The sequence below is a fragment of the Pelmatolapia mariae genome, linkage group LG9 (assembly GCF_036321145.2).
Source record: "Pelmatolapia mariae isolate MD_Pm_ZW linkage group LG9, Pm_UMD_F_2, whole genome shotgun sequence".
NCBI lineage: Eukaryota > Metazoa > Chordata > Actinopteri > Cichliformes > Cichlidae > Pelmatolapia > Pelmatolapia mariae.
The window spans coordinates 9,599,338-9,671,426 of NC_086235.1; the positions used below are offsets into that span (position 1 = coordinate 9,599,338).

A 72,089-nucleotide genomic window follows, 5' to 3' on the forward strand; every position below is an offset into this window, starting at 1 on the left:
AGAGATAAATCCCTTTGCAGCCACTGGTTGAACTTTTTTCATGTTTTTTGTATAAATGGAGTGAAGTTTGACGAGCATCTTGACTTTTGGTCTTTGGATATTAACAGTCCTGGGTATGTGACTTTTTGTTTAACAGAAATGTTACAGATAGCATTTGCAGTGCAGCCTTTAATTGCTAGTAATTCACATTTTTTTAGATTTAGACATAAACCAGATGCCTCAGAGAAATCACTAAGAACACTAAGGGCTAGACGGATTTGATTTGCATTCTTCAAGAAGAGTGTGGTGTCATCAGCTAGCTGGCTGATGATGAGCTCCTTATCAGCTATGGTGATTCCTTGTATAACAGGTCAAATCTCACGGTGGAGTCTAATCATTTTAATTGAGCTACTGCAATTCGTGTACAAGGTTTTGAAGCTTTACAGAAAAATTCTCCAAAGCCAAATTTTTCCAAAGAGTGGAAAATAAATTGATGTTCAATTGTATCAAAAGCCTTTTAAAAATCCAGGAAGAGAATGAAGCTATTGTCAGATACCAAATCAGAGTAATCAAGTAGATCTAAAACCAGTCTAATGTTATTAGAAATGTGTCTATTTCTCATAAAGCCTGATTGTGTCTCATCGATAATTGTATCCAAAAACTCTTTAATTCTGTTAGCAAGTACTAAAGTTATAATCTCATAGTCATTATTGAGCAGACAGATGGGTCTCCAATTATCAATAAGAAGTCAGTCTTTGTTTGGCTTTGGAATAAGTGTCATGAGACCCTGAGTAAGAGTAGGAGGGAGGGTGTTATTCTCTATACTTTCTATGAAAACCTGCAGTAAGAACGGAGCCAGGAGATTAGAAAATGATTTATAAAACTCTGCAGTTAAACCATCTGTGCCAGGAGATTTGTTGGCCTTAAGTGCAGAAATAGAATTACAAACTTCCTCCACAGTCAGAGGGCTGTCACAGTGACTTCTATCTTCCACAACAATAGTTTTTAGGTTTTTAATATTATTGAGAAACAGTGTTGAGACATCCTCATTATATTTGGAGTTGTACAGTTTAGTATAGAATTTGGCACAAAAATTGGAAATTTCTCTAGGCTTGTCAGAGACAATGCCATTAATATTTAGTTGATTTTGGATCTGTATTTTTCAAGCCTGAAAAAGCAGAATTTTGTTCTCCCTCCTCCAGCCACCTCTTCCTGGATCTTACAAAAGCACCCTCAGCCTTGTGTCGATATAAACCATCCAATTTATTTTGAAGGTCTAGTAAAGTTAATTTATCTTCCTCTGAGATTTCTTCTGGTGATTTCTGGTAATAACCCACATGGAAAAGATATATATAAATCGTATAAAGTTTGTATCTGTCTTGTGTGAAACTTGTATGAAAAGCATACAATAGTGAAAACAGATATAAGATCCCTAGAAAAATTATATAAATGAAACTTGTATGTTTTGGATACTTACAAAAACAATATATGAAAGTGGCCACTTTCATGAGTAAATCCTATAAGCATTATGTGATTCACTATATGAAGTAGGCCACATCTTATGCAAGTCTTTTATAAGTTTTTTTTATTTCTTTTCCATATGGGAAGAGGCAATTTTGCTTATCACTTCTTCCTCTTCAGCTTTCCTCGATTTAGTAATTTGACTCCCATATCTTCTCAAAAATTTGCATGTTTCAAATTTAAAAAGTTCCCAATTGGTACAAAACGACTTCTCTGTGTTAGCTTTATTACAATAATGAGCCATTAATTTAATAATCTGCGTGTTAACCATTTTATCTTTTAGTAAGGAGTTATTTAACTTCCAATGAGAATTTATAAGTTATATTATCCAGTGTAAGCACTTGGATGTTAATGTAAATTGCTCTATGATCAGTGAGGGGGGTGGCGAGTATATTAACAGTAATATTATCTTTATCAATGCAGTCAGAAACAAGCCAGAAGTCAATACGTGATTGCCTGGATCCTGTCTTATTGCTCCAGGTAAAAAGTCTTTCATCTGGAAATTTTTCTCTCCAAATATCCATAACATAACATTTTGCAATTAAATTTTTTAAGTTTGCACGGTATGAAGATTGCTGCCCTGGAGGCCATCTATCAACTGCATTATCTAAAGCGATGTTAAAGTCTCCACCAATTAAGAGGATTGAATTTGGGTATTTGGAGAGACAGAAATTAATTCTTTCTTCTAAGCAGTCAAGTAATTTATCATTTTCAGTTTTATTATTGTATATTTACTGTAATGAAAGTACTGTTATTGTGTCTAATTATTGAACAAAGGTAGTGATTGTCCTGCAGGTAGGGGGATGTTTTGGCCGCTTTCCATACAGCATCCCTGTAGACTCGGGAGGTGAACTGCACAATGATGCCTCTGGGTCTGGTGCTATTTTGGCTCCGAGTCAGTGTACGGTGTCGATGGCGTCAGGCAGCCTGTGATTTTGTTTTGCCAGAACAGATCGGCATATCTCTATCACCTTTCCCCTTACGTCTTCTTTCTCAGTCTCCTTGACTCCATGTAGTCTGAGATTCCAACTCCTGGAATATCTTTCCAGCTCAGATATTCCCTGATGGCCGTTGTCCACCCAGCCTTCCTCTTTAGTTACTTTTTTTTCCAGGTCGCGAACTTTCCCCTTCATGTCTTTCATTTCCACGCACACAAAATCAATTTTTGAGACCCTCAATCTTTATCATATTATCTCCCACCATGTTCGAGTTCTCTCTCACCATGCTCTCGATGTTATCAGACCTGGTGTTTATTAGTGCCGATAAACTGGAAATTATCTGGTTTACATCAACTGGGTCAGAGCTGCGTTCGTACATCACCTTCTTCAGAGCTGGTGATTTAAGAGGTTAAGAGGGAGAGGTGGGAACTCATTCATTTCCTCTTGTGCCGTGATATTCAGGACTGCAAACCGAGCAGCATTCACTGACTTTCAGCTTGTTGTGTTTGTGGATATATGACTGACTTTAATTATCCATAAAATCATCACATTCTCTGTAAGATTAAGGTCGACTATTGAACGGCGAATATTTTAAAGGCTTTAAAACCAAGTTAGTACAAACATCACTAATGTCACATAACTTTGCCGACATGTGGTCAACAGTAATGTTTTAATGTTCTTCATTATTAAACATTTGCACATAAATAAGTGACATAATATTCAGTAAGGCAAGGCAAGTTTATTTATATAGCACAATTCAACAACAAGGTCATTCAAAGTGCTTTACAGAGACATTAAAAAACAAAAACAAATAAAAAGCATGATTTAAAATTGATTTAAAAAAAATTTAAGCCTAATGCTGGTCTATATATAGACCAGCATTAGAACTTCAAAGACGGACAGGCAGCCAGAGTAAAGACCTCAAAGCTGGACTGATGTGGTCCACTTTTTTGGTCTTAGCTTCTCTCCCTTAGCTTCCCTGCTTAGCCTCTTGTGTCCTTGTCTAGTCTCGTGCTTTTTTGTATTACTTTTCCCTGGAACACTCTCTCACCGTCTGTTCTCTAAAACCTAAAAGAGGAATTATGGATTTGATCAACTGGTCCCTGAATGCAGTTGACACCCTTTTTTTAAAATACAAGTAGAAAGTGATATTTTTGACTGTAAAAACCACAAGCATGTTTAAGGAATCATTTTCATAACTTGAAATGCAAATAGAAATTGTACATTTTTAAAAAAATATGAACAAGTTTTGCAAACAACAAAGTTACATGGTACTATTTACCTAAAAATGCAGCCAAGGCGCAGACGTTTTTTATATAACCATTCAAAACTATTTACAGAACAAACAGGGGTGCTGCATCAAATAAGGCACACAAATTATTTATGCAACTCCAAAAAATAGTTTGTGTCCACTATAACACAGATGAGAACAGCACATGGATAAACCTGCAGGTCTGACAGCAGGTGTGTCACTCAGCGTTTACACTGCAACCTGCCTTTGGTGGCTTTTTTGCAGCAACTGTGACGTTCACTAGTAGAACTGACACACAAAACAAAACAAAACGATTACACTACACACTAACTACACAAGACAACACACTAACTTGAGACTCCAAACATGATAAACATCACAAAATCTCTCACGTATCAAAACTCTCTCTCTTTTTCGCTCACTCGCTCTCTCTCTCTTCCCAACAACCAAATACCACATGTCGTGTGGTCGACATGGTACATTTTTCCACCAATAGGGAAGGAGTGTTTTTTCTTTTTTTACTCACAAGCAAAGCGTGTTTGCTAGCGCTCTCCATAAAAAACGCCGTTTTTACCGTTTCTTCCCGGAGTAAACGCCACTGTTTTATTCAGGAAAAACCCCCCAAAAACATCGGTTTTCCATGACCCATCAACACAATTTAAAAACTGGTAAATAGTTTGAAGTCCGCACGTTCGACCCAAGTTGAAATGGAGACTCTGGGTCCGTCGACCCCAGAGGGTTAATCAGAAAGCCTTAAGTTAGCTAGTTATGTGTTGGGCTAATGTTTAAAGCTTTCACTTGAGTAAATTAACTCATATTACTAAGTAATGTTAGCTAAGTTCACAGCATATTCCGTAATAGCGCTGCCATACTGCATCACACTCAGTGCATTTCAATCATTTCTCCAGCGAGTTTGATAGCTAGCAAAATAATAATCATAATTTTAAAAAAATAGCATGTGTAACATACGCGTACTGGAAAATTATTTACTAGGACTCACCTATCATGCGACTGGAGAACGCAAACTCCGCCATTGTTGTTTTCCATCAAACGCTCATTAAAACAGCAACCTACAGGTATGTTAGCCGCTCATCCCCGACTGTCCGAGGGAGGGGCGGGGTCACATATTGAAACAGACGCAATGCAGCCCAGGCGGGGAAATTTTGCTTTTGCGTCTCATTTTATTTCTCTATCTGATAAGAAAACAATTCAATCAGATAGCTATTTATTGTGAATGAAATACAGTTACATTTTCAAGCACTTTTAAGCACCACATCTGAAATTCAAGCACTTTTCAAACCCTGAAAAGACGACATTAGAATTCAAGCATTTTCAAGGATTTCAAGCACCCGTACGAACCCTGTGTTAGAACAGTTTTGAAATTCATATGAGTTTGTTTGCACTAAAGTAAAAACCACCACCAACCATCACTTCATGTGGATACCTCTTTGGCGCCAGCTGCGCTCTCAAGGCTGGAGCTGAACAAAAACACCCTGATAACAGACTGTGTTTAGACTGTTCTTCCCATTCTATGCAAGGCCACCTGGGTTGGCTGGAAGACTGTTTACTTAGCCTGGCAGGGCGAAGGACACTGTCTCAGCTGAAGTCTGGACACGCACACACACACGCACACAGACATATATACACATGCAGACATACACTCATCCCCTCTCCCCCTCCAAACGCCTTCGACGCTTATTCCCCTCCGATGCTGACGGTGGATCAAGGAGACCAGTGCATAGGCTGCAGGCCTGGATGTACTGTCTACACTGGCTGTCTCTCACCCTTTACCCACCCCTGTTGCTTGTCATGTGTTTCTATGGTGTATTAAGAGTTTTTTCATGTGCTATGTGCAGAGGTGTTTTTTTCTGTTCTCAAACTGATCTCCCTGTTGCAGCTCAGTCTGGGGAGAGTTATTTTTTCTCCTTATCTTTCCTCATTTTGTGCATTTTTCCATTCCATCCAACATTTGCACATAAATAAGTGACATAATATTCAGTAAGGCAAGGCAAGTTTATTTATATAGCACCATTCAACAACAAGGTCATTCAAAGTGCTTTACAGAGACATTAAAAAACAAAAACAAATAAAAAGCATGATTTAAAATTGATTTAAAAAAATTTAAGCTTAATGCTGGTCTATATATAGACCAGCATCAGAACTTCAAAGTCTATCCTCTGACGGACAGGCAGCCAGAGTAAAGACCTCAGAGTTGGACTGATGTGGTCCACTTTTTTGGTCTTAGTGAGGACTCGAGCAGCAGAGTTCTGAATGAGCTGTAGTTGTCTGACTGATTTTTTAGGTAGACCTGTAAAGATGCTGTTACAGTAATCAAGCCTACTAAAAATGAATGCATGGACTAGTTTTTCCAGGTCCTGTTGAGACATCATATCAGTACTTACTTTTAAACATTTACTCTTCGGCTGCTCCGCTTCCACCGTTTTTTCCGGCAAAATTATCCACACCCACCGCCACGCAATGCAATCTGTAATATGTTGGGCCACAAAGTCTACACCGCCACATCCTTAGAATTCAGGGAAATGAAGGACGCATTTGAGGGCTGCATTTCGAGCAGCCTTCGATTTGGGACAGCCTTCGTCGCGTTGCTGTGACATAATCGGCCTTAAAATGCGGCCTTTAAGGCTGCAGACCCTGAATTGGGATACAGCCCAGGAGTGACATGTTTAGCCACATGTTCTCCTTAAATTGCTGGCTGTCTGAGTGGTGTCCAAGAAACGATGTGGGCTTCATAGATAATTGGCAAACCTTCTGGAGGAAACCTGGTCTTGTTAGGAGAGACAGCATCCATCCCACTTTGGATGGAGCAGCTCTCATTTCTAGAAATATGGACAAATTTATTAAACCCCCCAAAATATGACTATCCAGAGTTGGGACCAGGAAGCAGAGTTGCAGTCTTACACGCGTCTCTGCAGCTTCTCTCTTCCTGTTACCCCCCAAAAACCCATCTCCATTGAGACTGTGTCAGCTCCCAAACAGACAAAAAACAAACTAAAAAACAGCAATAAACAACTTAAACATAAAAAAAAATCACATAGAAAGAACAATACAGTATCCACATCTGATCCAAAGAGTAAAACAGTGAAATGTGGATTATTAAATATTAGGTCTCTCTCCTCCAAGTCTCTGTTAGTACATGTCTTAATAATTGATCAACAAATCGATTTACTCTGCCTTACAGAAACCTGGTTGCAGCCGGATGATTATGTTAGTTTAAATGAATCAACACCCCCGAGTCATTCTAACTACCAGAAATCTCGAAGCACAGGCCGAGGGGGCGGTGTGGCAGCAATTTTTCACACCAGCCAACTAATCAACGAAACCAGTCTTATTTGTCAACATCTATCATCCACCTGGGCCTTACACTGAGTTTCTCTCTGATTTCTCAGACGTTTTATCTGATTTAGTGCTCAGCTCAGATAAAATAATTATTGTGGGTGATTTTAACATCCATGTAGATGCTAAAAACGACAGCTTCAACACAGCATTTAATCTGTTATTAGACTATTAAATATTTCACTTTAATGTTGCAACTATGCGGTCACTTCTGTCTTTAAACAAAATAATATTTTCTAGTTACAGAAATCATGAAATCCAAACTAAAGCGTTACTGTTGCTATATGCATTTTATATAACTAATTTATGATGATACTGACATAAAGGAAGAGAAAGTTACAGGTTGCATCCTTTGAGTTTGTCTCTGTGCCTTTGGGCGATTTTCAGAAGGACAGATGTTTCTGTTCAATTCTTAAATCAATTTTTTCAAACACAAACACTATTTTAAAGCTTCTAAAGAGTAAAATATTAATGATAATTATAATAACAGTAAAAAAAACAAAAGCTCTCAGATCCATCAAACCAAGCAGCAGAAAGAACAATAAGAGAAGAGAAAACTTTAACCTTGTAGACTTCATTATGTTCCAGCTGCTCTACAGACGCTGTGACCTCGAACTTAAGCAGGTCGTAAAGTATGTGCAGCTCAAAAACTTAATAATTAGACCCTGTGGTATTTAGGCAGCAGAACAACTAAGAATAACAACTACAAATAATGTTTGTAGGTTTCTGTTGTACTGCAAGGTTCTGTACAGGAGAACCAAACCAAGAGCAAATATTACGTCTCATTTACACTCGAGCACGAAGAGCCATCAAAATGTATCAAATTGAATCATCTTTGTTTAGATGCAAGAAGAATCATATAGAAATGAAAAAGGTATAAATCTTCTGACCGAACCTGCTGGGACTGTGTGAGGTCCTGAGGCTAAGAGTAAGGATTTATCCACAGGAGAGCTGCGTTCTTACAAACCATCCCACTGTGTAAACCTGACATCTGTGGAACAGCTGAGCTGTATGATGTGTACAAGGACACAAAACATTATTTACCATCAGATCCCGAGCCCTCCATGTGTTAATCAAGAAACTGCTGCTGTGCTACATCCATAAATAATGAATAGATTAGGAGCTAAAGCTAAAAGGACAGTTTATTTGTACCATCTTCATGTGAACACATTCAAGAACATCACAGATGAAAGAAACATTAAAAACTTCCACACTACATAAAGCAAGAAAAATAGTTTCTTCCTTTATGTAGAAAAAACAAAAACATCAAACACCTCCAAGACTCTCTTTGAAAGAACTAAAAACATTTATTCTCATGGTCCAATCATGAGTGAACTCCCCGATGAAGCCTCGTGTGCTAAAACATGTCAGAGTTTTAAAGGTTAAACATGAGTTTCCAAAACGTTTTGCTGGAGAACAATGAACTATTTGACTGAGTTTCAATTATTTACAGACGAGCAAAACCAGGACAGAGAAAAAAGGACAAAACTGACTCAGTAAAACAACAGAAAATAAGATCCCATGTAAATCTGTATTATGTAGAAGTTCAGCCCAGCAACCAGTTCAGTTAAACGCAAGTTTAAATGATTCTATCTGAACTCTGTGGAGCCTGATCTCAAGCTTTTTGAGTCTGACACTGAAACCAGAGGATCTTTCTGTCTCTTCAGATTCACTGTGATCCAGTGATGGGAGTGATTTCAGCCCTGAGTGATCACGCTGATGTTTGCACAGAGCAGACAATGAGGTGAATGTTTGGGCACATTGGTAACAGTGAAACAGTTTATTAGTAACGTGGGATCGTTTGTGTTTGGAGTATGAACTGAGATTCCTGAAGCTCTTGTCACACTGGTCACAGCTGTAGTTTCCTTCCATGTGTGTACGTTCATGCTTGTTACGATTAGCTGATTGTGAGAAGCTTTTGTCACAGTGTCTGCACTTGTATGGTTTCTCTCCTGTGTGGACTCGTTTGTGTGATTTAAGCTTACCTGCAGTGGTGAAGGATGACCCACACTGATCACAGAGGTGCTTTTTAACCCCACTGTGAATCAGTTCGTGTTGTTTTAAGTCACGTGATGTGGTGAAGCTTCTCCCACATTCTTTGCAGTATTTCAGTTTGTCTCCAGTGTGTCTACGTTTATGTGTTTTTAGGTCAGCTTGGCAACTGAAAGTTTTTCCACAAAGGTCACAATGAAAGTCTTTCCCACCACCACAGTGATGACAGCGTTGAGAACTGGATCCATCTGTGTCGCTCTGCTTCTAAACAAAGACACAAAGACAGTGTAAGTCAGTCCTTCAACACTTTTATCCTGAACGTCGCCTGAAATAAAGAGCATCTCTGCAGACATCCAATTACATTTGACTGTTTCAGGTAACACACTCAGTTTACTGGGCTGCAATAACTACAATACTACCACCATAATACTACAGTAATACTAAAATCATAACTGACATGAAAATCTGAATAATCACTCAGAGCTGCTTTTCCATGCAGTAGAATTGCTAACATGCTAACACAGTTTAATGAGCAGAGTTGTTCCAAACAGTCAGGCTAAAATGACAAGATAACAATATAAATACATACCTCACAGTAACTGCACTTGTAGAGTCTCTTTCTGGTGTGGATCTGTTGGTGTCGTCTCAGGTGACGTGGAGATTTAAAAGTCTTCTCACACAGGTCACATTTATAAGGTCGTTCCTCAGTGTGGGTAAACATGTGTTGTTGTAAGTTTGCGTCTGTAGCAAAGTATTTGCCACACTGTTCACAGCAGTACACATCATGTCTGGTGTGAATGCGTAGGTGTATATTTCGGCTCTCTATCAGGCTGAAAGTTTTTCCACAAATGTCACAGCTGTATGCCTTAATTCCAGAGTGGGTAACTAGATGCTTCTGTAAGTTGCTACTGTGAGTAAAAGCTCTGCCACACTGATCACAGCTGTACGCTTTAACTGCACTGTGGATGAGTTGGTGTGTTTTTAGGGAACGCTTCCAGGAAAAAGACTTTCCACACAAGTCACAGCTGAACGGTCTCTCTCCAGTGTGGATGACCTGATGATGTTTTAGTTTAGCCTTCTCAGTAAACTCCTTCCCACACTCGTCACAGCTGTATGCTTTAACTCCACTGTGGATGAGTTGGTGTCTTTTTAGGTCAGTCTTCCAGGAAAAAGACTTTCCACACAAGTCACAGCTGAACGGTCTCTCTCCAGTGTGGATGACCTGATGATGTTTTAGTTTAGCCTTCTCAGTAAACTCCTTCCCACACTCGTCACAGCTGTATGCCTTAATTCCAGAGTGGGTAACTAGATGCCTCTGTAAGTTGCTACTTTGAGTAAAAGCTCTGCCACACTGATCACAGCTGTACGCTTTAACTGCACTGTGGATGAGTTGGTGTTGTTTTAGGTGACCCTTCCTGGAAAAAGACTTTCCACACAAGTCACAGCTGTACGCTTTAACTCCACTGTGGATGAGTTGGTGTTGTTTTAGTTCAGCCTTCCCAGTAAAATCCTTCCCACACTCGTCACAGCTGTATGTTTTCTCTCTCTTTCTTCTGTGAGGTTTGTCGGCCTCCTGAGAGCGCTGACTTCTCGCTCCATGTTGGTCCTGCAGTGACAGAGATACAAACAGAGGCAGTGAGTGAAATGCAGTCGTGGAACAAACTCAACCTTCAAACTCCCTCCATTAACACTAGTTTTAAACCTGAAGGTGGAGTGTGGCACGAAACACCTTCAAGGTCTCTTATCCCCACCTGCTGGTAGTTCTAACACATTACATCCAACCTGGTGTTAAAAATAATTCATGACTGTTTAAACACTAAAATCATGCCCATCCCTCCTGATTGTACACACACACACACACACACACACACACACACACACACACACACACACACACACACACACACACTTATTAATTAAATTATTATTTTATAATTTATATTATATTGTTGTTCCTATTACATATTTCTATAATTTTTATAGATTTATATATAATCATTTACTGATAATAAATCCTATGTTTGTTTATTTGTTTATTCAAAGGAACCCCATTAGCTTCCACAACAGATGTTGCTCGCCTTCCGTCAAATACAATCACATAAAATATTACACAATAAAGTGGATTCAAAATATCCACATAATTTGGCTCTTACATCCACAGTGAGGTTTCACAATTGTTAAAATATAAGCAATCAATAATAATAATAATATCAATAACATTGAGACACATTACACAAATTTTGAGAATTGCTTTCTTTATAACTACAAGTAAGCCATAGAATATTTTAGCCTGTACAGGAAGCCAAGAAAGTTTATTATGCATTTTATCGATATTAGTATAGTATGAACATCTTAACACTAATCTGGACGCCTTATTCTGGACTAACTGAAGTCTGTTAAGATCTTTCTTATTAGCTGCTGACCAAATGATTGAACAATACTCCAGATGAGACATTACTAGTGCATTAATGACATCTTTCATAATTGAAGAAGTGATACAGAAAGAGCATTTCATAGCCATAGCTATGCCTTGTCCCATTTTCTTAATAACAGAGTCGATGTGCTGAGACCATGAAAGGTGGTGATTTATGGTAACTACTTATGAGCACCTGCAATCGTTCTGGTGCTGTGACATAAAAACAAAACACTGACCCCTGACTCTGGCACACAGTTTCGCCTCTTTTGTTCATTTTAATGTGTGATTAATGCACGATCAGCTGGGCCATATCATACCGTTCATAGTAATACCGGTATAATGTTGGGCAACGATAAGAAATTGAAATATTACGATAGAATATGGGTAAAACGCACATGCGCAGTGCCTTTGTTTTCATACACACATGGAGGAAAAAGCATGGCGGCGACGGAGAATGAGAAGGGCGAAAGCGGATCGTTGAATGAAACAGATGAACCAGAACTGGTTTGTAAAAATGCTGCAACTTCAGTGGTGTGGAACTGGTTTAGCTTTCGTCCATCAGATACACAACAAAGCACTACTTGTGGTAGAGCATGTGTCAAGAGATTTATTCTAAGAGACACTTCTTCAGCTGAGAGTCAGAGAGTGGAGACACACACGCTGCAGATTTTACTTGCAAGGGCGGTCACAGAGCGCTCACATCAGAGTGGGGGCCCTGTGATCAGCGCTCTGTTACCGCTCTGGTCTTTATTTATATACAAAAAACAATACAATAATAAATAGACAGAGGAATGTTGGTGCGTATGTATGTGCGTATGTAGAAGGGAGTGAAGATAAGAGTGGTTCAGGTGTATGTGTGTGTGTTGTGGGATACAGAAGGACGCAGCCCCTCTTCTTGTTAGGGAGCGCCGATAAAAGTGTCCAGCTCTCCTCTTCCTGGCAGGAGTGAAATAATAATAGCTTGTTCAGCTATTATCGCTGTGAGAAAGAATTTATAAAACAGAAACAAGTCTTGTAGTGGACAACAGTCTAAATCATCAAAAGGTCAACATGCAGTTTTCTATCATATGCAAACTTATATCATTAAAAGCTTATACTGACTACTAAGTACAATTTTATATTGACAGCATGCTAGCAGGCCGTCTTTATTACCGTGTTTTTTGGAAAATACGGCACACTTAAAATCAATCCTTTGATTTTTCTGAAAATCGACGGTGCCCCTTATAATCCTGTGTGCCTTATGTAGGAATTGTTGTTTATCAAACTGTTGTTGGAAGAAGTTGCTGTTGGAAGCTGTTTTAGTACCATTCTTTATTCATGGCTGTGTTTTTCGGCAAAATTGTGAGTGAGCCCACTCCCTTGGATGAGAAGCAACCCCACACATGAATGGTCTCAGGATGCTTTACTGTTGGCATGACACAGGACTGATGGTAGCGCTCACCTTTTCTTCTTCAGACAAGCCTTTTTCCAGATGCCCCAAACAATTGGAAACAGGCTTCATTGGAGAATATGACTTTGCCCCAGTCCTCAGCAGTCCATTCACCATACTTTTTGTGGAAGATCAATCTGCCCCTGATGGGGGGTTTTTTTTTTGGAGAGAAGGGGCTTCTTTGCTGCCTTCTTGACACCAGGCCGTCTTCCAAAAGTCTTTGCCTCACTGTGCGTGCAGATGTGCTCACACCTGCCTGCTGCCATTCCTGAGCACGCTCTGCACTGGTGACACTCTGATCCCGCAGCTGAATCCTCTTTAGGAGACGATCCTGGCGCTCGCTGGACTTTCTTGGACGCCCTGTAGCCTTCTTAACAAGAATTGAACCTCTTTCCTTGAAGTTCTTGATGATCCTATAAATTGTTGATTTAGATGCAATCTTAGTAGCCACAATATTCTTGCCTGTGAAGCCATTTTTATGCAACGCAATGATGGCTGCACGCGTTTCTTTGCAGGTCACCATGGTTAACAATGGAAGAACAATGATTTCAAGCACCACCCTCCTTTTAACATGTCAGGTCTGCCATTCCAACCCAATCAGCCTGACATAGGCTGTATCCCAATTCAGGGTCTGCAGCCTTAAAGGCCGCAATTTAAGGCCGATTACATCACAGCGACGCGACGAAGGCTGTCCCAATTCTGTTGAGGACCGTTGAGGCTGCGTACTTTAAAGCTGCAGAACCTGAATTGGGATACAGCCATGATGATCTCCAGCCTTGTGCTCGTCAACATTCTCACCTGAGTTAAGAAGACGATTACTGAAATGGTCTCAGCAGGTCCTTTAATGACAGCAATGAAATGCAGTGGTAAGGGTTTTTGGGGATTAAGTTAATTTTCATGGCAAAGAAGGACGATGCAATTCATCTGATCACTCTTCATAACATTCTGGAGTCTATGCAAATTGCTATTAGAAAAACTTAAGCAGCAACTTTTCCAATTTCCAATATTTATGCAATTTTCAAAACTTTTGGCCACGACTGTATAACCTCTTTTTAAGTTTGTGGATATTATACATGGTTATGCTCAGGATATGTCGGCCAGTTTCCACTGGAAATGCCTTTTGGTTAAACTGTCAGCAAGGAATTTGCATTTGCACTGTTAAATTTTTATATAACTTTAATGCACATAAAAAACAGCTGCTTGTTTAAGTGAAAATACATTGATGGGTTTTTTTTGCACTAATAAAGTTGTGGAGTTTATTTTACATTTATATTTATTTATATTTAGTTTATATCGTCAGTTATATTGTTATCGCAAATTTTCAAATGTATATCGTGATAAATATTTTTGGTCATATCGCCCTGCTCTGTCTGTCACCTTCTGTGTTGAGCTCATTGTTTTCTCTGTAGTGGCTGAGCTGAGTCCAAGTAGCTGAAAATGTTCCTCTGCTGCTCCGTCAGACTCTTCTCCTCCTGCTGATCAGCTGGGACACAAAACAGATCTTTGTTAGGCTCCACACTGCACTGAAGAGTCAAAGTGTCTCATATGTTCATCTGACAAGACAAAGAACACATTTTTGCTTCCCGAGGTGGGCAACTTATTGGAAACAAACACAAAAGGTTTGAGCACCGATACCTGGCATTGCTGGCATTGAAAGATGCAATGCCAGCAATGTGGATTGTCAAGACTAAAACCAATCATTAAGCACAGACAACAGGGATCATTTGTTTCTGTTTATTTAGCATTCACAACATTTGTAGTTGCCTTCTGTACAGGGGAAGTCCACGCACACTGTGTGGTACCGCCATCCGCAGAAGGTGCATTCAATCTCTGTAAGAAAAACTAGATTGTCTGAGACTGAAATGATATTAACAAAAGGAGTGGTGATTTGTAAAACTTCAAGTGTATGAAAAGGTGAAAACAAATACACAATTGCATGTCATGTAGTTGAAGGTTTTTTACTCTTTTGGAAGACACTGGAAACACTGAAAGTTACAAAAGTATTGTGCTTGAAACAAATTCAAAATAGGTGATAAAGCCAGCTGCACATGTGTGTCACAAGTAAATCTGGCTGTATAATAAACAGAAACAAGTGATCCCTGCTGTCTTTGCTTAATGATTGGTTTGAGTCTTGACAATCCACATTGCTGGCATTGCATCTTTCAATATGTTTGTGGGTGGATTTGAATGCACCAGTGTAAGTGCAGCCACTCAGACTCTACTCAGTGTGGTCATAGAAACAGGTGCAGATGTGTCACGAGTTAATCTAGTAGTAGGCTATGGCACTTGGCCACAGGTGGCAGTAGTGGACTGACCTCCATTTGAGACTGCTCCAGCTGCTCTGTGACAGTCAGTAGATCTGCTACAAATTGCAGATCATATGCAAGTTTTGTTAATTACATTATAAATATTCCGTTTTAATTTTGCATTCCAGTATGAACCCAAATCCCCCAACCCGAGGATCACCACAATTAACCTAATAGACCTACACCTTAGTTCACAGATTCACTTTGTCTAAGGTTTATTTCTGGGATTTCACACAACCCAGGATTCAAATCATGAATACATAATGGGCTTGGATTTACAACATTATGCATGAAATGTGCTCTATTTGGAAGCAGCATGTCCCCCTCCCCTTTCCAGGGGTTGTGTGTGAGACTTTAAATCATCAAACTGTAAATTATAAATTTTAAATTGTTATTGATCCCTTTACCCCTGGTCCTAAAATGAATATTTATTTTCTTACTCTTCTTATATTTATTGTTTGTTTACTTGCACTGCTGTAACTGGAGCCTCGTCGTCTCATCTCTCTATATACTGGACTGTATGTAGCGGAGATGACAATAAAGTTTACTTTGACTTCAGCAGCGCGCAGGCGCACCGAGGGCTCTCACGCTCACTTTTCGCATATAGAACATCGGTGCAAATTATAAGTCTGTGTCATAATGTCTGGTGTTTCGTGTTTGTTATTTTGTTTTTATTTTGTTTTATTTTGCGAGTTGGTAATCAGATGCCGCTCCAGCCAGCCAGAGACTCCCCCGCTGCCCCGCCCTCTCCCCCCTGCGCCGCAAGCAGCAGGCGCACCTCGCAAACGGAGGGCGCCCTTACTCCCAGCAAATGGGCGATAGAAAACCGATCGGTGCCTACAACATTCCCAATATGCGCTGGCATGACTTCGGGGTACGAGCAATTTTTTTGTTGTTGTTGTTTTGCCGATGCCCGTGATGCAACCGTCTGTGTCGCCAGTATCAAAAACCGCTACTGTGTGTGTCACAAGTTAATCTGGCTGTAGGCTATGGTACTTGGCCAGAGGTGGCGCTGGTTGACTCGACTCCATTTGAGTGTACACAAAGTAAATTGCACGCTTTAAGCTGGGCATACACTGTGCGATTTTTGGCCCATTTTGAGCCGATTTTTCAGTCGTGCGACCGTTTTGGTGATAGGCCCGATTTTGGCCTTCGTCGTGCGTCGTGCATCGTGTAGTATACGTGGGGCAACGAGAAGCGATTAACACCTCACGACCAGCTCCCGATCATCAATCGCTTGAGGGTGTCATGAGGGTGTCACCGCAGCTGCTCACACTGCGCACGCGCAAACACATAAACTTCGGTGAAAAAGACGGAGTAGCACGGCAGTGAAGCGTGTGATCTGGACACAAGCAATGGAGGCACTTGTAGAACTTTGGAAAGCTCATCCGAGCTTTTCGATGTGGCCTCACAAAATCATCATGACCACAACAACCGTGAAAATAGTTGGATTTACATTGCTACTCAATCACAGCTGCCTGATCAATGTTTTTCATTAGCAATTTAGCAAAGTTGATGGTGGTGGTGTGTGTCTGTGTGAGTGAAAGACAGAGAGGGAGAGTGAGCGACAGATTTTCTGTTATAACCTTCATTTTTATGGACGCACAGTGTGAGCACTCGGGTCGCATCAGATCACCGGGGCGTATAGTGTGAGACCCTGCATCGTGACCTGCGAACTTCTAACCCCTGCGAGTCAATCGTACAGTGTGAGCAGAAGCTGAATAACGCGACTGAAAAAAATCGCACAGTGTATGCCCAGCTTTAGTTGTGCAGCGAAAATGAAAATCGCCCGTATCAAAAACCGCTACTGCCTATACTACTGCGCTTTGATGTCGCTCGTAAGGGTGAAACTCATTGTGAAACGTTTGAGAACCACTGCTACAGAACATGGAGATTTCCGTTATATGGTAACACCTGCAACCCACGTGACGCCCAGAGATTGAAAATGTGACGTCATTCAGGGGTAAAACCGCAAAGGATTCTGGGAACCCGTGGCAAGAGGTACTAGCGCACCCAGGCTTTCAATTGAAATCAGTTACACAGCGATAAAAAGAAACAAAAAAATGGCAAGAAGCTGTTGTATTATTAACTGCAATAGCCGGTCGCATGACAGCCACGGGAAGCCGACGGGTAAAGAGATCGGTTGTTATCGGATTACGTCGTTGAAGAGAAATTGTTCGAGCCATGTTTCCGAAGTAAAAAGAGGCGACGGATGGCCTGGATTGCAGCCATTCAAAGACCAAATATAACTTCCCAGTCTGCTCCAAGCATTTCCACAAAGGTTTTGTAGTTTTGTAGTAGTTAATACGTCATTTTCCATAACATAATTGGTGATATAGGTTACAAGCAAGTCTGGCACTGAACAGAAATTGTCGCGCTATGCTCCTTTGTTTATTGTGCATAAATAGTGAATTGTCCTGACACAATATTGCGTTTCGCTTCTGTTATTACCACAGTACATTGACAAAAACCTATACTTTTATTCACAGGATAAAACAGTTGTTTTGTATCACTAATCAGGGCTCGCAAAATCGCTAGCCCGACGCCGCGGAGCTAGCGATATCTCCGGTCGGGCGACCAAACTCTATCTCAGCCCCGCCCGTCGGGCCATCATATAGCCCGACGGGCGGGGCTGAGATAAATTTTGGTCGCCCGACCGGAGATATCGCTAGCTCCGCAACGTCGGGCTAGCGATTTTGCGAGCCCTGCTAATTGCCCAGTACGATTACAGCATACAATATTATTGTCACTGCTACATTTCTGTAATGCCTACCAGAAATTATTTCCACTACTAATTAATTACCATTGAGCTCAAAGGTCCTATTAATAAACGGTTAACGAATGTGTATTTATGAAGACGATTTGTGAGGTAAAATTACCTTTGTTTGTACGATGGTCTTTCGTTCTACCCGGTGCATTTCAAGGTCCTGTACCCATCCGTCGGTAAACTGTACGTGGGCTTGTGTATGTGTATGTACTCACTCCAAGAACCGTATAATTATAAATATGAGCGTGGTGAAAGTTGGGCAGCACGCTAACGTTTTTTGTCCACTCTGTGTGCTCGTAAGGGTCTGACCCTTTCACTCCTTTGATTTTTTCCTCGTATCTTTTCTTTGCCTTTTCGTCGAGTCTGTCTTTGTACAGACCGGCATTGTTCTCCTTCGTTTTGTACATTACTTTTTTGGGGGGCAAAGAAAAACCAAGAAGGTATTGGAACGGGAGAATGAACGTTTTGCGGTGCTGCAAATGCTTGCGTTTGATGCGGTACTTGGATTGTTTTGCCACGGGTTCCCGGCATGCAATGCGCGAAAGTCACGTGGTCTGTCAATCTCTATTGTACAATACTGATGCTTGAGAGCGCGCGTGTGATGCAAGTATGTGTAGAGTGTTGAGCGCGTGATCAGTGGTGAGAAAAACAACTCACGAAACTTGACCTTTCTATACTCGTGGCTCACTTGCACTTCTAATCTATTCGTTTGCACACTGCTGTTTCCTGTTTTGCTAAACTCTGGAGAGCCTCGCCTTTAACGGTCTTCTCTCACAGAGAGCAGCAGAAAACTTCATTCAGAAAACTTAGAAAAACTCGAGATTGACTGAACTCAGTTCAAAGTTACCTTGACACTTACCTTTAGATGTGAGAGGTAGTGATGGTCCGCTTGAAGCTGATGCTCCGGTGCATGTGTCAAAAAGATCAACACGCTGCTTCAGAAGCACTGTGTCGAGGCTTGATTCGTTTGGCCAGAGTCACGTGATTAGTGACGCCTGAAGCTTCATTTAGAATGTACTTTTTTTTTATTGAACTTTATTGAAACACAATGAGTATACAACATACAAACAGATGAAGTTTACGAAAGAACAGAACGTGAACATACAAAACCAGGAGTAAAAAAAAAATAATTATATGAATACACGAAAAAATCAAAATATATATATATTGTTCTGAGAGGCTTTTTGTTGGTTGAGTCTGATATTGATTGTATGTACAATTCCATATCCTTATAAAAAGGCAGAAATATGGTGTTTTATTAATAAACTTACATTTATGGATAAAAAATTTAGCTAAAAGTATTAACAAATGTATTATAAAAAAACATTTATCATTCTTCCTGGAGAACTTAAAGAAACAGAATAAAACATTTTCCATCATAAAGAAAACTCCTTTAAAATATGGACAATAACAAAACTGCTAAATTCCTTCCAGAATCTCTGTGTAGAGGAACAGTACCAAAAAAGATGTGTCACAGTTTCTGGATGATCCCCACAGAAAGTTCAATTAGTATTTATGTCTCTTTTAAATGTTACCATGTAGTGACTGGCTGGGTAACATTTATGAAGAATTTTATATGAGATTTCCTTCACCTTGTTTACAATTAGATATTTATGGGATCATCCAGACTGTCTTCCAGGTGATATCTGGAACATGTCGGTTCCAGTAAGATATTATATATATGGGAGAGACACGAAATCATCTTGGAATAAACTACGTATTCTCTTATTGCTGTTACCAAGTTCCTGTGAAAAGCAGATTTTTCCCACTGCTGACTCAGCTGGATCAGGGAGAGTGACTGAGGTGGATATTGAACTGTCAGTGTTTTTATATAACATTAAAGTACCTGAGGGTATGGTACCAAGCACCATTGAGAATTCCCAAACACTGATGGGAAAATTATATAGTGTAAGGAATTCATTGTAAGTAAGAAGTACTCCCTCTTTATTAACCAGCTGAGCCACCAATAGGATCCCATTTTGGACCCAAGTTTCCAGGAAAAGTGATTTATTTTTAAATAAAATATCTCTGTTGTTATGGTTTTTCCATATAAAATTAAAGAGCTTGCGGTCGATGTCTTTACTAATTTTCTTATCCAGATGTAAGGATAGAGCAGCATATGCCAGTCAGGATATCCCTTCAGCTTTAGTCATTAACACTCTGTCAGAGATAAATCCCTTTGCAGCCACTGGTTGAACTTTTTTTGTGTTTTTTGTATGATCGGAGTGAAGTTTGACGAGCATCTTGACTTTTGGTCTTTGGATATTAACAGTCCTGGGTATGTGACTTCTTGTTTAACAGAAATGTTACAGATAGCATTTGCAGTGCAGTCTTTAATTGCTAGTAATTCACATTTTTTTAGATTTAGACCTAGGCTACGTCCACACGTACCCGGGTATTTTTGAAAACGCAGATTTTTTTCTATGCGTTTGCACCTTCCGTCCACACGTAAACGGCGTTTAAAAACTCCGGCCAGGGTGGATATTTTTTAAAACTCCGTTTTTGCATTTACGTGTGGACGAGGAAAACGGAGAAAACGCAGTGTCAAAGGTGTGCGCCTTTTTTTGGCGTAAGCTGTGCGCCAAAATACTTTTATTGTTAATTTTACTCTCTGCAGCTTTAACAGGCATACATATACACACACAGTTACTGTCCCTCCATTTCGAAAGACAGCGGCGCCACAGTGAACTCCGGACGTGGCTTCTTTCTGCACAGACACTCCCACAACCTAAATCCCGACGCCAACGTCTTCGTCGGTTTTGGACTCGACCGGGTCGGACCACCGTTTGGTGGGACAACTTTGAAAGCGAGGCGGTTCTTCCAGAAGAATGGCAATAGAATTTTCGCATGTCGAGGACTTCACTTTTGGCTCTTTGTGAGCTACTTCGTCCGCACATCGAAGGCCAAAAAACCGAAATGAGGTTGCCCGTTAGTGTTGTAAAAAAGGTGGCATGCACACTGTATTATTTGGCTGATGAGGGGAGGTTACGAAAGACTGCAAACGCTTTCGGGCTATCAAGGCAAGTGGTGTAGAAAATATTAAGACAAGTTTGCACGGCAATTACTGTTCACTTGGGGCCTGTGTTTATACAGTTACCACTCACAGAGTCCAAAGTAGAGGAACTTGTAGCAGGTTTTTACCGAGCCTATGGAATTCCTCAGTGTATTGGTGCTGTGGATGGGACCCATGTGGAAATAAAGCAAACATCCACGAATTCTATGGACTATGTTAACAGGAAGGGGAGGTTTTCTCTGAACATACAAGCCACCTGTGAATATAGTTATTCATTTATTGATGTTGTGCTGAAATGGCCAGGCAGTGTACACGACGCCCGCATTTTTGCAAATTCCACGCTGAACACACATTTGAAGACTGGCAGGATTCCTTCTTCAAAAAAACAAATTGTGGAATATGAGGAGGCAATTCCAGTTTTTCTTATTGGGGATCCAGCATATCCATTGCTTCCTTACCTAATGAAAGAGTACGCCAACGGGGGAAGCACTGCTCAGGAACAGTATTTTGGACTATGCTTATGTCGAGCTCGAATGGTCATTGAATGTGCTTTTGGCAGACTGAAAGCACGGTTTGGAGCATTGCGAAGGCCAATGGACATTAATCTAAATGAACTTCCCCTCGTCATTTATGCTTGTTTTGTGCTCCATAACTACTGTGAGGCCAACAAAGACATGATGGATGAGAATACAGTCACTGAAGTAATTCAGCAGGACAAGGACAACCAGCCACACAGACTTACCACAGAGCTGACTGCATGACATCAAAAGGGAAGAGAGTCAGGAGAGTCCTTACTGAATTCATCGATCCATAAAAAATGATTTGTTCTATTGTAGGACACCGTCATATCTACAGAAATTGTAAGTCAGGGTATGTGACACTTCACAATCTGTGCACTGTGATCCTGACCATGTTCAATAAGAAAGTGGCACCTTGCCTTCAGTTAAAAGTTTGTTTTTTTGTTTTGTTTTGTTTTGTTTTTACAGGGAATAAGACTTTTTCTTGTTACATTGTATGCATTTTGTCACCCATGTAAAAGTTTCAGTTTATTTCTTTATTGAATAAACTCTGGCCAAGAGAGCCAGTGAGGCAGCCAGTGTGATCCTGACCATGTTCAATAAGTGGGACCTTGCTTCAGTTAAATGTTCTTTACAGGGAATAAGACCCTTTTTTTAAACATCTTGTACACGTTTTGTGACCCCTGTAATATTTTCAGTTTAGTGTTTTACTGAATAAACTCTTGCAACAGTTTCAAAAAACAAACCCACAAACTTCTCAGGAGTAAGATAAAAGTTTTTTTGAGAACACAAGGAAGACCTCTTACATTTAACAGCTGTTTTAAACATAAAACATTGGAGCTGCAGAACAGCTAATGGAAAACATGTAACATGTCAACAGTTGAGCATTCTTAAAATGCAAAAAAAAAAAAAAAAACTAAACATATTTTCAACGTTTTAACATAAAGCATAACGAAAATAAATTAAAATGGTAAATAAAATGTACAGATGCAGCCCAAACAGCCTCCCACTTTAGTCATTTACTGCCCAGCAAAAGTAATGATGCAGATTATTTCAAATATCATCCTCCATAAGTGCTCGTGTGAAGGAAAACTCCCCTGTTCCCTGCAAAGGTAAGGGTGGGCTAGTTGCGGTGCTTGGCTGCTCAGTTATGGTAGTGTTGGGTGGAAATGTGCCAGATACAGTGTGTGGTGATGGTGCACATGGATAGATGTGCCCACCATGGTATGGTTGCATGTTGAAAGGTAGTGGTGGTGGTGGATGCATGGCTTGTCTTAGCAGTGAAAATCCATCTGCAATTGAACTTGTAAGTCTCTCAAGAGTGACTGATAATTTACTGTAATGTTCAGAAGCTCGCCTCTCAGATGTCTCCATCATATCCAGAATTCTTTTCTTCATCTGTATGTCCACCTCGGCAACATTCAGCAGCTGTGTCTCAGTTGAAAGTCTTCTTTTAAGTCTGTCCTGTCTGTGGCCCTTGAGTTTTGCCTTGACAAAAGGTAGAATAAAATAATGAAAAACAAATTAACTACAATAGATCAGTGGTGGAACAACAAGATTAATATTTACTTAAGTGCTGTACTTAAATATTTTAAGTTAGGTGTTTTCTTTCCCTCTACTTTCAACGCCACAACATTTTTGAAGTAGGGATTCAACACCAACATGAAATTAAGCTAAGCTGTATCTTTACTAGGTCAAACTTGAAAGGTGCTAAAGGCATCTATAATTGGGCTACCGAAATATAGTAAGGCATTAATTTATACATGTATGGTAGGCTAACCTTATTATCATAATCACTTTCAAAAAGCGATATTTATGCCATACTTACATTAAGCAGATCTCTTCGTTCCTTTACCACAGAAGTGGGCAAATCGCTGTCCTCAGACTGTGCTTGATCAGACACATCTGACAGTTCCACAGTCGAGATGTCAGGTACAGATGAAGTAGATGCAGATTCCGAACGGTGAGAAGCTGTGTCAACATCTGCTGTTTCTATACCTGACAGAATGGCAGTAGTCGCTGGCGAGCCACCCCATATCTGTTCACACAGCTCAAAGTATAGTAGGACCACTCTACCATGACCACTTTTTCGACCGGAGTCTACCGCTTGCCTATACTTCCCCCTTATTGCCTTCAGCTTGGTGGTGATGATGGCCCTGGTTATATCCTCCTTGCGATGAGGAAATTCTTGTGACTTTTCAGAGGGGTACTGCTCTAAAAAAAGAGCGTGAATGTCAGCGTATTTCCCCTGACAAGTCTCCCAGTCCACGTTTTCTTGTGTTTTTGCCGTTTTATATTCCAGTGTTAGGTTGAGGAATAATTCCACCTCATGGTCTGTCCACACGTACGACTCAGTCCTACTTCTATTCGCCATCTTTCTGTACTCTTTCCCGCCCTGGCTTCTAGAATTCTGATTGGCCAACATTTCTACTTGGTTCGGATTATATCGCTGCCTGTTGCTTGGCATGTTCATAACAGCATTTGCCTTCGTTTTTGGCGTTTACATGTGGACGGAGATATGTTTTCAAAACTGCACGTGTGGACGGGAGTTTTTTTAAAAACGAAAACGGAAAATCTCCGTTTTCAAAAATACCCGGGTACGTGTGGACGTAGCCATAAACCAGATGCCTCAGAGAAATCACTAATAACACTAAGGGCTAGAGGGATTTGATTTGCATTCTTCAAGAAGAGTGTGGTGTCATCAGCTAGCTGGCTGATGATGAGCTCCTTATCAGCTATGGTGATTCCTTGTATAACAGGTCAAATCTCGGGGTGGGTTAATCATTTTAATTGAGTTATTGCCATTCGTGTACAAGGTTTTGAAGCTTTACAGAAAAATGCCAAATTTTTCCAAAGAGTGGAAAATAAATCTATGTTTAATTGTATGAAAAGCCTTTTAAAAATCCAGAAAGAGAATGAAGCTATTGTCAGATACCAAATCAGAGTAATCAAGTAGATCCAAAACCAGTCTAATGTTATTAGAAATGTGTCTATTTCTCATAAAGCCTGATTGTGTCTCATCGATAATTGTATCCAAGAACTCTTTAATTCTGTTAGCAAGTGCTAAAGCCATAATCTCATAGTCATTATTGAGCAGACAGATGGGTCTCCAATTATCAATAAGAAGTAAGTCTTTGTTTGGCTTTGGAATAAGTGTCATGAGACCCTGAGTAAGAGTAGGAGGGAGGGTGTTATTCTCTATACTTTCTATGAAAACCTGCAGTTAGAACGGAGCCAGGAGATTAGAAAATGATTTATAAAACTCTGCAGTTAAACCATCTGTGCCATCTGAGACAGAAATGAATTCTTTCTTCTAAGGAGTCAAGTAATTTATCATTTTCAGTTTTATTATTGTAACCATATATATTTACTGTAATGAAAGTACTGTTATTGTGTCTAATTATTGAACAAAGGTAGGTTAAATAAATAGGTTTTTAACCGCGATTTGAAAGATTGAATGGAATCGGACTCAAAGGTGGCAATGGGGAGGTTATTCCACAGATCAGGTGCAGCCAAGGCAAACGTGCGGTCACCTCTAGTCTTCAGCCGGGTCTCGGCTGTACCAAAAGTGACTGGGAAGATGATCTTAGTGCTCTAGCAGGGCTGTATAGTCTAGTTTTGCCCTCATAAGAAATGTTCTTAGCCCAAGCTGCTCTCGATATTTTGTCTTTTATGTCATACCTCTGAACATTAACCTGAGTAGACCTTGCAATCACTGTGTCTTGCGGCTTTGGTCCCAGTGATCCGTGAGCACGCTGAATCTGCAAACCCTCATTTTCCAGAAGGGCAAGTTCTTTCTTTAAGGTGTACTGAATGCCATCATATCATTGCGCTCAGCACCTTCTTTAATTCCATATATACAGAGATTGTTGCGACGCAATCTTCCTTCCTGATCCGTGACTTTGGTCTGGAGAGTTTTCTGCTGGTCCAGACAGCGAATTAGCGTATCTCTCAGGTCCACAGTTACTGTCTCAAGTTTGCTCACACGTTGTTCTACTTCAGTTAACCTAGTGCCGTGATTAGAGTGATCCACGATGACATCTCTTCAATTCAATTTTATTTATATAGCGCCAAATCGTAACAGTCGGATTCGGGAGACAGACAGCCTCAGTAGATCCTATAATAATAGATACAGAGAAAAATCCAACAATCATATGAACCCCTATGAGCAAACACTTTGGCGACAGTGGGAAGGAAAAACTCCCTTTTAACAGGAAGAAACCTCCGGCAGAACCAGAATCAGGGAGGGGAGGGGCCATCTGCTGAGACCGGTTGGGGTGAGAGAAGGAAAACAGGATAAAGACATGCTGTGGAAGAGAGACAGAGATTAATAACAGATATGATTCAATGCAGAGAGGTCTATTAACACAAAGTGAGTGAGAAAGGTGACTGGAAAGGAAAAACTCAATGCATCATGGGAATCCCTTGGCAGCCTACGCCTATTGCAGCATAACTAAGGAAGGATTCAGGGTCACCTGATCCAGCCCTAACTATATGCTTTACCAAAGAGGAAAGTTTTAAGCCTAATCTTGAAAGTAGAGATAGTGTCTGTCTCCCGAATCCAAACTGGAAGCTGGTTCCACAGAAGAGGGGCCTGAAAACTGAAGGCTCTCCCTCCCATTCTACTTTTAAATACTCTAGGAACAACAAGTAGGCCTGCAGTGCGAGAGCAAAGTGCTCTAATAGGGTGATATGGTACTACAAGGTCATTAAGATACGGTGGGGCCTGATTATTTAAGACCTTGTATGTGAGGAGCAGGATTTTGAATTCAATTCTGGATTTAACAGGAAGCCAATGAAGGGAAGCCAATACAGGAGAAATATGCTCTCTCTTTCTAGTCCCTGTCAGTACTCTTGGTGCAGCATTTTGGATTAGCTGAAGACTTTTCATGGAGTTTTTAGGACATCCTGATAATAATAAATTACAGTAGTCAAGTCTGGAAGTAATAAATGCATGAGCTAGTTTTTCAGCATCACTCTGAGACAGGATTTTTCTCATTTTAGAGATGTTGCGCAAATGGAAGAAAGCAGTCCTACATATTTGTTTAATATGTGCGTTGAAGGACATGTCCTGGTCAAAAATGACTCCAAGGTTCCTCACAATGTTACTGGAGGCCGAGGTAATGCCATCCAGAGTAAGAATCTGGTTAGATACCATATTTCAGGAATCAGAAAATATTTCAAGACTTTCAGGTCTGAGTAAAATAACCTCAGTTTTATCTGAATTCAGAAGCAGAAAGTTAGTGGCCATCCAGGTCTTTATGTCTTTAAGACATTCCTGTAGTTGAACTAATTGGTGTCTGTTATCTGGCTTCATGGACAGATAGAGCTGGGTGTCATCCGCATAGCAGTGAAAATGTATGCTATGTCTTCTAATGATACTGCCTAAGGGAAGCATGTATAAAGTAAGCAGAATTGGTCCTAGCACTGAACCCTGTGGAACACCATGATTGACCTTAGTGTGTGAAGAGGACTCTCCATTTACATGCACAAATTGGTGTCTATTAGATAGATATGATTCAAACCACTGCAGCGCAGCACCTGTAAATTAAATTAATTTGTGGCCACATTCAAAAGAACTTCTCCCTGTTGACAACAGACCTTAATCTAGAGGTTTAAGATTACCATTATGATTACCATTTCTTAATCTTCAATTAGCCAGCTGCATAAATTTGGGCACCCCAACAGAAAATTTACGTCAATATTTAGTAGATCCTCCTTTTGCAGAAATAACAGCTTCTAATTGCTTCCTATCGCTTCCAATGACAGTCTGGATTCTGGTTGAAGGTATTTTGGACCATCTCCACAACATCTCCAGTTTAGCCAGTTTTCGTGGTTTTTGAGCATGAGCAGCCCACTTTAAGCCACACCATAGAATTTCAATAATATTCAGGTCTGGGGACTGAGATGGCCATACCAGAACATTGTACTTGTTTCTCTGCATGAATGCCTTACTAGATTTTGAGCAGTTTTTAGGATTGTTGTCTTGTTGAAATATCAGCCCCGGCACAACTTCAACTTTGTCACTGATTCTTGAACATTGTTCTCAAGAATCTGCTGATACTGACTGGAATCATGTGATGTTTGTGTGATGTATGTATGGTTGGGAGAGTAAGATGGCGCTGGCAAGGCTGGCAGCCTTAACCCAATTTCCCTTGGGATGAATAAAGTATTATCAATCAGCCAATCAATCAATCAATCAATCAATCAATCAATCAATTGTATCATACCTATGATAATGAATGCAATTGGTCCTCTTTCAACGTTTGTAAAATCATCTATCAGGAACCTAGGGGTGATTTGTGACTCTGCTCTTACTTTGGATGTTCATGTCACATCTCTCATTCGGTCCTGCTTCTATCATTTAAGAAACATTTCTAAATTAAGCCCTATTGTATCTTGTTCCAAACTGGAGATTATTAGTCATGCATTCATTTCATCATGTTTGGACTACTGCAATTCACTGTTCAGTTGTCTAAGCAAGGGCTCCCTAGAGCGTCTGCAGATTTAAGTTTGAGAACCACTGCCCTAAACCATGATGCTGAACAATCTTTGTTTTCAGGTCATTTGACAGCTGTTTCGAGGCTCCCATGTTTCCACTCTTCAGAAAAGATGCAAACAGGAGAAAAACTTGCAATCGGCCACCTGAAATACCCTTTGTCATGATTGGATTCACCTGTGTATCCAGGTCACGGGTCCATGAGCTCACCAAATAAATTTTGTGTTCCAATAATTAGTGCTAAAGGTTTTCAAATCAATAAAACGACAAGGGTGCCCAAATTTATGCACCTGCAAAATTTAGTTTATGTTTCTGTAAATCCTATAAACTTCATTTCACTTCTCAAATATCATTGTGTTATTTGGCTATATATAGAGAATATAGGGCTATATATACAGCTACACTTTATACACATCTCCCACACAACACCTCACAGTTTTGCATCTTTCTCATCACTTTAATCTTTTATCCAGTTTAATTCATCATCTTTGTGTTTTTTCCTCTAGTTGAACATCTCTGTGTTTCTAGTTTGTAGAGCATCCATTTATTTGTCCTTGTGTTGATAGTTTATGTATTCGTGAAGAACTTTCCAAGTGATTTCTGAATATTTACTTTTACTTCTGCCATCTGTGTTAAACACAGCCTCCTGGTGTCCTGAGATCATGACATCATCATGAGAATATGTTGTTACAGCAAATACTAAATAATCACACACACCATTATACATCTGATTTTAAAGGTTTTTATTGATTTATCTTTCTTCTCAGATTGAAGACAAAATAAAAAAATCTTCAAACATTTATATTTAATAATAATTTACAAAAATAATCAAAATTTCTTAACAAATATTTCTGTAAAAGTTTGAACTAATAAATCAGCAGAAATGGTTCCAGTTGCTGCTTTACTTCAACTTTGCTTCATCATTTCCATCATCATCATTTAGAAATCATTGGAGGACACAGCAGAGTTTCCTGTGGTGGTGAAAGAGAGAAGGTGACATGAAAAGAAAAAGAAGAAGCACCATTAGACAGATATACACAGTGTCTTTTTATTACCTATATTATAATCCTCACACTTTTGCTAGAAAGTCACTTTTGGTTTAACTATGGTTATAATGTAGGTACAACTGATATATTTGTTGCACTGTCTGCTGTCCTCTTGACCAGATTAACTATAAAAAATTCATTTATAATGTCAACAAGATTGTTTTTGAACTGGATAAATAAAGGATATATAAAAGTCACTGCCAAAAACTGATTGCAGCTTCTACCTTGTTACAGGAATGTTGCTGGTGGCTCAAAGTGACTTGATATCAATAATGAGGGATACATTTGACACATGTTTCACGTATTACTGTCACGGCCAGCGGGGGCAGACCGTGTGGAGAGTGTGTGTGGTGGACCCAGGCGCGAACACAGGCGAGGACACGGGAGTGGACTTAAACTGAAAGCGAGCCTTTATTTGGGCTGATGCAGAAGGGGGTAGACAAAACATAACAGGGACAGAGACTGCAACTAACCAAAAACCTAAACTGGAAAAACACTAACCTGACTGAAAGGAATAACTAAGATCACTGTGAACAGAATGCTGTGCAGATGCATGGAAACTGTGAACCAAATGGCGTGACGAAACAGACATGAACATGACCTGCACGGAACCTCATCGTGCGGCTGCATGAAAAACAACATAAACCAAATGGCACCACGAACTGCACAGAATCCTGAAAAACACTTAACTTGACCAGAGGGGAAATACACAGACGATGCGACAACGAACAAAGGAAGACTGAGGACTTAAATACACACATGAGGTGATCAGGGGAAGTGGAGACACATGAGAACACAGCTGACTCGAATGAAACATAATGACAATACAGGGGAGAGTAACACTAACTACAATGAACAAAGACTCTTACAAAATAAAACAGGAAACACGGAGAAATAGAGATAAAACATGACATGAACTTAACATAACCACATAGACGTGAAACATGACATGAACTTAACATAACCACATAGACATGAAACATGGCATGAACTTAACATAACCACATAGACATGAAACATGGCATGAACTTAACCGCACAGACATGAAACATAGACGCAGGAACCAGGGAGACTGAGTACAGGTGGAGATGACAGAAATAACTAAGAAATAAGGTCTGAACAGCAACCTAGAAATTAACTAGATTGAAAATGAATACAAAAAATACATAAAACTCAAACACTGGGTCACACGACCCAGTACCGTGACAATTATAGACCAACAAGTTATTTATAGCAGGTTAAATACGAGCAATCAGTTTTAGGCAAAAAACGGAAATCAGTTCTTGGTAGACGATCATTTTATGGCGCAACATCGGTCATTCTTACGCATGTACTGTATCATATAAAATATATAAACTAAATATCTTTGAAACGTATAGAATCTAATCTTTTGTTTGTTTGTTTTATTACATAGCACTTGTCTGCTCAAGAGTTACAAGTATTATACTAATAATATAGCATCCAACCATCTCCTGCTTGCATATTTCTGAAAACGTCTTAGTGGTGTGGCAGCCACGATTGAGCCAGCCCTGCAAACCCTGACAATGCAGTGGACAGTGGGAGGAAGCATCCTAAAGTTCTCTTTGCAGACTGTGTGATTCTCCACTCGCAGACCAGAAAAGACAAACCGCAGGTCTCAGTTGCAGCACCCCATCCATGTCTGATCTTGCTCGGGCAGATTCAGCAACACTGCCAGAGATTTCCTTTAATCTATTACAGTTGTTCAAGAAACGGTCCAGGAACAGGTCACTCGGGTTGATCCTGTGTGAACAACTGTAAATATTGTTTTTCCATCTTTACATACTGTGTATTTGAAATATTCTTGTTTAATTGTTATTGTTATTTACTTTATTGCTATCAAATAAATATCCATGTAATATTCTTCCAAGTTAGCGTTACATTCATACATGTTAAAAATGCCTGTAAATCAAATTGAGTTCAGTCACAATTTGTTTGAATCAATTTATTAATAACATAAAACGTTTTACCTAATGCAACACATATAACAATGTAACAGATATATTCAAATAAATAAATTTCTCAATACATTACTCATTTGGGAACTAATCTTTCTAGAAGTGAAAAGAGTCTGTCCATCCTCTCCCTGCTCTCCTCTCCTCAGCCTCGTTTAGTACCAGGCCACGGGAGTTAAGGCTCCAGTATGAAATTTATGGTTTTCAGGGTTTTTATCATTAACTCGGTTTCCCTGGGTCTTTTCCCGTGTTGTAGTCGTTACCATAGCGACCAGAGAGCATTAAGCGGCAGAGAGGAGGATGTTACTCTTAATGTTGGCGCATTTTCAGGAGAACGCTGCTAATAAAGTTACACAATTAAACAGTGTATTCACATTTATTATTCTAATTACAAAATACCACAGTTTTTGTCTTGGTCAGATCATTTTATGTGGTTGTATCCGCGATACCTTAAAGGCCGGTCTGTGGCATAAACCGGTCTGTGGTGCAAAAAAGGTTGGGGACCACTGCTGTACAGCATGAGGGTTAATAGGACTGTACTCATATGAATATGATGTGTAAATTGATTTATTCGTCTTGATTCATTCTGAATCATCCAGCAAAGTAAATTTCCAAAAAGTTGATTCTGTTTATCTGGACATAACGTTTTTGTGGGAGAAACGTTGCGCAGCGTGTTTTGGGGTTTAAAAGCCACAGAGACCCGGTGTTTAGAAAAATGCGTCTCAACTGCTCTATACTCCTGACACATATGGGATCACTACAGGTTTTCGCTTGGGCAGCGGTTGTCCTTCTCTCCTGGATCGGCCGGAGCTTTCTTTAGGTGCCTTTCCAGCTTTGAGAAAAGTCCAGCTGGGATAACCACATTTACTCAGGGCCTTCTTGATGTGCTGTTCTTCTGCCTCCCTGGCCGCTGTGTCAGTGGGGATGGTGTTCGCTCTGTGTTGTAGCATCCTAATGACACCCAGTTTGTGCTTCAGTGGATGATGAGAGTCAAACTTTAGATACTGATCCGTATGTGTAGGTTTACGGTACACGTCAGCTTTTAGATGTCCCCCATTACTGATGGAAATCTCACAGTCTAAGAAGGCTAACCTGCCACTTTTCATGTCCTCCCTGCTGAATTTGATGTGTCGGTCCACTGAGTTAATGTGATCCGTGAATTGTGGTACGTCCTGAGATTTGATTTAAATCATAGTTTACCGTTTGGTCTTTGTTCGCCACAACATATCACCAATTCGAATATAATTCGATATATTAAATATTCCTTTATTGTGTGAGAAAATCATACCATGTCATAACTGCTTTAAGTCATACAGAATAGATATCAGAGCCTTAAACAGTCTGTCTCCAAGGTATGGAGGCCTATCTCCCCCCACCACTTCCCCTGCCAGTGGCAGACGCCCTCAGACATCGGTGTGTTGGTGGTTCTTTGTGTCTGGGGATGGGCGTCCAGGTACACACCGGCTCACTCCTTGGTGGCTGCTTATCGGGGCCTGGAACCTGGGGCTCGCTCGGGCCACTTCGGGGGTGGGGTGCCCTCGGCCTCTTGGCCTGGGGCTCGGTCACTCTGGCGCAGCTGGCTGCCGGCGAAGCTCCCGGGCACGTCACTGCAACCCCCCCCCTGGCTTCTGCTCCGCAGCTGCTGAGTGACCCCTCATCTGGGACTCTCCTCGGCTCTTTCTGGGATAGTGGCGCGGCTGCCCCTCTGTTGGTCTTCCTTGGTCTCTTGTGTTTTGAGGGCCTCTGGATGTCTGGAGTTTTGATCTTCTCCATACCTGCTTCATGCCCTGGTGGACGGGGCTGTGGCTCCCCACACCCTCTAACAGATCATTACATGAAGGAACCTTTTAAAAACAAGCGCGTTCATGCTCACAGGTGTACACTTTCTTGGCTGCTACCTCAAAGCACATGGTGCGCTGTCGATCTTGTGTACTGCACAATAACATTTAATATTTAGTATCTACTGTTATCTACTGCTAGCTAGTTTATTGTAATGGTGTTGTATTTATTATGTTGCTCTTTTTTGTTTGTTTTCTCTTCTGTTTTGTTTTTTCTCCATACAGGTGATCCAGGTGTTTTGTTTGTTTTTCTTTCTTTCTTCCCCCCTTTCTCACCATCTCTTCTCCCCTCTATTTTTCTTTCTCTCCCTCTCTTTCTTTCATTCTTTCTCCCTTTCTCCATGTCTGTCCCGTCTGTAACAACCGAAAATAAAATAAAAATAAATACATAATTATAATAAAGGTCAATCAAATGGACCAATATGGCGAGGCCATGATGATCCACTTGGTAAAGTAAATCCGCTTGGCATCTTTCTTGGCCTTAAGACAACAATTCTGATGGCTAAAGATCCAAACGGGACAGGCAGAAAAAAAAGGAAAAAAAAGAGCCTTAAACAGTCTGACTTCTGCTAAATGGGTCAAACTGGGCAGAAAGTATACAAACACATAACATCCTTATAGAAAAAAAACATAACCCTACATCATGTGTCATCAATTTGATTGATGGCCCTAGCCTTGACCTTTTGACCTTACCGGAAGTACTCCGGAAGTGTCTAATCGATTCCATATGTATCACTAATCGCATCCGGTGGGAAAAAAGGAGGGGTGGTTCCTGGGGGGATGGTTCAGGGATAATTCTCATCAGAGAGGGAGGGGTGGTTCCTGGGAGGAGGAAAAGCTCAGGGGAGTGACGCAGCAGATTTCTGATGAGTCAGCGGAGATCAGAGCACATGCTGTATAGAGACAGACAGAATGATCGATACAGTTAGTTTTTCACAGACAAACTCATAATTTGAATTCTGTTTAAATGTTTCAGTATTATGACAATGATCTTGATAACCTTTTTCTCGGTAAAGAGCTATTTCTTTCTTCAATAGCGGCTTTATTTTGCTTTCTTATGTTAATTTTATTAAAGGCTCAATAAAATAAAAACCTTTAAGATTATCTGACTAGTAACGGATTGCATTTATATTCATAGAGCCGGGTGGAGGCATGCTACACCAACGCTTGTAATGAAAAGAAGGACTTTCTATTGCTTGTAGAGAGCCATTTCTTTTTACAATAGCGGATGTATTTTACTTTCTTATATTAACCTACAGGCCGCCCACTCGTCTCCTCGTATGTGTAAAAAAATATCCCTTAGTGAAAAAAGCGCAGCTCACATATTCAGAACTCTATCCCAAATAATTTTATTAAAACACCTCGATGAGGTATTTTGGTTTGGTGCAGCCACTCCTTATCAGACCAAAAGTAAAGAGTTTTTCTTCATCTTTTGAGCTACTTTTACAACGGGTTTTCTCATTAACAGAAAATAGAATCCTTAAAAGAAAACAGTCTTATTTTGCACACACCGCGGGTCAAGAAGGCGTCAACAACCCCTCTAATCAATATTAGTATTTCTTAATGTTTGTAACCTAGCAAAGAATTTCATGCAGGCCTCAACTCCTTGTACGTGTAAAATAACCCTTAGTGAAAAAAAAAAACCACACGCACATATTCAGAACTCAGAACTAAATTCAGAACTAAATAATTTTATTAAAACACCCCGATGAGGTATTTTGGTTTTGTGCAGCCACTCATACCAAAGTAAAGAGTTTTTCTTCATTTTTATAGCTACTTTTACAACGGGTTTTCCTGTTAACAGAAAATAGACAGGAACCCTAAAAGAAAATGGTCTTGTTTTACGCACATCAAGAAGGAGTCAGACGACCGTCGGTTCATCCCGGTCAATGCTTCCTCCGTCGGGTACCATAAACATATGAGAAAAAAAAACAGAGAATTTATTATTTTGTAAGAGTGAGAGAGAGAGAGAGAGAGAGAGAGAGAGAATCGATCAAACTTTTCTACAAAACGTTATACCACTCCGGGTCAGGAGGGGCGATATAGCACGGACCGGTCAGATGACTACGCCGGATGGAAGCGTGGATGGAAGCATAACTGGAAGCGTCCCAGGGACTTTCCCTTTGACATTCATCCTGCTCCATGATCAGCCGTTAAGTGTTTCCTCAATGTTGCTGTAATGTAACAACAAAGTTAGTTTTTTTAAGATCAGACAGGGGCACAATCCCAAAACATTCCTTACACATTCCTGCAGTCACCGAATTAGCATCTGTGAGACAAATAAGCTTCAGGGACTGACTTGTTTTTAGAACCGACCTTTGACACTTGCATGTTGGCTTAATTTTTACCCAAAGAGTGTCACGGTTCTGGGTCAGTTTGACACAGTATTTTGAGTTTTCATGTCTTGGTTTGATTTTGTATTTTTGGTTATCTTCTTGGTCTAGATCAGGGGTGGGCAATCTCAGTCCACGAGGGCCGGTGTCCCTGCAGGTTTTAGATGTGTCCTTGAACCAACACAGCTGATTTAAATGGCTAAATTAGCTCCTCAACATGTCCTGAAGTTCTCCAGAGGCCTGGTAACGAACTAATCATGTGATTCAGGTGTATTGACCCAGGGTGAGATCTGAAACCTGCAGGAACACCAACCCTCGTGGACTGAGATTGCCCACCCCTGGTCTAGATGATGATGATGATGATCTAGGTTCCAGCTTATTCTGGTTTAGGTTTATTTCTGCCTGTGTAAGGTCCGTGTTTCTTAGTCTGTGTCCTTGTGTATTGTTTCCTGTTTTATTTTCCTCCTCTCTATACTTACACTCCTCCCTAACAAATGCCGAGTCATCATCTCCATAATCTGTCTGGATTTATCCCACTTTTTGAGTTTCATTGGAGTGTACTCAAGTGCACAAGATGTAAAACAATGTATTAGTTTTTTAAGCCATTCACCGAGTCCACGTCAAGATGCCATTCATTTAAGAGTCTAATAATTTTTTGAATTTAAATTGTGCTAACTTCAACGCAGTACCATTAAAAATAAAACATATTAGAACTCATTTTTGTTGGACACAAGAACAACTCGAGCATATTTTTCAGAAGCTGAACTAGGGCTTACAAGTTTACCGTGCCCCTGGGGACCAGTGCGAGGTCGTGGGGCAGATCCCAGTGTTCTGGGAATCCATCCTACCTGACAAACCATCCTACCCATTGTTTCTGCGCATGCGCATAACACGAAATTAAGTGGCGAACCGTCCTACCTTTGTGAATATTAGCTAGAAAAATACTCTGACGGGTAAAATTAAGTGCCAAACCATCCTACCTTTGTGAATGTGACCTACAAGCATACTTTAACGGCTAAAATTCAGTGGCAAATTGTCCTACCTTTGTTAATCTGAGCTAGAAGCATACTTTAACAGCTAAAATTCAGTGGTGAACCATCCTACCTTTGTTAATAAGAGCTAGAAACATACTCTGACGGGTGACATTAAGTGCCAAACCATGCTACCTTTGTGAATGTTACCTATAAGCATAATTTAACGGGTAAAATGAAGTGGCAAACCATCCTGGCTTTAAGAATATAAGCTACAAGCATACTCTGATGGGCAACGTTAAGTGGCAAACCGTCATACCTACACTGTTCCAAAAAATAGTAATGTCAAAGTATCTTACTGTATATTTTACAGTTTTGTACTGTCTTTCTAGGATATCATTAAATTTACATAAGTAGACTGTGATCTTACATGTAAAGGTAAAATAATATAACATAACTGTAAATATAGTAAAACACAATTTACTTGTTTTTTAAATATATTTTTTTGTACATATGCATATTTAGATTGTAAAAAATACATCCAGAAATGTATCATAATTTCACGAATATTTGTCTGTTATGTGAGAGAATGATCTGTTAAATTCAAATGTAATACTATGGAAAAAATATATAAAATGATCGAAAATTAATGAGAATAATCAATAATTAAAGGAGTATTTGAATTATAACTTTGCTGAAAATTTCATGTCACCTAGGTCTGATTCAATAATTCAGAGGTAACAAGTGAAAATATAATTAATAGGAATAAAAACTAAAAAAAACATATTGTGGCGTGTTGGGGGAACAGCTAGTTCTCTCCCATCATGCCTTGGGACATGTGATGCCGTTTAGATGTTCTTGTTTTATTGTTTATGGTTATGTTACTTTTAACTGTTATCTTGAATGTTGTGTTTACGCCGTGGTGCAGAGTCACTGACAGTTGTTGTTTTGTAGAGGGAGTGCTGTACCATGAGTGACTTCTGTTGTGCTGTTGTTGAAGCTTGAGGCACATTGTAGTACCGGCAAGTGTTTTAATAATTAGCTCTTCCTGCCAGCTTGGGGGTTGACTAACAAGTTCCATCTCTCTCTGAGAGTTAATTTGTTAAGATTTCTTTGCATGCTGCAATGTAAAACATTGCATGGCCACGCTGTGCTAATTATAAATTTTGAAAAGGAAATGTAGAGTTAGGAATTGCAATTAATATAAATCTCAAAGTATTCACAACATTCTTGAACAGAAATAGGCCTCTGCACCTGGGGTGAGGGTGTGGCCATGAAAACAATGTGATATGCCATTGGATGTTGGGACACATAATAACATGACGCTAAACATCGGCCAATGAATGTGAACTAACAACAACAAGGTCGCGGGTATGGCTGCGACCGTAGGAAAAAACCCTAATATGAAGGTATTTTACTGTGCATTTTACAGTAATGTTCTGTTCTTCTAGAATATCATTAAAGTTACGTAAATAGACTTTGACTTCACATTTCAAATGTAAATTAACGTTAAATCACTGTAATGTAATACAACATAGTTTTCATGATTATTAAATGTATCTGTCTGTACATATGCATATTTAGACTGTTAAAATACATTCACAAATGTATCATGGTTTCACAAATATCTGTCCGTTATTTGAAAGATTGAACTGTTGAATTCAAATGTAATGCTATGGAAAAGTATATAACATGATCCCTATAAGCTTGTGTTACATCACATAAGTATTATTATCATTGCTAGTTAGGGCGATCGTGGCTCAAGAGTTGGCAGTTCGCCTTATGATCAGAAGGTTGCCGGTTCGAGCCCCGGCTCGGACACTCTCCGTCGTTGCGTCCGTGGTCAAGACTCTTCACCTACTGGCGATGACCAGAGGGGCCGATGGTGCGATACGGAAGCCTCTCCTCTGTCAATCTGTCCCAGGGCATGCAATCCATTATTATTTAAACCAACTGTTAATTGTATATTTCTGTACATTTACGTATTATGATTCATATTGCCACATTTAGTGACCTTGTTTATAGATAATTTCATTGTTTGATCACGTTAAAATGTTCCTAATTTAATGTCTAAAAGCACTTGGAAAAGGCAGAATCCCATGTAAAATTAGCGCAACAAACTCTATTTTCATTACTGAAAATGACCTTATTTTTATGGGACAGTCATTTTCTGTTATTTTGCGGTCCTATTTTGGCGCCCCAGCTGACGGAATATTACTGTTTTTTTAAGATGGTTTTTTTTTCCTATTTATAGGTGATTTCATTGTTTAATGACATTAACATGTTCCTAATTTAATGTTTAGCGGCACTTGATATGTCAAATTAGCGCAACTAATTGTATTTTCATTACTGGAAATAACCGTATTTTTATGCGGGAGTTATTTTCTGTAATTATACGGTCGTATTTTGGCGCCCCAGCTGCCGGAATATCACCGTTTTTTCAAGATGCTTTTTCTAACAGTGTACTTTAATTTGTGCTGGAATTACTCTGTGCCAGCAGAAATGTGCAGAAACTACCTACGGTAGGACGTTTTGCCAAAGTAGGATGGTTTGTCAGAACACCGGCATGGAGGGTCCAGACACTCCCACGGTGCAGACTTTGCTATCCCCACAGAGCGTTTCTGGTGTGGCTTATGGAAAAGAGACAATACAGCGTGTTTCTCTGCTCCCGGTAAGCATGTCTGTTGTAGCCTGCGCTTTATAAATGTCTCTTTGATTATTCAAACAGTGTTTAAAATGTGACTCGTTTGTTATCCAAAAACATTTTATCTATGTTACTGATTTAAAATATATGTATATATTTCAAGTTTCTTAGCTCGAACAGACTCTTGAGCATATTCATATAGCAAATCCACATAACCAGTCTGCACCCTAATGTACATCTTTTAAGTGTATGTTAATCAGTACATGAAGCGTAGCTCTGAAAAGAGTCCATCATTTGTGAATTTACTGATTTGTTTTTAACTGCAGTTTTCACAAACTGTGGATGATGAAATCCTCTTTATTTTAGAAAATGTCTTCAAACTATCGATATTCCTGCTTACTGAGTTCCCAAGCTACTTTTTTACTATGTGAATAAACTATTCGAACTAGAAAGGATTTAAAGACACATCTTAATTGAAGAAAAGGCGAAAAATTTGTAATGAAATTTATGTGACTGTTCATCTAAAATCCAGCAGAGAGTGAAAATCCAAGAGCTGCTGCAATCCTCTGCATTAATGATCTCTCTGTTTCTCTCTTTCTGTGTGTGTGTGTGTGTGTGTGTGTGTGTGTGTGTGTGTGTGTGTGTGTTACGGGTTCGTACTATCCTGGTGGGGACCAAAATCTGACTTTTACTATCCTGGTGGGGACTTTCTGCACCGTGGGGACCAAAATCCAGGTCCCCTCGGGGTTGAAAGCAATTTTCACACTCAAAATGCGGTTTTACTGTCAGGGTTACAATTAGGTTATGGTTAGGTTTAGGGTAAGGGTTAGGGTTAGGCATTCATTTTTAATGGTTAGGGTTAGGGTAAGGGGCTAGGGAAAGCATTATGTCAATGGGATGTCCCCACGAGGATAGCAAACCAGACATGTGTGTGTGTGTGTGTGTGTGTGTGTGTGTGTGTGTGTGTGTGTGTGTGTGCTCACAGAGGGGAGGTCACGACAGGAGTTCCCTGAGTTGACACGTATGAACCATAAAGTCAGTTTGGACTGAGGAGCAGTTGGTAAACACAGAAGTACATCCAATCTTGACAAAAATTTCTTGTTTATCTACTTCATGCACATTGCATGCACAAGAATCCAAATCTCTGTTTCACAACGATTTCATTAAAGACTTATTATTTTATGGGGGCAATATCACAAATTACCGCAGATCATTAATAGGGAACAAAAAATAAGGATCACATCGGCAATGTTGCTGTTAGACAGAAGTCTTGACACGTGCTTATAACTTAAAACACAAAAAACTCAGTTACAGCTGGTAAGATTTATGATATAAACCAGACTTTCACAGTCTGCATCTTTACAGGGTCGTTTTCTGCTTTTGTTCACTCCTAGTGTGATTAAAAATCAACAACCACAAACACAGAGCCCACTAACCATTAGCTGCTTTCCCCCCTAAACAGTCAGTTGACTGAGAGAAATGCAATCCATTATTGTGAACGCTGAAGGAGATGTGCTCCATAGTCAAACTTATATTTCCTTAACTTACATCCAATGTTCTGTTTAATTACGGCATCCCTTTATGGTTTGATGGAAAATTGGTTAAACCATTGCTCAACTTATGTCTGAATGACGGCAGATAATTCTGATGAAACTGACCCCGTAAACACTTTGCAGCTGAGTCGAGGGCTCGTGGAAATAAGGTCAGGAGGTGTCCGGCGTGAGTGCGCGTGCAGTCTGTCCATTTGGGACGTCTGACAGACACATTAGTGCAACTCAGAGTGTGAGCAGCAACTCCTGTTTACTAAACATAAGAAAAGTCATTTGTAGTGCTTCTTTTTTTTTTAAAACCGAGATTCCAGGGCTCATGCTTATATGGTTTTCTTTTATTCAAAAACAGGTTAGTTTAGCGATCGTGTAACTGTGTCCTTGACCTTTTTACCGGCTTGAGGAGTTGGTTCCCTGGTGCAGATATTTGGGATGGTTCAAATGCCGAGTCTCCAAATGCAAACAAAAGGATTTTTTCCACGTTATTTCTTAAATGTGTATAAATGGGATCGGATGATGTCCGATAAAAGTAATAAACAATAAATGTAAATCTGTTTTTTTAACTTTGCAGACTCATTTACCCACTCCAGTGACAGCGATAAAAAAAGATCATGGCTTTAAAGAGATTATGAACAAAATGCATTACATTTTGTTTTTTGCTACATTAACAACTTTTCCAACTCTGATTCTCTGCAGGACCAACACGGACATCAGTTTAGACTGAAATCCAGTTCCGACGGCACACGCAACATGTTCAAGCTTGCACGGAGGCATCTTTCTTTCAGCTTAACGAGTGAACCGTCAGCTCGTTCAAACACACGCTAAAGTCCGTTTGGCTCGACACCACCGAACAGAGGCAGCAATATAACATAGCTAACATTAACAGTGCAGTGAATCCTGCTTGTGCCGTGATATTCAGGACTGCAAACCGAGCAGCATCACGGACTTTCAGCTTGTTGTGTTTGTGGATATATGACTGACTTTAATTATCCATAAAATCATCACATTCTCTGTGAGATTAAGGTCGACTATTGAACGGCGAATATCTTAAAGTAAAGGCTTTAAAACCAAGTTAGTACAAACATCACTAATGTCACATAACTTTGCCGACATGTGGCCAACAGTAATGTTTTAATGTTCTTCATTATTAAACATTTGCACATAAATAAGTGACATAATATTCAGTAAGGCAAGGCAAGTTTATTTATATAGCACAATTCAACAACAAGGTCATTCAAAGTGCTTTACAGAGACATTAAAAAACAAATAAAAAGCATGATTTAAAATTGATTAAAAAAAGTGTGGATTTGGTGCTTTATTCAAATGCAGCTGAGAACAGGTGAGTCTTCAACCTGGATTTGAATAAACTGAGTGTTTCAGCTGATCTGAGGCTTTCTGGGAGTTTGTTCCAGATATATGGAGCATAAAAGCTGAATGCAGCTTCTCCGTGTCTGGTTCTGACTCTGGGAACTGATAAAAAAAATGGATCCAGGTGACCTGAGGGATCTGGAAGGTTCATACTGGGTCAGGAGGTCACTGATGTATTTTGGACTTAAACCATTCAGAGCTTTAGAGACCAACATCAGAACTTTAAAGTCTATCCTCTGACGGACAGGCAGCCAGACTAAAGACCTCAGAGCTGGACTGATGTGGTCCACTTTTTTGGTCTTAGTGAGGACTCGAGCAGCAGAGTTCTGAATGAGCTGTAGTTGTCTGACTGATTTTTTAGGTAGACCTGTAAAGATGCTGTTACAGTAATCAAGCCTACTAAAAATGAATGCATGGACTAGTTTTTCCAGGTCCTGTTGAGACATCATATCAGTACTTACTTTTAAACGTTTACTCTTTGGCCGCTCCGCTTCCACCGTTTTTTTCGACAAAATTATCCACCGCCGCGCAATGCAATCTGGGATATGTTGGGCCACGAAGTCTACACTGACACATCCTTAAAATTCAGGGAAATGAAGGACGCATTTGAGGGCCGCATTTCGAGCAGCCTTCGAATTGGGACAGCCTTCGTCGCGATGCTGTGACGTAATCGGCCTTAAAATGCGGCCTTTAAGGCTGCAGACCCTGACTTGGGATACAGCCCAGGAGTGACATGTTTAGACACATGTTCTCCTTAAGTTGCTGGCTGTCTGAGTGGTGTCCAAGAAACGATGTGGGCTTCATAGATAATTGGCAAACCTTCTGGAGGAAACCTGGTCTTGTTAGGAGAGACGACATCCATCCCACTTTGGATGGAGCAGCTCTCATTTCTCGAAATATGGACAAATTTATTAAACCCCCTAAAATATGACTATCCAGAGTTGGGACCAGGAAGCAGAGTTGCAGTCTTACACGCCTCTCTGCAGCTTCTCTCCTCCTGAAACGACAGCCTCAACACAGCATTTAATCTGTTATTAGACTATTAAATATTTCACTTTAATGTTGTAACTATGCGGTCACTTCTGTCTTTAAACAAAATAATATTTTCCAGTTACAGAAATCATGAAATCCAAACTAAAGTGTTACTGATGCTATATGCATTTTATATAAATAATCGATGATGGTACTGACATGAAGGAAGAGAAAGTTACAGGTTGCATCCTTTGAGTTTGTCTCTGTGCCTTTGGGCGATTTTCAGAAGGACAGATGTTTCTGTTCAATTCTTAAATCCATTTTTTCAAACACAAACACTATTTTAAAGCTTCTAAAGAGTAAAATATTAATGATAATTAAAATAACAGTAATAAAAACAAAAGCTCTCAGATCCATCAAACCAAGCAGCAGAAAGAACAAGTGAAGATAAAACTTTAACCTTGTAGACTTCATTATGTTCCAGCTGCTGTACAGACGCTGTGACCTCGAACTTAAGCAGGTCGTAAAGTATGTGCAGCTCAATAACTTCATAATTAGACCCTGTGGTATTTAGGCAGCAGAACAACTAAGAATAACAACTACAAATAATGTTTTTAGGTTTCTGTTGTACTGCAAGAGCAAATATTACGTCTCATTTACACCCGAGCACGAAGAGCCTTCAAAATGTATCAAATTGAATCATCTTTGTTTAGATGCAAGAAGAATCATATAGAAATGAAAAAGTATAAATATAAATCCAGAGCAAAGATATCCTCTAAATCAGCGTAGCACATGTGCAGCTGCTGGGATTCACTTAAGCATTCGGCTCGTTGCTGTTGCAGATTTTTCTCTCGCTGTTCTGGCACACAGCGCTGCAAGCACAAAAACAAATATCCCCAAAGGTGTGAAAGGGAGCTAATTAGTAAGAGTATTGTTACTCTCCCCAGGAGTAGTCCAGCAGTAGAAATCAGTCCAATAACAAGGTGTGTAACATCTAGCAGGGTGACAGAAAAACCCAGGGTAACTTCTAAGGACCTCGACGTCTCTCTCACATTGCGTTTTTTAAACATGTTTCCATTTGTCACTTCAGTCTTTACTCTGAAATACAGGAAGAGAAATCATGGCTGAAACAATTTCTCATGAAACCAGGGCTGTGGTCCAACAGTCAGCTTTGGTGAGGAAGGTTCCTAACTGAGAGAAGTGACCCAGAAGTATCTGTGTAGCAGCCACAATGAATCAAGATCATGAGCTTTATTAACTGATCAAAGTCTATTCTTTAATCTTCTGTATTATTCAGTTTGCATTGGTAATGCCCATTATTGTAATGCTTTTTTAAGATGAGCAAAACTTTATTTTACTTTGGGTTAGCTGGGATAAGTGATGGATGGAGGGAATTTTACTTCAGTCACAGAAATCCTAAACAGGAAGGAGGATCAGAGTTACAGTGGATCACTATCCAGCAGGGAAACAAGATTTATTTCAATTTCTTGGCCATGAGTGAGATTTACTAAGTGGGCAAATTAGGGTGATGGTACCGTTCCAGAGTGATCTATTAATAGTGCACCAATTTACATTCAGAGATGCATGCAGCCAGTTCAACCAGGAGACTCAGTGACGTTTTGGTATAAGGGATAAATCTTCTGACCAAACCTGCTGGGACTGTGTGAGGTCCTGAGGCTAAGAGTAAGGATTTATCCACAGTAGAGCTGCGTTCTTACAAACCATCCCACTGTGTAAACCTGACATCTGTGGAACAGCTGAGCTGTATGATGTGTACAAGGACACAAAACATTATTTACCATCAGATCCCGAGCCCTCCATGTGTTAATCAAGAAACTGCTGCTGTGCTACATCCATAAATAATGAATAGATTAGGAGCTAAAGCTAAAAGGACAGTTTATTTGTACCATCTTCATGTGAACACATTCAAGAACATCACAGATGAAAGAAACATTAAAAACTTCCACACTACATAAAGCAAGAAAAATAGTTTTTCTTTCAGGTGGTTTCAGAAAAACAAAAACATCAAACAGCTCCAAGACTCTCTTTGAAAGAACTAAAAACCTTTATTCTCATGGTCCAATCATGAGTGAACTCCCCGATGAAGCCTTGTGTGCTAAAACATGTCAGAGTTTTAAAGGTTAAACATGAGTTTCCAAAACGTTTTGCTGGAGAACAATGAACTATTTGACTGAGTTTCAATTATTTACAGACGAGCAAAACCAGGACAGAGAAAAAAGGACAAAACTGACTCAGTAAAACGGCAGAAAATAAGATCCCATGTATTATGTAGAAGTTCAGCCCAGCAACCAGTTCAGTTCAACTCAAGTTTAAATGATTCTATCTGAACTCTGTGGAGCCTGATCTCAAGCTTTTTGAGTCTGACACTGAAACCAGAGGATCTTTCTGTCTCTTCAGATTCACTGTGATCCAGTGATGGGAGTGATTTCAGCCCTGAGTGATCACGCTGATGTTTGCACAGAGCAGACAATGAGGTGAATGTTTGGGCACATTGGTAACAGTGAAACAGTTTATTAGTAACATGGGATCGTTTGTGTTCGGAGTATGATCTGAGATTCCTGAAGCTCTTGTCACACTGGTCACAGCTGTAGTTTCCTTCCATGTGTGCACGTTCATGATTGTTACGATTACTTGAACATGAGAAGCTTTTGTCACAGGGTCTGCACTTGTATGGTTTCTCTCCTGTGTGGACTCGTTTGTGTGATTTAAGCTGACTTGCAGTGGTGAAGGATGACCCACACTGATCACAGAGGTGCTTTTTAACCCCACTGTGAATCAGTTCGTGTTGTTTTAAGTCACTTGATGTGGTGAAGCTTCTCCCACATTCTTTGCAGTATTTCAGTTTGTCTCCAGTGTGTCTACGTTGATGTCTTTTTAGGTTCTTTTGCCGACTGAAGGTTTTTCCACAGAGGTCACAACGAAAGTCTTTCCCACCACCACAGTGATGACAGGGTTGAGAACTGGATCCATCTGTGTCTCTCTGCTTCTAAACAAAGACACAAAGACAGTGTAAGTCAGTCCTTCAACATTTTTATCCTGAACATCGCCTGAAATAAAGAATCTCTGCAGACGTCCAATTACATTTTACTGTTTCAGTTAACACACTCAGTTTACTGGGCTGCAATAACTACAATACTACCACCATAATACTACAGTAATACTAAAATCATAACTGACATGAAAATCTGAATAATCACTCAGAGCTGCTTTTCCATGCAGTAGAATTGCTAACATGCTAACACAGTTTAATGAGCAGAGTTGTTCCAAACAGTCAGGCTAAAATAACAAGATAACAATATAAATACATACCTCACAGTAACTGCACTTGTAGAGTCTCTTTCTGGTGTGGATCTGTTGGTGTTGTCTCAGGTGACGTGGAGATTTAAAAGTCTTCTCACACAGGTCACATTTATAAGGTCTCTCCTCAGTGTGGGTAAACATGTGTTGTTGTAAGTTTGCGTCTGTAGCTAAGTATTTGCCACACTGTTCACAGCAGTACACATCATGTCTGGTGTGAATGCATAGGTGTCTATTTCGGGTTCCTCTCTGGCTGAAAGTTTTTCCACAGATGTCACAGCTGTATGCCTTAATTCCAGAGTGGGTAACTAGATGACTCTGTAAGTTGCTACTTTGAGTAAAAGCTCTGCCACACTGATCACAGCTGTACGCTTTAACTCCACTGTGGATGAGTTGGTGTGTTTTTAGGGAACGCTTCAAGGAAAAAGACTTTCCACACAAGTCACAGCTGAACGGTCTCTCTCCAGTGTGGATGAACTGATGAAGTTTTAGTTCAGTCTTCCCATTAAAATCCTTCCCACACTGATCACAGCTGTACGCTTTAACTCCACTGTGGATGAGTTGGTGTCTTTTTAGGGAACGCTTCAAGGAAAAAGACTTTCCACACAAGTCACAGCTGAACGGTCTCTCTCCAGTGTGGATGACCTGATGACGTTTTAGTGAAGCCTTCCCAGTAAAATCCTTCCCACACTCGTCACAGGTGTATGTTTTCTCTCTCTTTCTTCTGTGAGGTTTGTCGGCCTCCTGAGAGCGCTGACTTCTCGCTCCATGTTGGTCCTGCAGTGACAGAGATACAAACAGAGGCAGTGAGTGAAATGCAGTCGTGGAACAAACTGAACCTTCAAACTCCCTCCATTAACACTAGTTTTAAACCTGAAGGTGGAGTGTGGCACCAAACACCTTAAAGGTCTCTTATCCCCACCTGCTGGTAGTTCTAACACATTACATCCAACCTGCTGTTAAAAATAATTCATGACTGTTCAAACACTAAAATCATGCCCATCCCTCCTGATTGTACACACACACACACACACACACACACACACACACTTTTATATTATTTTATAATTCATATTATTTTGTTGTTTCCTATTACATATTTCTATAATTTGTATAGATTTATACATAACTATTCAGTGATAATAAATCCTATGTCTGTTTATTTGTTTATTCAAAAGGAACCCCATTAGCTTCCACAACAGATGTTGCTCGGCTCCCGTCAAATACAATCACATAAATTATTATACAATAAAGTGGATTAAAGATATCCACATAATTTGTCTCTTACATCCACAGTGAGGTTTCACAATTGTTAAAATATAAGCAATCAATAATAATAATATAAATTTAAAAAACAAATAATCTCTTACAATATTTACAACAACTAAAAACTCTGTAAATCGGCTTTTAAGTTTTCATTGAAGTTTTGAATAGTTGCTAATTCTCTAATTTTATAAGGCAATTTATTCCACTTAAAAGTTGCTCTAAATATAACAGTTTTACAAAAAGTTACTTTTAACTCGAGGATTTACTAAATTGCAGTTTATTGAAAACTGTGTAATATGATTATGTATTTCATCTGGATACTGCAGCTGAGCAGAAAAAATGTGGTGTGTTTAACAGAATTGCTTTCTTTATAACTACAAGTAAGCCATAGAATATTTTAGCCTGTACAGGAAGCCAAGAAAGTTGATTATGCATTTTATCAATATTAGTATAGTATGAACATCTTAACACTAATCTGGACGCCTTATTCTGGACTAACTGAAGTCTGTTAAGATCTTTCTTATTAGCTGCTGACCAAATGATTGAACAATACTGCAGATGAGACATTACTAGTGCATTAATGACATCTTTCATAATTGAAGAAGTGATACACAAAGAGCATTTCATAGCCATAGCTATGCCTTGTCCCATTTTCTTAATAACAGAGTCGATGTGCTGAGACCATGAAAGGTGGTGATTTATGGTAACTACTTATGAGCACCTGCAATCGTTCTGGTGCTGTGACATAAAAACAAAACACTGACCCCTGACTCTGGCACACAGTTTTGCCTCTTTTGCTCATTTTAATGTGTGATTAGTGCACGATCAGCTGGGCCATATCATACCGTTCATAGTAATACCGGTATAATGTTGGGCAACGATAGGAAAGTGAAATATGACGATAGAATATGGGTAAAACGTGCATGTGCATTGCCTTTGTTTTCATACACACATGGAGGAAAAAGCATGGCGGCGACGGAGAATGAGAAGGGCGAAAGCGGATCATTGAATGAAACAGATGAACCAGAACTGGTTTGTAAAAATGCTGCAACTTCAGTGGTGTGGAACTGGTTTAGCTTTCGTCCATCAGATACACAACAAACACTATTTGTGGTAGGACATGCTAGCAGGCCGTTGTTATTACTGTGTTTTTTGTGGAGTTGTAAAGTATTTTGTCTAGTGTCAATTATATCGTCAGTTATATTGTTATCGCAAATTTTCAAATGTATATCATGATAAATATTTTTGGTCATATCGCCCTGCTCTGTCTGTCACCTTCTGTGTTGAGCTCATTGTTTTCTCTGTAGTGGCTGAGCTGAGTCCAAGTAGCTGAAAATGTTCCTCTGCTGCTCCGTCAGACTCTTCTCCTCCTGCTGATCAGCTGGGACACAAAACAGATCTTTGTTAGGCTCCACACTGCACTGAAGAGTCAAAGTGTCTCATATGTTCATCTGACAACAAAAAACAACAAATTTTTGCTTCCCGAGGTGGGCAAACAGACACAAAAGGTTTGAGCACCAATACCAAATTTAGCAGTATAGCACACCAGTAGCAGGAGAGACTGAGGCCTGTTATTAGAATCAAATGCCCAGTGGGCCGACACAACGATTTGTACCGATAAGACAAAGACAGCTGTGTTTTATCCTGGAATACATTTTTTTACATTTCCTTGAAATGTTTTTCATTGTAGCACTTTTACCGCCAACTAGGGGTGCAACGATACACAAAATTCACGGTTCGGTTCGATACTTTGGTGTCACGGTTCAATAGTTTTTAGAGACAAAAAAAATGTTCATGCCTTTTTAATTTGTCATTTATTAAAATTCTAAATATATATTTTAACTCAAAAGTACAGTTTTTAAATTTAATGTTGCTGAAACAACAAAAAATAAATAAATCTATCTGATCGAGAAATCACCCATCTTTGGAAAAGAGAGTTTATTACAGAGAAATGGCTCTTTCCCAAATAAAAGCTATACTATACGCTTCTTCTGGGGTATATTCTCAGCAGCATATTAAACATATCAGGTCCCCATAAGGCAGGGATGTCAAAGTCAAATACATCAGAGGGCCAAAAAAACAAATTTGCTACCAGCTGAGGGCCGGACTGGTTCAATGTTTATTAAAACATATTAAAATGATTGCACATAACCTATTGAACCAAGACCTAACACAGTGTACTGTATATTATTTAACGATTAAATGAATAATCCAATATTTTTTATGGCTCTGTCAGTAATTTCAAGTGAAAACATTTTTCAACAGGCTCAGCAAAAACAAACTTCCTTCAAAGAAAAATCACATGTCCTGTACATGAAATGAATAAAGCAATATTTTCTGATGGCTCTGTCAGTTATTTCGAAAGAAAACATTTTCAACAGGCAAACAGCAAAAAAGTAAATGTCATTCATAAACAAAATATGCTCCTTAATATCAAGATAAATGCATAAATGAAATTGCATGTATTATAAACTGAAAGTGCAATATTCTGCTGCTCTATGATCCTACCAATTACTGCTTTCCAATATTAAAAAGAGAAAATTGAAAAAAAATAATCAAATCAGTTGTATTCTTTCTCATGGCTCTTATCTGAGTCTATTAACTGAAAAATAAATATAAATAAATAAAATACAATAAGATAAAATACAAAAACTATGGCACACAGACAAAACAATTCTTCCTTCAAAGAAAAATCACGTCTTGTAGAAACAAATGTAAAACAGGGTGTACACCTCACCCCTGGCGTCGTTGCCCACCTCTCAATTTTAAATACACGTAGACATTGAGGGCCAGCAGGAGGGGCTATGCGCTTACCTGCTGCTCTGGCAGGTAGCTCCATGCCCTCCTGGGTTTTAAATGCACCTTAGAACACACATACATCAACACTACATATGAGCGGGTGGAGGGAGGTTTGGAGTCTTCTCACACCCCCGTTCTCTGCGGCCTGCTGGAGCGGGGGGGCTAGGAGGAGGAGTTGGCCGTCCGACTGGGGTCTGGAATGTGGGGCCTCCCTGCTGCTGCGGAGTCGGGGCGGTCTGCTTCTCTCCACCGCAGGGAAAAGGGTAACACCACCTGGGTCTGGGCACAAGGGTACCTAGACCCGGTTCTTAGAGTACGCTTGGGGAGTGTGATTGTGTGTACAGCGTCTCTTTATGTCTGTCTCCACGCTGGTTGAGTGTGGAGTAATTGCAATTGAGAGCATGAGGGTGGGAATGGATGTTTGTATCTGTGTGTGCCTGTATGTCTGTGTCTATATGTCAGGTTGGGTATCAGACGCCACCTCTCTGGGGACATCTCAGGCCCTCCAAGGTTTGGAGGCCTATCTCCCCCCACCACTTCCCCTGCCGGTGGCGGACGCCCTCAGACATCGGTGCGTTGGTGGTTCTTTGTGTCCGGGGATGGGCGCCCAGGTACCCACCGGCTCACTCCTTGGCGGCTGCTTATCGGGGCCTGGAGCCTGGGGCTCGCTCGGGCCACTTCGGGGATGGGGTGCCCTCGGCCTCTTGGCCCGGGGCTCGGTCACTCAGGCACAGCTGGCTGCCGGCGGAGCTCACGGGCACGTCACTGCAACCCCCCCTGGCTTCTGCTCCGCGGCTGCTGAGTGACCCCTCATCTGGGACTCTCCTCAGCTCTTTCTGGGATAGTGGCGCAGCTGCCCCTCTGTTGGTCTTCCTTGGTCTCTTGTGTTCTGGGGGCCTCTGAATGTCTGGAGTTTTGATCTCCTCCACACGTGCTTCATGCCCTGGAGGACGGGGCAGTGGCCCCCCACACCCTCTAGCAGATCATTACATGAAGGAACCTTTTTAAAAAAAAAAAAAAAATCAAGCGCGTTCATGCTCACAGGTGTACACACAGGTGATCACACACACAAACTACACCCTTTTTGGCTCCTACCTCAAAGCACACTGTGCGCTGTCAATCTTACGTGCTGTACAATAATGTTTAACATTTAGTATTTACTGCCATATTCCCATATATCATTGTGATGTTGTTTATTCTATTACTCTTGTTTTCTTCTGCTTGTTTTCTTTTTTCTTTCTCAACAGGTGATCCAGGTGGTCAATATGTATTTTTTTTTTTTTTTTTTTTTTTTTGTCTGCTTATTCTGTTGGTTTTTTGTTTTTTGCCCTTTTTCCCCCGTCCCTCTTCCCCACTGTTTTTCTTTCCCTCCTTCCTTCTCCCCTTTCTTTCCCCCAGTAAAGTCTGTCCCGCATACAACAAGTGAAAATAAAATAAACAATTAAAGGTGAATCAAATAGACCATAACGGCAAGGCTGGGATGGTCCATTTGGTAAAGTAAATCCGTTGGGCATCTTTCTTCGCCTTTAGACAATAATTCTAATGGCAAAAGAACCAAACGGGACAGGCGCAAAAAAAAAGAAAAAAAAAAAAAAAAGAAAAAAAAAAAAAAGAAACAAATGTAAAAAAATTAACTGAATTAAAAACTAAAAATACGTAAATGTTCTGCGATGCTCACTTGTCTGAGCCTGAGCCTGATACTTGGTGGTGTCTCATCTTTTGTACGAGTTCATCAATGTTCGGGGTCAGGCTCTGAGCTGAGGAAATCCTCAGAATTGAGTCAAGGTGTTTATCAGTAAGACGGCTCCGGTGTGATGTTTTGTTTAGCTTCATCAAAGAGAACAACTGTTCACACAGGTATGTGCTGCCAAACATGGAGAGCGTCTGAGCAGCTTGGATGCGCAGCTGAGGCATTGTGTCGGGGATGAAACGTGCAAACTCAGCAGCACCCACTCTCTCATATTTTTCCCCTCAGTGTGTCATTGCACTGGAGCTCAATCAACTCCATTTGGAGGTTTGGTGGTGCGCTTTCCACATCAACTCCAAAAGGATTGGCAAGTAGTTCAAACCTGCTTTTTTGAGCTTCAAAGTCAGCAAATCGGCGTCGGAACTCGGCGGCAAGTATGTTGAGTTTATCAGCAAACTGTGCACTTGGGAACACAGCGGTAGAGAGCTTCTCTTTCATGGTCTGGCAGCTGGGGAAGTGGCTCAAGTTTTCTTTCTGCATCTGCGTCTCCCACAGACTCAGCTTGGTCTTAAACGCCTTCACCGTACCGTACTGAGATGACACGCCCCCGTCCCTGCAGTTGCAGGTTCATCACATTCAGATGGCTTGTGATGTCGCACAGAAACGCCATTTCACACATAAATGTTTCATCTCGAAGTTCTGTTGTGTCTTTCCCTTTGCTTTCCATGAACAGACAGATCTCCTCACGAAGCTCGAAACATCTTTGCAGCACCTTTCCCTGGCTTAGCCATCGCACATCTGTGTGATAGGGCAAGTCACCATACTCTGTATCCAACTCTCCCAGAAATGCCTTGAACTGGCGGTGATTTAAACCTTTGGCTCTGATGAAGTTAACTGCACGCGTTATGATGGTCATTACATGTTCCATTTTCAAGGCTTTGCCACATAACGACTCCTGGTGTATTATGCAGTGATAAGCTGTCAGCTCCTCTGTGACATTTTCGTCCCGCATCCTCTCACGTATCCTTGCCACCAATCCACTCCTGTGTCCACACATCGCGGGTGCTCCGTCTGTTGTCAATCCCACGAGTTTTTCCCAAGGCAGTCCCATCTCATTTACACATCTGGATACCTCTTCATACAGATCTTGTCCTGTAGTCGTGCCATGCATCGGACGTAACGCCAAAAACTCTTCTGTTACGGTCAGGCTGGAGTCCACTCCACGAATGAAAATTGACAACTGGGCAATGTCAGTTGTGTCAGTGCTGTCATCCACAGCAAGGGAATATGCAATGAAATCTTTTCCCTTTTCCACAAGCTGTTCTTTTAGATTGGTGGACAGCTGGTCTACACGTTCAGCAACGGTGTTTCTGCTCAGGCTCATGTTTGAAAATAGCTGCCTTTTGTCTGGGCACACTGCGTCACAAACTTTAAGCATACAGTTTTTGATAAACTCTCCCTCTCTAAATGGTCGGGCTGATTTTGCAACTTCTTCTGCCACAAGAAAACTCGCCTTGACAGCAGCCTCGCTTTGTGATTTTCCTTTTGTGAACAGAGCCTGCCGGGACTTAAGACCTCGTTTTAATTCTTCCACCTTCTGTAGCCTTTGTTCCGTGTCCAATTCTTGCCTTTGTCTTTGTGTTTCTTAGAGGTTTCATAGTGCCTTCTTAGATTATATTCTTTCATTACAGCCACACTTTCTCCACACAGAAGACAAACAGGTTTGCCTTTTACCTCGGTGAACATGTACTCTGCCTCCCACCTGGCTTGAAATTCCCTGTGCTCACCATACACCTTCCGTTTAGCCATTATTGGGGAAGGGGGTTGCTGAAAGTTGACATCTGCTCTGAATGCTGATGAATAATGAAGCCGAGCCCCGCTTGCGGCGCTGCAGTGAGTTCGCGGGCTTCCGTTGCATTGTGGGGAATGGAGTATTGGTGCGTGCAAAACCCCAGCAGGCGGCTGTGACCTGCGGGCCGATTCTAATACTAATCAAATATCATCCCGGGGGCCATAATAATTCATTCGGGCCTTGACTTTGACACATGTGCCATAAGGAGAATCATGTGCTAACGGCTGTCTAAATGACTCGGGTAAAGTTTGTAGCATGCGTGCTTGTTGTTTTTGTCTGCTTCCACTTGTCTTTGCACTAGGATGATGTCGGCGTAAATGTGCAGTCATATTCGTTGTGTTCTCACTAGTGCTGTCAGCATTAATCTCATTAAAATCTCCGTTAACCAGTTACTGCGGATCGCCCCGTGTGTGGGGCTGGACGGCGTCAACACGTTAGCAAGCTAACTGCACTAACGCACTAGTTCCCACCAATTGAGCACTGCGTGGCACATCCGACATATCGGTCGTGTCCAAATTCATGGGCTGCATCCTCCTGAGGACCCGGCCTTCGCGGTTTACGTGGGCCGGGTCCTCAGAAGGTCGGGTAGGCCGGAAGTAAACGGCTGGGGAAATTGGACGGTCTAGCCTTCTGATTAGCGTCACCGCTGTCTCGGTGGAGTTTAATAAACTCGGCCGTCTGCTCCTTGCTATCTAAAATATAACCGGACACTGGCGTAAATTCTCGACCGTCTCATACTTCTTTTTAATCAGTTTTCTGTTTGACGTTTAGTCAGCTGTGTAAAAACCAAGGAGGAAGCCACCCGGGGGCTTAATAAAGTTTTATTTTATCTAATCTAATCTAATAACTTTAATCTCAGCCAAACCGATTTACTCACGAACAAACAAAACACTGAAAAAAGCCCAACAATAAAATTTTTAGGTTGTCTAAGTGACTTATATATTACGTTTAACCTGAGTAGCGAAAGTCCGCGGTGATCTGAAAATGATGTGCCGGGAGTTGTGCCGTTCTCGGCGGCTTCAGTGACCCTCGAGCTCCCGGCTAGCTATCGAGCTGGTGGGTAACATAAGTCTCCGAAAACGTCGAAGCACTTTTGCAAATATGCGATATCTTGATAAACCAAGCAGATATTTGACGTTTACACAGCTACTTTCTCGCCTGAAAATATGTTAAAAGTTTATTTTGTGACCCAGAAAGATTAGTAAGAGTAATTTTAAAACTTAGTAGCGGCCGCCATTGTTGGAAACTGGAGTTTGGCTGGGCCGCGCTATGAATTCTGGGATATGGTGGGCCACGAAGGACACACCCGACCCATCCTTCAAATTGGGGGAAAAGGAGGACGCATTTGTCGGCTGCATTCGGAGGAGTCTACGAATTTGGACAGCCTTCGACGCGTCGCTGTGACGTAATCGGTCTACAAATGCGGCCTCAGGAGGATGCAGCCCATGAATTTGGACACGACCGATTTTGTCCATGACGCGCTTACCATCAGGGTCATGCTTCACATGAAAATCAAGATAGTTCCAAACGCCAGATCTGAATGAGGGTGGGGGAGGTTCAATTTCGGGTAGCATTGAGGCAGTTGCCATGTTGCAACCAGCTTAACTTCTGTCTTGCTAGCTTGCGCTGCGCTCAGTGGATCTGCACTCGACAGTGCAGCCTAGGCGGAGTAGTCGAACGCAGATCCACTCAGCGCTCAACACAGACAGTATGGAGGACCACAAGTATGGAGGACCACAAGAGCCACGCGCATCGAAATAAAGATTGGTCCTCCATAAGACAGCATCATCGGAAGAAAAGTTGATAAAACAAATAAGAAATTTTGTATTGTTCGATACATATGCGTACCGAACCGAAAGCACTGTATCGAACGGTTCAATATCGATACGAGTATTGTTGCACCCCTACCGCCAACATGCTGTTTGTTTGTTTTTTGTTTTGTTTTTTAAAAACACACACTCCCTTCACCTCTTCTACATTCCTATGTTTCTCCCAGAGCAGATCTGAGGGGGAGTCCCTCAGTCATACACATATACTTTTAATCTCACCCTTAAGGGGTGGTCCCCAGGAGTTTCACAGCATGGTTTAGAACAATGGTTCTCAAACTGTGGTACACATACCACTAGTGGTACTTAGTCTCTCTCTGGTGGTACACGGAAAATCTCAATTTTTTTTTTAAAGACTAAACAATATGTAATTGTGGAGGTATGCAAAGACAACACAAGCGTTCCTGGGGCTCTTCTGGGAGAGAGGGTGGACCAGAAAACGTCTCCCCGAGCATGAGTCCTCTATAAAGAGCAGCCTTTCCTTATTGCCAGTGGTCGCGGCCGCTTCTGCGAGTAGTAATCCTTTGCAGCCAGCAACAGTGAATTGGCGAAGCCAGCTGTCGGAGGAAGACTTGAGTGAAGAGGAATCCGCGGTCATCCGTCCCTAGCAAGGACAGTGTGCTCTACATGAGCTCAAGAGCAATACCATCACCCAGGCCCAAGAGAGAGAGGAGTTTCTCGGTCCGAGGGAGTAGTGCCGTAGACGTGGACAAAATTGTTGGTACCCTTCAGTCAATGAAAGAAGAACTCACAATGGTCACAGACATAACTTTAATCTGACAAAAGTAATAATAAATAAAATTCTATAAATCTTAACCAAAGAAAGTCAGACATTGCTTTTCAACCATGCTTCAACTGAATTATTTAAATAATAAATGGATGAAACAGCTCTGGACTAAAATGATGGTACCCCTAGAAAAGAATGAAAATAATGTGACCAAAGCAACATGTTAATCCAAGGTGTGTCCACTAATCAGCATCACAGGTGTCTACAATCTTGTAATAAGTCAGTGGGCCTATATATAAAACTCCAGGTGTTGTTTGGTGACATGGTGTGTACCACACTCAACATGGACCAGAAGAAGCAAAGGAAGGAGTTGTCTCAGGGGATCAGAAAGAAAATAATAGACAAGCATGTTAAAGTTAAAGGCTATAAGACCATCTCCAAGCAGCTAGATGTTCCTGTGACTACAGTTGCACATTTTATTCAGAAATTTAAGATCCATGGAACTGTAGCCAACCTCCCTGGATGTGGCCACAGGAGGAAAACTGATGACAGATCAAAGAGACGGATAATCCGAATGGTAACAAAAGAGCCCAGAAAGACTTTTAAAGAGATCCAAGCTGAAGTTCATGCTCAAGGAACATCAGTGTCAGATCGCACGAGCCGTCATTGTTTCAGCCAAAGTGGGCTACATGGCAGACGACCAAGGAGGACACCACTGTTAAAAACATATCACAAAAAATCCAGACTGGAATATGCCAAACTACGTGTTGACAAGCCACAAAGCTTCTGGGAGAATGTTGTGTGGACAGATGAGACAAAAATTGAACTTTTTGCCAAGGCACATCAGCTCCATGTTCACAGATGGAAAAATGAAGCATATCAAGAAAAGAACATTGTCCCAACTGTGAAACATGGGGGAGGCTCGGTTATGTTCTGGGGCTGCTTTGCTGCATCTGGCACAGGGTGTCTTGAATCTGTGCAGGGTACAATGAAATCTCAAGACTATCAACAGATTCTAGAGAGAAATGTGCCGGCCAGTGTCAGAAAGACAGGTCTCAGTCACAGGTCATGGGTCTTACAACAGGACAATGACCCAAAATACACAGCTAAAACCCAAGAATGGCTAAGAGGAAAACATTGGACAAACAAATTTCTCCCGATTTTCCACCCAGACAACAAAATTGAAAAATCATATCAAAGAATTCAAAGCGCAGCCCAGCTAATTCCAGTTTCCAACAATGGCGGCAGCAACTTAGTTTTAATATTACTCTTATTACTCTTTCTGGGTTGCAAAATAAACTTTTAAAATATTTTCAGGTGAGAATGTAGCTGTGTAAACTTCAAATATCTGAGCCGGCGAGAACAGCGAACTCCTGGCTTCATCGTTTTCAAACCCCCTGTGGTCTTTTGCTACTCAAGTTAAACATGATATATAAGTCACTTAGACAACTTAAAAATATTATTGTTTGGCTTTTTTCAGTGTTTTATTTGTTCCTGAGTAAATTGGTTAGGTTGAGATCAAAGTTGTTAGATTAGATTAAATAAAACATTATTATTCCCTCGGGAGGGTTCCTCCGGTGTTTTCACACAGCTGAAAACACGTCAAACAGAAAACTGATTAAACAAAAGTGTGAGGTGGTCAAGAATTTACGCGTCCGGTTATATTTTAGATAGCAAGGAGCAGACGGCAGAGTTTCACTCCACTGAGAGAGGTTGTGACGTAATTCTGAAGGCTAGACCTGAAATACATTTAAATCTGGGACTCTCCACCATTTGACCCTTAGAACGGAAGAGGCTTCTCGGATAAGAGGTGAAACGTCTTCATATGTATGTGGTGTTAAATAGGCCTATACTACTGCGCTTTGATGTCGCTCGTAAGGGTGAAACTCATTGTGAAACGTTTGAGAACCACTGCTACAGAACAATGGAGATTTCCGTTATATGGTAACACCTGCATCTCACGTGACGCCCAGAATTGTACAATACTGATGCTTGAGAGCGCGCGTGTGATGTAAGTATGTGTAGAGTGTTGAGCGCGTGATCAGTGGTGAGAAAAACAACTCACGAAACTTGACCTTTCTATACTCGTGGCTCACTTGCACTTCTAATCTATTCGTTTGCACACTTACACACACACACAGCTGTGGTTTCCTGTTTTGCTACACTCTGGAGAGCCTCGCCTTTAACGGTCTTCTCTCACAGAGAGCAACAGAAAACTTCATTCAGAAAACTTCGAAAAACTCAAGATTGACTGAACTCAGTTCAAAGTTATCTTGACACTTACCTTTAGATGTGAGAGGTAGTGATGGTCCGCTTGAAGCTGACGCTCCGGTGCTCGTGTCAAAAAGATCAACACGCTGCTTCAGAAGCACTGTGTCGAGGCTTGATTCGTTTGGCCAGAGTCACATGATTAGTGACGTCTGAAGCTTCATTTAGAATGTACTTTTTTTTTTTTATTGAACTTTATTGAACACACAATGAGTATACAACATACAAACAGATGAAGTTTACGAAAGAACAGAACATGAACATACAAAACCAGGGGTAAAAAAAAAAAAATTTAAATAAGTATGCGTAAAAACCAAAATATATATATTGTTCTGAGAGCCTTTTTGTTGGTTGAGTCTGATATTGATTGTATGTACAATTCCATATCCTTATAAAAACGCAGAAATATGGTGTTTTATTAATAAACTTACATTTATGGATAGAAAATTTAGCTAAACATATTAAGAAATGTATTATAAAAAAACATTTATCATTCTTCCTGGGGAACTTAAAGAAACAGAATAAAACATTTTCCCATTGTAAAGAAAACTCCCTTAAAATATGGACAATAACAAAACTGCTAAATTCCTTCCAGAATCTCTGTGTAGAGGAACAGTACCAAAAAAGATGTGTCACAGTTTCTGGATGATCCCCATAGAAAGTTCAATTAGTATTTATGTCTCTTTTAAATGTTACCATATAGTGACAGGCTGGGTAACATTTATGAAGAATTTTATATGAGATTTCCTTCACCTTGTTTACAATTAGATATTTATGGGGGGGTCATGTCTTCCAGTTGATATCTGGAACATGTAGGTTCCAGTAAGATATTATATATATGGGAGAGACACGATATCTTCTTGGAATAAACTACGTATTCTCTTATTGCTGTTACCAAGTTCCTGTGAAAAGCAGATTTTCCCACTGCTGACTCAGCTGGATCAGGGCGAGTGACTGAGGTAGATATTGAACTGTCAGTGTTTTTATATAACATTAAAGTACCTGAGGGTATGGCACCAAGCACCATTGAGAATTCCCGAACACTGACTGGAAAATGATATAGTGTAAGGAATTCATTGTAAGTAAACAGTACTCCCTCTTTATTAACCAGCTGAGCCACCAATAGGATCCCATTTTGGACCCAAGTTTCCAGGAAAAGTGATTTATTTTGAAATAAAATATCTCTGTTGTTATGGTTTTTCCATATAAAATTAAAGAGCATGCGGTCGATGTCTTTACTAATTTTCTTATCCAGATGTAAGGAGAGAGCAGCATATGCCAGTCGGGATATCCCTTCAGCTTTAGTAATTAACACTCTACCTGTCAGAGATAAATCCCTTTGCAGCCACTGGTTGAACTTTTTTCATGTTTTTTGTATAATTGGAGTGAAGTTTGACGAGCATCTTGACTTTTGGTCTTTGGATATTAACAGTCCTGGGTATGTGACTTCTTGTTTAACAGAAATGTTACAGATAGCATTTGCAGTGCAGCCTTTAATTGCTAGCAATTCATATTTTTTTTAGATTTAGACATAAACCAGATGCCTCAGAGAAATCACTAATAACACTAAGGGCTAGAGGGATTTGATTTGCATTCTTCAAGAAGAGTGTGGTGTCATCAGCTAGCTGGCTGATGATGAGCTCCTTATCAGCTATGGTGATTCCTTGTATAACAGGTCAAATCTCGGGGTGGAGTCTTAATCATTTTAATTGAGCTATTGCCATTCGTGTACAAGGTTTCGATAGCTTTACAGAAAAATTCTCCAAAGCCAAATTTTTCCAAAGAGTGGAAAATAAATTGATGTTCAATTGTATCAAAAGCCTTTTAAAAATCCAGGAAGAGAATGAAGCTATTGTCAGATACCAAATCAGAGTAATCAAGTAGATCTAAAACCGGTCTAATGTTATTAGAAATGTGTCTATTTCTCATAAAGCCTGATTGTGTCTCATCGATAATTGTATCCAAGAACTCTTTAATTCTGTTAGCAAGTACTAAAGCCATAATCTCATAGTCATTATTGAGCAGACAGATGGGTCTCCAATTATCAATAAGAAGTAAGTCTTTGTTTGGCTTTAGAATAAGTGTTATGAGACCCTGAGTAAGAGTAGGAGGGAGGGTGTTATTCTCTATACTTTCTATGAAAACCTGCAGTTAGAACGGAGCCAGGAGATTAGAAAATGATTTATAAAACTCTGCAGTTAAACCATCTGTGCCAGGAGATTTGTTGGCCTTAAGTGCAGAAATAGAATTACAAACTTCCTCCACAGTCAGAGGGCTGTCACAGTGACTTCTATCTTCCACAACAATAGTTTTTGGGTTTTTAATATTATTGAGAAACAGTGTTGAGACATCCTCATTATATTTTGAGTTGTACAGTTTAGTATAGAATTTGGCACAAAAACTTTGAAATTTCTCTAGGATTGTCAGAGACAATGTCATTAATATTTAGTTGATGAATTGAGTTGGCTTTGGATCTGTATTTTTCAAGCCTGAAAAAGCAGAATTTTGTTCTCCCTCCTCCAGCCACCTCTTCCTTGATCTTACAAAAGCACCCTCAGCCTTGTGTCGATATAAACCATCAAATTTATTATGAAGGTCTAGTAAAGTTAATTTATCTTCCTCTGAGATTTCTTCTGGGGAATTCTGGTAATAAGAGGCAATTTTGTTTATCACTTCTTCCTCTTCAGCTTTCCTTGATTTAATAATTTGACTCCCATATCTTCTCAAGAATTTGCATGCTTCAAATTTTAAAAGTTCCCAATTGGTACAAAAGGACTTCTCCCTGTGACTTTGTCTTTAATAGCGTTTAATGAGTGGTCTTCACAAAAACTGCTTCTTCACTTAGTAGTTGTCAATAGGGATGGGTATCGTTTAGGTTTTATCCGATACCAGTACCAAACCGGTACTTTTGAAACGGTGTCGGTGCTCGAACCGGTGCTTAAAGAATGAAGAACACAAACTTTGTCCAAAAACCTCTCATGTTTAGCTGTTTTTTTGTAAAAAGACAACAATGTTAGCCTTTTCTGCAGCTATAGGGGATTTATGGTATCACTCTTGGCTGGAAGCAGTGCTTAATCAATGGGGGAAAAAAAACACCAACTTTGTCTAAAATCCTCTCATGTTTAGCTGTTTTCCACTTTTTCTTTGGTCATTTAAGCCTTTTTGGCCAGGGTGAAGGGAGTATCTGCCATCAAACAAGAAGACAGCCGCATGTAACTACGACGGTGTTTGCTAGTTCACCTTACATGCATTAATTTAATGACGTGGTTAGCGTACTCAACGTAAATTACACACGAACAACATTAAGCTACTCATGCAGAGAATAACGGCTGCTGCTGCCATCATCATCCGTCATCATTTCTGCTACACTGGCAGGGTTAGGGGCCAGGACTCTCCTCTTCGGGTTCTTGGGGGATGTTGCTAACTCCGGGTCCGATAACAGGCACCACACCCGCAGTAGTGATGGGATTTCCGGCTCTTTTTAGAGAACCAGCTCTTTCGGCTCGGCTCACTAAAAAGAGCCGGCTCTTTCGGCTCCCAACCGGCTCTTCAGGTTGTTTTGTTGCTTTAATTAATTAATTATCAACAACAATATAAAATTATGCAGAAAAGGAATTAGTAATGTAAAAAAACGTGGTTTTCTTTATGTATGTTTATATATAAATATTAATGGGGGCCCCTAGAGACGAAACACGTACAAACTCCAAAGCACTTAGAAATTCCAAAGCACGTACAAACTCCAAAACACATTTCTAGCGTTAACTGAACTTCCAAAACAGAGCTACCTAGATCACTTAAATTACACAATCGAATTCATATGTCTGTTGTTTTTGTATTAATACACAAACACTCATATATATATATATTCAAATAATTAAAACAAAAAACTTCATTTACCTTTTACTACCACACACCCAATCCGATTGTTGGTACTTCCTGGCTTGTGTAGCCACTAGGTAACAAAAGCTCAACACGGCCCCTAGCATCCTGGAGCACTTCCGTTGTGTTTTGGAGTTTGTACGTGCTCCGGAGTTTGTACGTGTTTTGGAGTGTGTACGTGCTTTGTCTCTAGGGGCCACTGTAAATATACTTTTATTTATTCACTCCACATAAAATGTAATAAATAAATTATAAAATACAGAAACCAACTATTTACATTTCATACATTTCAACTTTTAACTACTTAAATTTTCAGCTTTTTCCTTTTAAACAAATTTAAAATGAAACAACACAAAACACTGCAAACCACAACACAAAGAAATATAAATTAAAATACGGGGAAAAAGGGAAAAAAAGAACGCCCAGATCTTTAATTAAGGGAAAGGTTGGCATTTAGAAATATTAATATCACACTCAACTGACTGCGTTTTATCTTCCCATTGCACTGATGGGTGGACAGTTCTTAGGTGCCTGTGCATGTTGTTTGTGGAGCCGGCTCTATATGATATCATTTTCTTGTAGACTCTACACTCTGCCTTTGTTTTGTCAATAAGATTGAAATGGTTCCAGACTTTGCTTCTTTTCTTGGTGTCACTCATTTTCTTTACTGTACCTTTCCAATGTGTCGGTGTTGTCTCTTGTTGTTGCTCTCGGCTCTCTTTCTTTCCCTCTCCCTCCTGCTCTTGTTGTGTGCTACTGCTGTTGCGAGTGCAACCGCAAGGCCCTGTTTGCCGTCTCTGCTCAGCGCAAACACAAGGGTGACTTGCAGCGTGAAGCGAAAAAAAGTGAAAGAGAGGGCAGGAGAAAGAAAAAAAAAAAACCCGGCTCCCAATAAGGAGCCGGCTCGCATCGTTCACTTCAAAGATCCGGCTCTAAGAGCCATTTCGTTCGCGAACGACCCATCACTAACCCGCAGTAGATGTGCTCGGTGTGAGGTCTTGCAGCAAGCTATCAAATACGGTGCATTTCTCTGCTTTTAAAAAAACGCTATGCGTCGCCAGGTGTTTCATCAGATTCGAGGAGTTACCTCTTTTGCACAGTATCACCTTAAAGCACTTGTTGCAGGCTGCTGAGTTTGCATCTTTTGCTGTGAAGTACAGCCAGACTTTGAACCGCTCCACCTTGGGCGTTTTTAATCTGTAGCTCTGCTCTAAAAGAACGTACGTACCTGGCCCCGCCTACTACGCTTGCAAAGGTAAAATGATTGGCTGAAATCCAAAGTGTATGACATCTCAGGAAAATAAGCACCGAAATAAAGCACCAAAATCTGCGCTGCTTTTCGGTCTGGTTACTACCGTTTATGTCAGAACCGGTGCCATCATGGCACCGGATACCGGTACCCATCCCTAGTTGTCAACAGACCTTAAACTAGAGGTTTAAGATTACCATTTCGTAATCTTTAAAACAAACCTCAACACAGTGAAATGAAGTTTCTATCAATAGTTATTTAAACTCAATTAGCCAGCTGTATAAATTTGGGCACCCCAACAGAAAATTTACATCAATATTTAGTAGATCCTCCTTTTGCAGAAATAACAGCCTCTAATTGATTCCTATCGCTTCCAATGACAGTCTGGATTCTGGTTGAAGGTATTTTGGACCATTCTTCAATTTGTGACTCTGCTCTTACTTTGGATGTTCATATCAAATCTCTGGTTCAGTCCTGCTTCTATTATTTAAGAAACATTTCTATATCAAGCCCTATTGTATCTCGTTCTGAACTGGAGCTTGTTATTCATGCATTCATTTCATTCACTAGGAGGTCCCTGCGATCATGTGATCAGGGCCTACTTGTTATTCAACATACAAAGCTGAGAACCTTTGTCTGAGTCTGAGAAGACTGCTTTCTTCCATTTGCGCAACATCTCTAAAATTAGAAATATCCTGTCTCAGAGTGATGCTGAAAAACTAGTTCATGCATTTATTACTTCCAGGCTGGACTACTGTAATTCACTATTATCAGGATGTCCTAAAAACTCACTGAAAAGTCTTCAGCTAATCCAAAATGCTGCAGCAAGAGTACTGACAGGGACTAGAAAGAGAGAGCATATTTCTCCTGTATTGGCTTCCCTTCATTGGCTTCCTGTTAAATCCAGAATTGAATTCAAAATCCTGCTCCTCACATACAAGGTCTTAAATAATCAGGCCCCATCTTATCTTAATGACCTTGTAGTACCATATCACCCTATTAGAGCACTTCGCTCTCGCTCTGCAGGCCTACTTGCTGTTCCTAGAGTATTTAAAAGTAGAATGGGAGGGAGAGCCTTCAGTTTTCAGGCCCCTCTTCTGTGGAACCAGCTTCCAGTTTGGATTCGGGAGACAGACACTATCTCTACTTTCAAGATTAGGCTTAAAACTTTCCTTTTTGCTAAAGCATATAGTTAGGGCTGGACCAGGTGACCCTGAATCCTCCCTTAGTTATGCTGCAATAGACATAGGCTGCCGGGGATTCCCATGATGCATTGAGTTTTTCCTTTCCAGTCACCTTTCTCACTCACTATGTGTTAATAGACCTCTCTGCATCGAATCATATCTGTTATTAATCTCTGTCTCTCTTCCACAGCATGTCTTTATCCTGTTTTCCTTCTCTCACCCCAACCGGTCGCAGCAGATGGCCGCCCCTCCCTGAGCCTGGTTCTGCCGGAGGTTTCTTCCTGTTAAAAGGGAGTTTTTCCTTCCCACTGTCGCCAAAGTGCTTGCTCATAGGGGGTCGTATGATTGTTGGGTTTTTCTCTGTATTTATTATTGTGCTATCTACTGTACAATATAAAGCGCCTTGAGGCGACTTTTGTTGTGATTTGGCGCTATATAAATAAAATTGAATTGAATTGAAAATTGAATTGAATAGAACCAAGGGAGACAGAGCTTTTGACTGTGAAACTCATACTCGGAGTTTAAGATCTGTGCAGTCAGTGATCTCTTCTAAAAAAAACCTAAAAACACATCTTTTTAGAATTGCATTTTGTTAACTTTTAACGTTTTATACTCTGTCATCCCTTTGAGAAGTACTTTGTGATCTTTTTACTTACTTAACGTCTGCTTCCTCCATGCATACCGCCAGGGGCGATTTTAGCCCATTTTGGGGGTGCTTCAGCACCCCCAAAATGAATCAAAGCACCCCCAAAGATTTCTTACTTTTTTGACAATATTTGCTGTTTGTGTGACACACTACTAAAAATATAAAAAGCATACAGTACTGTACTTGTTTGAGACGTAACATTTTAACAACAAAAGTATAGATAACCCCCCCTCCCAAAATGGTTTGTTCCAGCTCGCCTCTCCCCTACTCTGGCTCTAGCGCTCTTGCTGCCAGAGCGATGGTGGCTGAGACGCAGCAGAGCGGAGGTGTAAGTGCCTGGCTTAAAACAGGACATGTTAGCTGCATTTAACCTTCAGTTACTCTTTATATAGTTAGGTAGGAGTCAGACCATGTTTCTTTTTAGCTGAAAAACCTTACACCCAGGTAACCTGCAGTGTTGAAAGCGTGTTTTCCGACGATGTTTGCTACCCTACAATCCGTCCTGCTCTGTAGTAAATTCAGCGACATTTGACCGTCCTGTTGCTCCCATTGAAATGTATACAGCCTATTTAAAATCTAAAACTTTAAATTGTCCGCAGCCTACTGTTGTTACCACTGTCCTGTTTGAAATGGATACTAACTAGCTAACTGACTGAATGCCCAGTAACCTTATAACTCCTGTTGTGTGTTTGTTTGTGTACAGAGAGACAGCCAGGTTCATAATGGATATAAGGTAGTTTTTTCAAAAAAAGGAGCGACATTCAGGTAAAAGTGTAAGATCAAATGATCCATCAATCAAGAATAATGTTGGATCAGTGTTTCAATGTTTATATCTTTTATTAGATGTTCATGTGGTTTGGTTATTTGCCTTTTGGTTGAAAGTACACTGAGAGAGGACTTTTTGTTAGTGATCTTAATAGAATTTTTTTCATATTAGTGTAATTTGTCATCTATTTGAATACAATTTGTGTATGATTGTCAGTCCAAAGAGGGAGAGAGGAAAGAGGAGGATGTGAGGAGAAAGTACAAGGTCAGGAAGAACCAGGTAAGAAAACAGACAGGGAACAGTGACAGGCAAAACAGAAACTGTTAAACTGACAAAGAGAAAAAAAAAACTAATTTTACTCATACAATCTGGAAGTTGTGTTCTCCCTATATTAAAGCTGCTATACAGAATCTGGGTTGAAACATTTTTGACCCTCTTTAACAACATTCCAACATAACATTATAATGGATTGGGAAGATTAAAATTAATGATATATTTTTATGTGGTTCAGCCACAACTCTACTAAAACCTCAGCCAGTAATAGGTAGGCCAACTTTTGGACCGTCCAGTTGTCTGTATGACTGCCGCAGTACGTACATCACATTTGCACACTATCAGAAAGTGCCAAACAGAGCCCTGGTGGAGTGAGGAGCTGTAAAGAGAAGCAGAGTGCTCTGTTTATATTCTAAAAATGTTTTAAGCTTGTTTCAAAGATTCTGTACAGCAGCTTTAAATGTTTTCCAAAAGCACACATACACTTATCAGTGTTTCTCAAACTTTTTACAGTGTGTACCACCCAGTGTTGGGACTAACGCGTTATTAAGTAACGCGTTACAGTAACTACGTTATTATTGTGGTAACGAGCACGGTAACTAGTTATTATGCCAAAACCGGGAACGCATTACTCGTTACTGGGATTTAGATAGGCTCGTTATTCGTTACTTCTAGTGGTGGCTATCGTGGAGCTTCCACAGATTCAACAACATTAGCAAGTGGTGGAGGCCAGCAGGTAGATGAAGGAAAAGGGAGGCAAGAGGAGAGACCCGAAGCGGCCGCCGGTCCGAGTGTCAGGTGTACTGAACTTCAGGTAAGAAGTTATGACATGCAGTCTATCTGGGTCAGATATAAACCAAGTTTAGGTGGAGTTTATTTTCGTTATGCTGACTTTTTCGTACTGCGTACTAGCTAGCATGACGGAGTTTCTAGCTGGGTGGGTGCTATATGTTACTGATGTTGAACTTAATTTTGTTCATAAGGTTAATTATTAGAGTTGTCAACCATCCCGTAAAAAACAGAATCGTCTCGAATTCAGAGAAAATATTACGCGTTTCGTATTGAGGTGAAAATGAATGAATGAATGAATGAATGCTTTATTGGCCATATGCAGGTTGCCCCGCAGAGGAATAGAACCCCCCCCGACCTACACACACAACATAGACATCACATGGGAACACAGGTCGGAGATCGGCAGCGTTACAGAAAAAACACTGAAAAGTACACAACAATGGGAAAGTAACAGTTTATAGTTTGTCCCGGACTTCAGCTACAATGAAAAAGACACAAAGCTGGAGTTATTCTGTGTTTACGCTGCACAGCTGCCTCTTCTCCTCTCATTCTCTCCCCCTCTCTCTCCTGTTTCTACTTCAATCATGAAACTGATCAATGATCAGCTGATCAGCTTTTCTCTCTTGTTTGTTTATCGCCCACTTTGCGCCAGAAAGATGAAACCAGCGGATGTCGCGCTAAACAACAGCGGCACGTTTAAGCTTGATCAGCTGTTGTTAGAATTTATTTAATATTAATTTCTAGTATCAGCTGAGGTCTGCTGGAGCCACAGCTGTAAAAGCTGCTGGTCATGATGTCGGTTTGGTTATCTGGTGAGAGGGAAACATGAAGATGAAACCAGGAAATGTCCTTACTGAATCATCAGAGCTGAACAGGTGATAGAGAAACAGGTTTACCTTTTAGGTGACATGAATGAGTTGAAGGGAAGTTATGAACTGTTTCTGAGAGACAAATAACACCAGGATCCTTTTCTAAGTAGCTGACAGCTGGTAATTGTGCAGGGGCGGGTCTAGCAAAGTGTTGCCAGGGGTCCAGGTAGGGCATTAACAGGGAAAGGGGGGCACAAGGAAATACTTTTCTTTCTTATTCTCATTTAAAATATCTAGCTTTTAAAAAAATAATTATCTGAGTCTTACAACAAACAATTGATAGATTGATACATATATACCATCAGAACAGTGTACATCACTGTCACAACAGCGTTTGTTTTCATTCAAAGGCTTTATGATTTTTCCTATAATGGCGGGCCGGTCTCTAGTCAAAATGCCCGGGCCGATTTTTTGTCCCAGTCCAGCTCTGTATGCAGCTCATCTGCAGTCTGGTGTTACCTACATCTTCCTATTCAGAAGGCAGAATTTCCGAGTTCTGAGTACAATCGAAAACACCACACCTGCAGTGTTTGTGTTGGATGTAAAAAGCAGGCTAGAATCATGCAGCGGTCAACGACGGTCCAGGCGTGGGATTTCTCTCATGGAAATGTGCACATTATCTTTTCCTTTCTATTGGTAGGTGGCACAGTGCACTTGTGGCAAGTAAGCAAGCTAGAAGACTGGCAATCTTGCTGGGTATCCAGTTACGGAAGCAACACATTAACAAGAGAAGTCTGAGTAAAACCAAAGTTACTTTCCCAAGTAACTAGTTACTCTGAAAGTAACGAGTAACTTGAAGTAACTGAGTTACTTTTGATAAAAGTAACTAGTAATGTAACTAAGTTACTAATTTAAAGTAACTTACCCAACACTGGTACCACCTGATAAAAATGTCAAGCTCTCCTAAGTACCACTATGAAAGCATGAAACTCATAAATCTTACAACACAAAATTAGTATTATTAAATTAGTAAAATTAGTATCTGCAATAAAAACATTTTCATACATTGTATACATTCTATCACAGGCAAAGTTGCCTCCATTTTTATCGTTTTTATTAATATTTTGTAATAATGTATTTGTAATAATTTATTCTGTTTTGGGAGTGTTTTTTATGTATCTGTATTATATTATACATACACATTAAAAGTGAATCTCTGTCCAAAAAATGCACTCAGTTTACTTTTTACTCACTATGAGTATCATTCATTATTCTCCCCCAGTAATTAAGGTTAGGATTTTTTCTATTCCAATCCATTCTTCTTTGGCAGCATTTAAATAACCTTGATCAGATTTGATGGTTTTGTTACAGACTTTTCAAAAAAAGTGTTTTGCTTTTCTTTCACAAATGTGGGATTAAATTGTGTTAAAATGTACAAAACAGTGATGTCATGTTTTGTGACGAGGACCCAGGGACAGAGAGACTTGATGAATTTAAGAATCTTATGATTTAATAAAGAAATTTGCAGACTTGCACAGAGATGGTAAAATTATGATGACTGATAACGGAGACGAAGACAACAGACGATGAGGACAGGGAGGAACAGGGGTTTAAATGCACCAAAGTGACAGTCAGAGAGAACTCGGGACAACATTTAAGGATGCAGGGACTGACAGAGACAGGTTTATCTTGCCTGGCTGGGCAACTTTCTGGGTGCTCAGCACCCCCAAAGCTCTGATCCTAGAATCGCCCCTGCATACCGCCTCTTGTTATGTCCAAATAACTCAATTTTAGTTTCATCAGTCCACAGCACCTTATTCCAAAATGAAGCTGGCTTGTCCAAATGTGCTTTAGCATAGCTAAAGCGACTCTGTTTGTGGCATGTGCGCAGAAAAGGCTTCTTCTGCATTACTCTCTTATACAGCATCTCCTTGTGCAAATTGTTGCGATGAATTGTTGAACACAGTGACACCATCTGCTGCAAGATGATGTTGTAGGTTTCATCTTATATTAGTTATTTTATTTTGTATACAGCTACATTTTATACATGTCTCACACGCAGCACCTCAGTTTTGCAACTTTATCATCACTTTAATCTTTTCATCCAGTTTAGTTCATCTTCTAGCTGAACATCTTTGTGTTTCTAGATTTCAGATCATGTGTCTTTGTGTTGATGGTTTATGTATTCGTGAAGAACTTTCCAAGTGATTTCTGAATATTTACTTTTACTTCTGCCATCTGTGTTAAACACAGCCTCCTGGTGTCCTGTGATTGTGACATCATCATGAGAATATGTTGTTACAGCAAATACTAAATAATCACACACACCATTATACATCTGATTTTAAAGGCTTTTATTGATTTATCTTTCTTCTCAGCTTGAAGACAGAATAAAAAAAATTCAAACATTCACATTTAATGACATTTTTAATAAATATAATATATAAGACTGTTTTTAAGTCATATGAATAATTTACAAAAATAATCAAAATTTCTTAACAAATATTTCTGTAAAAGTGTGAACTAATAAATCAGCAGAAATGGTTCCAGTTGCTGCTTTACTTCAACTTTGTTTCATCGTTTCCATCATCATCATTTAGAAATCACTGGAGGACACAGCAGAGTTTTCTGTGGTGGTGAAAGAGAGAAGGTGACATGAAAAGAAAAAGAAGAAGCACCATTAGACAGATATACACAGTGTCTTTTTATTACCTATATTATAATCTTCACATGTTTGCCAGAAAGTCACTGTTGGTTTTTCTAAACTTTGTGTCCACATTTTTATAAATATTTTGTTTCTCACCTCATTTATTTTCCTTTTAAGCCACTCGGTGTTTGGTCTGAGGAAAAATGTTCTTCCTCTGCTTGTTTTGACCCTGGAAGAAAAAAGAAATTTATAATGAGAGGGAAATAAATCAAAGGATTAGACATTTTCACTTTATTGTTAACTGAACATGTGCAGTGTCCGTTTTGCATTACGCTGTGAGAGAACAGCTCAGGTTTCCTCCAAGCTCATAAGCACAAACTCACAGATTCCCCAACGTCACCAAATCAGAAACAATCACAGAGCAAACAGTAGTGCTGTATGTTAGAGAGGGGAACATTTATCTGCTACATCAAGGTTTCAGTGCAAATCTCATTTTCATTGTTGTGTTTGTTGTTTTTTAATCAAGAATTAATTTCTACATTTTATTTGGTTTCAATGTATTTAGAAGAAGTTCTACTTACTCATAGCCAGGAAGGCAGCCATGTCTGTCGTCTTCAAAGCAGCTGATAATGTTTTTTGCCCATTTAGGTGTAGACGTGTTTATTACACCACTGTTAGAATATGTTTTATAGCAGGTTTTCCCCACATGGTCAGCCCCTGCAGCACATCATCACACACATTGTCATTATTCTTCAGAGCCTTTCAGATATCATGGAGAATTAAATAAACTGAGCTTTCAGATGTTGTATAAATAATTTAATGATCAAGTTATTATGTGTAATACCAAAAATCACAAAACTGACAAAAAACGACAGCTGGTTTTAATCAATCATATAGATTTTATTAAATGTAATCGACTGTATTTTGTCCAGAAACAGCTGCTCTGTTGCCATTTGTAAGAAAGGCACATTAAGGCCGGATAGATTTAGAACCATGTTAAGAAACAGACTTTTAGCTGGTGTTACTGAACTTTGACAACAGAGAAATAATAACTGTACCTGATACAGAGATGAGCATCATCACACTCAGGGAGATCAGAAGAATCAGGCGGCTGGTGGAGAGACTCGAACACATGTTGAGACGCTGAAAGGCACCAAATCTGAGTCTGGATCTGAGCTGTGAACAGGTTTGTTACCAGCTGATGAACTTGTCAAATTGTGGCAGCGGCTCATCTTATATACTGTAGCTTGGGACTGAATTAGGGGCTGTTTGGTGATGTATTTACACAAAAATAAACACTGATGGAAACACGATGACCACAGACTGCTGTGGCGTGCAGCTTCCTTCCTCATGTTGAAGTTTGTTGAACAGCTTAATGTGTCTGTAATGGGTTTAAACCTGATAATATGTACTATAAACTGGAAA

General features: G+C 40.2%; 2 long non-coding RNA genes across 2 annotated transcripts; both read right to left on the minus strand.

The window, feature by feature from the left end:
• Nucleotides 1-44,555: 44,555 nt before the first annotated feature.
• Nucleotides 44,556-46,941, minus strand: LOC134634334 (uncharacterized). Its single transcript, XR_010573810.1, has 2 exons — nt 46,007-46,941; nt 44,556-45,683 (listed from the first exon to the last, which is right to left on the minus strand). It is a non-coding gene; the product is annotated as an uncharacterized LOC134634334 (long non-coding RNA).
• A 1,561-nt stretch (nt 46,942-48,502) lies between these two features.
• Nucleotides 48,503-58,544, minus strand: LOC135933561 (uncharacterized). The gene is made up of 3 exons (XR_010573811.1): nt 58,436-58,544; nt 50,075-51,059; nt 48,503-48,641 (listed from the first exon to the last, which is right to left on the minus strand). It is a non-coding gene; the product is annotated as an uncharacterized LOC135933561 (long non-coding RNA).
• Between the last annotated feature and the right edge of the window lie 13,545 nt (nt 58,545-72,089).